General features: G+C 38.8%; 4 non-coding genes across 4 annotated transcripts; 1 reads left to right on the top strand and 3 right to left on the bottom strand.

Annotated features, from left to right (window-relative positions):
- Positions 1-11,840: 11,840 nt before the first annotated feature.
- Positions 11,841-11,944, bottom strand: LOC112760193 (small nucleolar RNA R71). The gene has a single exon (XR_003180645.1). It is a non-coding gene; the product is annotated as a small nucleolar RNA R71 (small nucleolar RNA).
- A 21,283-nt stretch (positions 11,945-33,227) lies between these two features.
- On the bottom strand, positions 33,228-33,335 carry LOC112759960 (small nucleolar RNA R71). The gene has a single exon (XR_003180420.1). It is a non-coding gene; the product is annotated as a small nucleolar RNA R71 (small nucleolar RNA).
- A 13,743-nt stretch (positions 33,336-47,078) lies between these two features.
- On the bottom strand, positions 47,079-47,182 carry LOC112761172 (small nucleolar RNA R71). The gene has a single exon (XR_003181580.1). It is a non-coding gene; the product is annotated as a small nucleolar RNA R71 (small nucleolar RNA).
- A 10,250-nt stretch (positions 47,183-57,432) lies between these two features.
- LOC112760500 (small nucleolar RNA R71) lies at positions 57,433-57,540 on the top strand. Its single transcript, XR_003180937.1, has one exon. It is a non-coding gene; the product is annotated as a small nucleolar RNA R71 (small nucleolar RNA).
- The last annotated feature ends 14,549 nt before the right edge of the window (positions 57,541-72,089 follow it).

The raw sequence follows: 72,089 nt of genomic DNA on the forward strand, positions 1-72,089 counted from the left end.
AATTAAAAAGAATTTTTGAAAAAGAGGGAGGGATTTTCAAAAATTAGAGAGGGATAGTTAGTTAGGTAGTTTTGAAAAAGATAAGAACCAAACAAAAAGTTAGTTAGTTAGTTGAAACAAATTTGAAAATCAATTTTGAAAAGATAAGAAGATAAGAAGTTAGAAAAGATATTTTAAAATCAAATATTTTTGAAAAAGATATGTTTTAAAAAGATATGATAGAAAAGATATGATTAAAATTAGTTTTGAAAAAGATTTGATTTTTAAAATCACAATTAATGACTTGATTCACAAGATATGATTCTAGAACTTAAAGTTTGAATCTTTCTTAACAAGTAAGTAACAAACTTAAAATTTTTGAATCAAAACATTAATTGTTGATGATATTTTCGAAAATTATGAGATAAAATTAAGAAAAAGATTTTTGAAAAATATTTTTATAATTTTCGAAAATAAGTAAGAAAAATGAAAAAGATTTGATTTTTGAAAAAGATTTTGAAAAAGATAAGATTTTTAAATTGAAAATTTGATTTGACTTATAAGAAACAATTGAATTTTAAAAATTTTTGAAAAAGTCAACTCAAATTTTCGAAAATTTATGAGAGAAAAAGGGGAAGATATTTTTTTTTTATTTTTGAATTTTTAATGATGAAAGAGAAAAACATGAAAATGATGCAATGCATGAAAATGTTGGATCAAAACAATGAATGCATGCAAGAATGCTATGAATGTCAAGATGAACACCAAGAACACTATGAAAATCATGATGAACATCAAGAACTTATTTTTTTGAAAAATTTTTTATGCAAAGAAATCATGCAAGACACCAAACTTAGAAATTTTTCATGTATAGACACTATGAATGCAAGAATGCATATGAAAAACAAGAAAAGATACAAAACAAGAAAATATGAAGATCAAACAAGAATACTGGCCAAGAACAACTTGAAGATCATGAAGAACACTATGAATGCATGAATTTTTCGAAAAATGCAAAGAATGTTTAGAAAAAAATGCAATTGACACCAAACTTGAAATTGACTCAAGACTCAAACAAGAAACACAAAATATTTTTTATTTTTATGATTTTATGATTTTTTTGGATTTTTCGAAAATTAATTTGAAAAAGGAAAATAAGGATTTCAAAATTTTTAATATGAATTCCAGGAATCTTTCAATGTTAGCCTGAAGCTCCAATCCAAGGGTTAGACATGGCTTAATAGCCAGCCAAGCTTCAGCAGTACAAGCAATTCCCTAACATGTGGAGGCCTCAGTCCAAAAGAATTTAGACATGGCTCTACAGCCAGCCAGGCTTCAACATGCTTCATGAAACTCTAGAATTCATTCTTAAAAGTTCTGAAGAAAAATATATTTTTGAAAAGGTTTAAATTTTTTTTTCGAAAATAAAGGAAAAATTTTTTTGAAAGATTTTTGAAAACTTTTTTGAAAACAAAATAAGAAGAAAATTACCAAATCTGAGCAACATGATGAACCGTCAGTTGTCCAAACTAGAACAATCCCCGACAATGGCGCCAAAAACTTGGTATGCGAAATTGTTACTCAGATTAGGTTGTAAAATTATTTGTTCGTTCTTTCCCTGGCAATGGAACCAAAAACGGATGCACAGAACCATGGTCCAAACATAACTTCACAACTTCGCATAACTAACCAGCAAGTGCACTGGGTCGTCCAAGTAATAAAACCTTACGTGAGTAAGGGTCGATCCCACGGAGATTGTCGGTATGAAGCAAGCTATGGTCACCTTGTAAATCTCAGTCAGGCGGATATCAAATGGTTATGGAGTTTTCAAAAATAAATAATAAATAAATAGAAAATAAAGATTGAAACATTTATGTAATTCATTGGTGAGAATTTCAGATAAGCGTATAGAGATGCTTTCGTTCTTCTGAACTTCTGCTTTCCTGCTGTCTTCATCCAATCAGTCATACTCCTTTCCATGGCAAGCTTTATGTAAGGGCATCACCGTTGTCAATGGCTACATCCCATCCTCTTGTGAAAAAGGTCCAAATGCTCTGCCACGGCACGGCTAATCATCTGAGGTTCTCGATCATACTGGAATAGGATTCACCCTCCTTTTGCGTCTGTCACTACGCCCAGCACTCGCGAATTTGAAGTTCGTCACAGTCATTCAATCCCTGAATCCTACTCGGAATACCACAGACAAGGTTTAGACTTTCCGGATTCTCATGAATGCCGCCATCAATCTAGCTTATACCACGAAGATTCTGATTAAGAGATCCAAGAGATATTCATTCAATCTAAGGTGGAACGGAAGTGGTTGTCAGGCACGCGTTCGTAGGGGAATGATGATGATTGTCATGTTCATCACATTCATATTGAAGTGCGAATAAGTATCTTAGAAGAAGAATAAGTTGAATTGAATAGAAAAACAGTAGTACTTTGCATTAATTCGTGAGGAACAGCAGAGCTCCACACCTTAATCTATGGAGTGCAGAAACTCTACCGTATGAAAATACATAAGTGATAATGGTCCAGGCATGGCCGAATGGCCAGCCCCCATGAAAGTCTAAGATAGCATAAAACTGATCAAAGATGTCTAATACAATAGTAAAAAGTCCTATTTATACTAAACTAGCTACTAGGGTTTACAGAAGTAAGTAATTGATGCATAAATCCACTTCCGGGGCCCACTTGGTGTGTGCTTCGGCTGAGCTTGAAGTTTACACGTGGAGAGGTCATTCTTGGAGTTGAACGCCAGTTTGTAACGTATTTCTGGCGTTCAACTCTGGCTTGTGACGTGTTTCTGGCGTTTAACTCCAGACTGCAGCATAGAACTGGCGTTCAACGCCCATTTGCATCGTCTAAACTTGGCCAAAGTATGGACTATTATATATTTCTGGAAAGCCCTGGATGTCTAATTTCCAACGCAATTGAAAGCGTGCCATTTTGAATTCTGTAACTCCAGAAAATCCATTTTGAGTGCAAGGAGGTCAGAATCCAACAGCATCAGCAGTCCTTCTTCTACCTCTGAATCTGATTTTTGCTCAAGTCCCTCAATTTCAGCCAGAAAATACCTGAAATCATAGAAAAACACACAAACGCATAGTAAAGTCCAGAAATGTGAATTTAACATAAAAACTAATAAAAACATCCCTAAAAGTAACTAGATCCTACTAAAAACATACTAAAAACAATGCCAAAAAGCGTATAAATTATCCGCTCATCATTAACTAAGTTAACGTGGCTTCTAACGTAGTCATGCTAGCCATCTCCAACGTTAGTAACAAAGGTGAGTGTCACTAACGTTGGCTCATCATCTCTTTATCCACATTAGCTTCCACGTTAACTAAGTTAACGTGGGAGTTAACGTTGCTCATGGTGGCTCTTGGTGGTTCACCCCAACGTTAGTGACAAAGGTAAGTGTCACTAACGTTGGCTATCTATTGCTCTCTCCACGTTAGCTTCCACGTTAACTAAGTTAACGTGGGAGTTAACGTGGCTTATGGAGGCTTGGCCAAAGTTAGTGACAAAGGTGAATGTCACTAACGTTGGCTTCTCTTTTGCTTCTTAACGTTAGAGTCCACGTTAACTAAGTTAACGTGGCTCTTAACGTGGCCACTTATGAGCTTGGTCCAACGTTAGTGACAAAGGTAAGTGTCACTAACGTTGGCTCCATTTTCTTTCTTTCACGTTAGAGTTCACGTTAACTTAGTTAACGTGACTCTTAACGTGGGTTATGATGGCTTCGAGGGCGTTATTGGCGATTACTTTTCTCATTAACGTTGCAAGTTAGCTCCCATTCCACATTAGTGGTCACGTTAGTTAGACTAACGTGACTGCTAACGTGGTTCTTCCTTGCTTCCTTTGTCCTGAAATCAAGCAATAAAGTGCATCAAAGTTCTAATCCAAATCATGAGACATGCATCCTCTAATTTGTCATATAATTCATGCAAAATTCTCATGAAATCATGTAAAGTGCACAATGTATGCTTGAATCAAGATGTAAGTGAATATCTACCCAAAACTAGTTTATTTTCTAAGAAAATGCATGAAACTACCTTAAAAACAGTAAAGAAGAGGTCAATGAAACTGGCCAAAATGCCCTGGCATCACAACACCAAACTTAAAGCTTGCTTGTCCCTAAGCAAGTACTGGAACAAGAGAATGATGAATGGAATGCCAAGAGAAAATGAGTCATTCTTGTGGAAGTCATGTCCCTGGTTTTATGGTGGTTTCATGCATAGCAACTTAGGTTCATTCCTTCACTGGCTTTCAGACCTTTATCATGTCCTAGAATACTCACTTTGCTTGCATCCCATGAGACTTTTATTCATTGATCCCTTTTGTTTCTTGTCAATTCAGGGCTTATTTGTGTTCTTAGGCTAAGTGCTCTGTAAGGGGGCAACTCTTTAAAATAAGCTTTCAGCCAACACTCCCGAACCAGTTGGTTCAAGGTGCTAGGTGTTGAAACACCTCTAAGGACTTACTTCCTCAAGTCTCTCCCTCATACATACACACCACAGGCACATGGTTTGTTTATTTTCTTTCCTTGAGGTCTTGGTGTCCAGCACCTCTTTGGGCTACTAAATGTTCTGTAGCAAAGATTGCTCTTGATAGTGGACTTTCAGCTGATAATCCCGGGTTAGTTAACCCAAGTTACCAGGTGATAAAGCACCCCTGAGAGCTTAGTAATCCAAGCAGATCCTTGGTACAAGAACACCACAGACACATCCCTCAAAACTCAAACCCTTGGTGCCCAGCCTCTTTTCTTGCTATTTTTCTTTTATTCTTCACTTTAATTGTTTCTTTCCCTTTTTCTTATTAGGATCTTGTTATTTAGCTAGCCTCATGGGGTGTGTTCAAAGCATATGATTTAGGACAGATAGTTGTTTTCCCACCTTGTTGGTGAACCAACTTAGCTAACTTATGACTTCACCACAAACTTAGGGACTTACTCCATAGTATGAACTCCACTCTGGTCTTTTATAAAACACTCATTCTCTTTTTCATTTGATTCACAAGGACAAGCATACAAGTAAGTAAGGAAATGATGCAGTAATGACATTCAGACTAGCAAACATAGCCCTAATCAACGAAAAACTTAAAAGACAGAATTTAAAAGGGTTCCAACTAACGAGTAACTATTAATCAAAAGTGCATTCAGACTTCCAACTTTCAACATTCTAAGTACATGGAATTAAGTAACAATACAACCTTCGGGTGATGGTTTCTAGTTGCCCTCTTTTTGTCACCATCCTAGTCTTTGCTACCTCACTTCCTTGGGTGAAGGTGCACCATTTCCTCATAAGATTCCTGCAAAGTTATTGGAAGTTGCTTGTTCCCAAAGCACTTGAGAAATAGTTAGCTTGCATGTATGCTTGTGACTTCTGAACTTAATTTGGTGTGTGAACACCAAACTTAGTTCTTTGCCCAGTACAAAACCTTGCATATATGCAGAGAACCTCATATCTTGTTATTAACAAAACAATTATTAACTAAAGTCTAACTACATCTAAGTGGTTTCCCTTGATTGGTTGGAGCTAGCAATGTGCTTTGGGAGTGGAGTGTGATTCTAACTAAGATCCTTTGGTGGAACACCAAACTTAGAATTACACTTTCACTCTTGGATTGTTTTGGTGTGGAACACCAAACTTAGCTCCTTGAAATACATGGAAAACAACTTGTGACCTTTATTGAAATAAAGATGAAAAGGAAACTACCTGAGGTTGGGTTGTCTCCCAACAGAGCGCTCTTTTATCGTCGCTAGCTCGACCATTCCTCAATTACTTGAGATGATACTTTACTCTGGGGTTTTCCCCCATGTTGCCCATATAATGTTTGAGTCTTTCTCCGTTCATAGTGAACGTCCTCTCTGAACCTTCATCTATGATTTCTATGTGCCCAATGATGAGCGGATAATTTATACGCTTTTTGGCATTGTTTTTAGTATGTTTTTAGTAGAATCTAGTTACTTTTAGGGATGTTTTCTTTAGTTTTTATTTTAAATTCACATTTCTGGACTTTACTATGAGTTTGTGTATCTTTCTGTGATTTCAGGTATTTTCTAGCTGAAATTGAGGGATGATGAGCAGATAATTTATACGCTTTTTGGCATTGTTTTTAGTATATTTTTAGTAGAATCTAGTTACTTTTAGGGATGTTTTTAATAGATTTTATGTTAAATTCACATTTCTGGACTTTACTATGAGTTTGTGTATTTTTCTGTGATTTCAGGTATTTTCTGGCTGAAATTGAGGGACTTGAGCAAAAATCAGATTCAGAGGTTGAAGAAGGACTGCTGATGCTGTTGGATTCTGACCTCCCTGCACTCAAAGTGGATTTTCTGGAGCTACAGAACTCGAAATGGCGCTCTTCTAATTGCGTTGGAAGGTAGACATCCAGGGCTTTCCAGCAATATATAATAGTCCATACTTTGGTCAGGAATAGACGATGTAAACTGGCGTTCAACGCCAGCTTTCTACCCAAACATGGCATCCAGCGCCAGAAAAGGATCCAAAACCAGAGTTGAACGCCCAAACTGGCACAAATACTGGCGTTCAACTCCACAAATGACCTCTGCACGTGCAACACTTAAAGCCCAGCCCAAGCACACACCAAGTGGGCCCCGGAAGTGGATTTATGCATCAATTACTTACTTCTGTAAACCCTAGTGACTAGTTTATTATAAATAGGACCTCTTACTATTGTATTTGACATCTTTGGATTATCTTTTGATCTATTGATCACGTTTTGGGGGCTGGCCATCTCGGCCATGTCTGGACCTTTCACTTATGTATTTTTAACGGTAGAGTTTCTACACTCCATAGATTAAGGTGTGGAGCTCTGCTGTTCCTCAAAGATTAATGCAAAGTACTACTATTTTCTATTCAATTCATCTTATTTCGCTTCTAAGATATCCATTCGCACCCAAGAACGTGATGAAGGTGATGATTATGTGTGACGCTCATCACCATTCTCCCCTATGAACACGTGTCTGACAAACACTTCCGTTCTACATGAAATAAGCTAGAATGAATATCTCTTAGATCTCCTAACCAGAATCTTCGTGGCGGAAGCTAGAATGATGGCGGCATTCAAGAGAATCCGGAAGGTCTAAACCTTGTCTGTGGTATTCCGAGTAGGATTCAATGAATGAATGACTGTGACGAGCTCCAAACTCGCGATTGCAGGGTGTTAGTGACAAACGCAAAAGGATAGTAAATCCTATTCCAGCATGATCGAGAACCGACAGATGAATAGCCGTGCCGTGACAGGGTGCGTGAGCATATTATTCACTGAGAGGATAAAATGAAGCCATTGACAAGGGTGATGCCTCCAGACGATTAGCTGTGCCGTGACAGGGCATTGGATCATTTTCCCGAGAGATGACCGAAAGTAGCCGTTGACAATGGTGATGTATCACATAAAGCCAGCCATGGAAAGGAGTAAGACTGATTGGATGAAGATAGCAGGAAAGCAGAGGTTCAGAGGAACAAAAAGCATCTCCATTCGCTTATCTGAAATTCTTACCAATGATTTACATAAGTACCTCTATCCCTATTCTATTATTTATTATTCGAAAACATCATTATCAATTTATATCTGCCTGACTGAGATTTGCAAGGTGACCATAGCTTGCTTCATACCAACAATCTCCGTGGGATTCGACCCTTACTCACGTAAGGTATTACTTGGACGACCCAGTGCACTTGCTGGTTAGTTGTATCGAAGTTGTGAACCATGGTATTGGTACCATGCTCTTGGCGCCATTGCCAGGGAAAGAAAGAGCCATGAATTCTACATAATCAAAGCGTAATCACGATTGTGCGTACCAAGTTGCTCACGTTGCCAGGAATTGTTTGAGCCTGGACATCACAATTTCGTGCACCAAGGGACTTGAGCAAAAATCATATTCAGAGGTTGAAGAAGGACTGCTGATGCTGTTGGATTCTGACCTCCCTGCACTCAAAATAGATTTTCTGGAGCTACAGAACTTAAAATGGCGCGCTTCTAATTGCGTTGGAAAGTAGACATCCAGGGCTTTCCAGCAATATATAATAGTTCATACTTTGGCCGAGTTTAGATGATGTAAAAGGGCGTTGAACGCCAGTTCTACGCTGCTGTCTGGAGTTAAACGCCAGAAACATGTCACAAACCAGAGTTGAACGCCAAAAACACGTTACAACCTGGCGTTCAACTCCAGAAAGAGCCTCTGCACGTGGAAACTTAAAGCTCAACCCAAGCACACACCAAGTGGGCCCCGGAAGTGGATTTATGCATCAATTACTTACTTCTGTAAACCCTAGTAACTAGTTTAGTATAAATAGGACTTTTTAATATTGTATTAGACATCTTTTGATCATTTTTAGATCTCTAGACCTCCATGGGAGGCTGGCCACTCGGCCATGCTTACCCTGTATTCACTTATGTATTTTCAACGGTAGAGTTTCTACACTCCATAGATTAAGGTGTGGAGCTCTGCTGTTCCTAAAAGATTAATGCAAAGTACTACTGTTTTTCTATTCAATTCAGCTTATTCCGCTTCTAAGATATTCATTCGCACTTCAACATGAATGTGATGAACGTGACAATCATCATCATTCCCTATGAACGCGTGCCTGATAACCACTTCCGTTCTACCTTCGATTGAATGAGTATCTCTTGGATCTCTTAATCAGAATCTTCGTGGTGTAAGCTAGATTGATGGCGGCATTCATGAGAATCCGGAAAGTCTAAACCTTGTCTGTGGTATTCCGAGTAGGATTCTGGGATTGAATGACTGTGACGAACTTCAAACTCGTGAGTGCTGGGCGTAGTGATAGACGCAAAAGGATAGTAAATCCTATTCCAGTATGATCGAGAACCTCCAGATGATTAGCCATGCAGTGACAGAGCATTTGGACCATTTCCACAAGAGGATAGGATGCAGCCATTGACCACGGTGATGCCTCCAGACGATTAGCCATACAGTGACAGCGCATCGGACCATCTTCTAGAGAGGATTAAAAGTAGCCATTGACAATGGTGATGTCCTTACATAAAGCCAGCCATGGAAAGGAGTAAGACTGATTGGATGAAGACAACAGGAAAGCAGATGTTCAGAGGAACGAAAGCATCTCTATACACTTATCTGAAATTCTCACCAATGATGTACATAAGTGTTTCTATCCTTATTTTCTATCTATTTATTATTTATGTTCGAAAACTCCATAACTATTTTATATCCGCCTGACTGAGATTTACAAGGTGACCATAGCTTGCTTCATACCAACAATCTCCATGGGATCGACCCTTACTCACGTAAGGTTTATTACTTGGACGACCCAGTGCACTTGTTGGTTAGTTGTATCGAAGTTGTGAATGAAAAACGATTTATTAAGACGTGCGTACAGAGTTTCTGGCGCCGTTGCCTGAGATCACAATTTCGTGCACCAAGTTTTTGGCGCCGTTGCCGGGGATTGTTCGAGTTTGGACAACTGACGGTTCATCTTGTTGCTCAGATTAGGTAATTTTCTTTTTGTTTTATTTTCAAAAATTTTTCAAAAACCTTTCAAAAATTTCTCATCTGTTTTCGAAAATAAATAAATAAATAAATAAATCTTTTCAAAAATATGTTTTTCTTCAGAATTTTTAAGAATGAATTCTAGAGTTTCATGAAGCATGTTGAAGCCTGGCTGGCTGTAAAGCCATGTCTAATTCTTTTGGATAGGGGCTTCCAACCATCAGCATAGAGGCAAGTTAATTGGAATGTCAGCCGTGGCATGTCTGAGTTACATACTAAAGCTTGGCTGGCTATTAAGCCATGCCTAACCCTCGGATTGGAGCTTTAGACTAAGAATACAAGATTCCTGGAATTCATATTAAAAAATTTTGAAATCCTTATTTTCTTTTTCCTATATGTTTTTTCGAAAAAAATTTACAAAAATCCAAAAAAATAAAAAAATCATAAAAATAAAAAATATTTCATGTTTCTTGTTTGAGTCTTGAGTCAAGTTGTAGGTTTGGTGTCAATTGCATATTCATCTTGCATTTTTCGAAAAATTCATGCATTCATAGTGTTCTTCATGATCTTCAAGTTGTTCTTGGTAATTCTTCTTGTTTGATCTTGATGTTTTCATGTTTTGTGTCTTTTCTTGTTTTTCATATGCATTCTTGCATTCATAGTGTCTATACATGAAAAATTTTTAAGTTTGGTGTCTTGCATGTTTTTTTTGCATTAAAAATTTTTCAAAAATAAGTTCTTGATGTTCATCTTGACATTCAAAGTGTTCTTGGTGTGCATCTTGACATTCATAGCATTCTTGCATGCATTCATTGTTTTGATCCAACATTTTCATGCATTGAGTCTTTTTCATGTTTTTCCCTCTCATCATTAAAAATTCAAAAATCAAAAAAATATCTTTCCCTTTTTCACTCATAAATTTCGAAAATTTGAGTTGACTTTTTCAAAACTTTTTAAAATCTAGTTGTTTTTATGAGTCAAATCAAATTTTCAATTTAAAAATCTTATCTTTTTCAAAATCTTTTTCAAAAATCAAATCTTTTTCATTTTTCTTATTTATTTTCGAAAATTTTAAAAATATTTTTCAAAAATATTTTTCTTATCTTTATCACATAATTTTCGAAAATAACATCATCAATTAATGTTTTGATTAAAAAATTTCAAGTTTGTTACTTACTTGTTAAGAAAGATTCAAACTTTAAGTTCTAGAATCATATCTTGTGATTTCTTGTGAATCAAGTCATTAATTGTGATTTTAAAAAATCAAATCTTTTTCAAAACTAATTTCAATCATATCTTTTCAAAAATATCTCTTTATCTTATCTTTTTCAAAATTTGATTTTAAAATATCCTTTCTAACTTCTTATCTTCTTATCTTTTCAAAATTGATTTTCAAATTTGTTTCAACTAACTAACTAACTTTTTGTTTGTTTCTTATCTTTTTCAAAACTACCTAACTAACTCTCTCTCTCTAATTTTCGAAAATATCTTTCCTCTTTTTCAAAATTTCTTTTTAATTAACTAATTATTTTAATTTTTGATTTTAATTTTCGAAAAATTACTAACCTTTTTCAAAAACTATTTTCGAAAATCACTTACTCTTTTTCAAAAATAATTTTCAAAAATTCTTCTTCTCTCTCATCTCCTTCTATTTATTTATTCATCTACTAACACCTCTCTTCATCCCACATCTCTGCTCTCCTTACTTTTGTGTTTCTTTCTTTGCATTACATTCTTTTCTTCTTCTACTCACACAGGGGAACCTCTATACTGTGGTAAAAAGGATCCCTATTATTATTGTTTTTCTGTCCCTCTTTTTCATATGAGCAGGAGCAAGGACAAGAATATTCTTGTTGAAGCAGATCCAGAACCTGAAAAGACTCTGAAGAGAAAACTAAGAGAAGCTAAATTACAACAATCCAGCAAGCACCTTTCAAAAATTTTCGAACAAGAAGAGGACATGGCAGCCGAAAATAATAATAATGCAAGGAGAATACTGGGTGACTTTACTGCACCTAATTCCAATTTACATGGAAGAAGCATCTCCATCCCTACCATTGGAGCAAACAATTTTGAGCTGAAATCTCAGCTAGTTTCTCTAATGCAGCAGAACGGCAAGTTCCATGGACTTCCATCTGAAGATCCTTTTCAGTTCTTAACTAAATTCTTGCAGATCTGTGATACTATTAAGACTAATGGAGTAAATTCTGAAGTCTACAGGCTCATACTTTTCCCTTTTGCTGTAAGAGACAGAGCTAGAGTGTGGTTGGACTCTCAACCCAAAGATAGCCTGAACTCTTGGGATAAGCTGGTCACGGCTTTCTTAGCCAAGTTCTTTCCTCCTCAAAAGCTTAGTAAGCTCAGAGTGGATGTTCAAAACTTCAGACAGAAAGAAGGTGAATCCCTCTATGAAGCTTGGGAGAGATACAAGCAACTGACCAAAAAGTGTCCTTCTGACATGCTTTCAGAATGGACCATCCTGGATATATTCTATGATGGTCTGTCTGAATTAGCTAAGATGTCATTGGATACTTCTGCAGGTGGATCCATTCACCTAAAGAAAACTCCTGCAGAAGCTCAAGAACTCATTGACATGGTTGCTAATAACCAGTTCATGTACACTTCTGAGAGGAATCCTATGAGTAATGTGACGCCTCAGAAGAAGGGAGTTCTTGAAATTGATACTCTGAATGCCATATTGGCTCAAAATAAAATATTGACTTAGCAAGTCAATATGATTTCTCAGAGTCTGAATGGAATGCAAGCTGCATCCAACAGTACTCAAGAGGCATCTTCTGAAGAAGAAGCTTATGATCCTGAAAACCCTGCAATAGTAGAGGTGAATTACATGGGTGAACCTTATAGAAACACCTATAACCCCTCATGGAGAAATCACCCAAATCTCTCATGGAAGGATCAACAAAAGCCTCAACAAGGCTTTAATAATAGTGGAAGAAATAGGTTTAACAATAGTAAACTTTCTCCATCATCCACTCAGCAACAGACAGAGAACTCTGAAGAAAATACCTCTAATTTAGCAAACTTAGTCTCTGATCTATCTAAGGCCACTGTAAGTTTCATGAATGAAACAAGGTCCTCCATTAGAAATTTGGAGGCACAAGTGGGCCAGCTGAGTAAAAGGATCACTGAAATCCCTCCTAGTACTCTCCCAAGCAATACAGAAGAAAATCCAAAAGGAGAGTGCAAGGCCATTGACATAGTCAACACGGCCGAACCTGGAGAGGAAGAGGAGGACGTAAATCCCAGTGAGGAAGACCTCCTGGGACGTCCAGTGATCAATAAGGAGTTTCCCTTTGAGGAACCAAAGGAATCTGAGACTCATCTAGAGACCATAGAGATTCCATTGAACCTCCTTATGCCCTTCATGAGCTCTGACGAGTATTCATCTTCTGAAGAGAATGAGGATGTTACTGAAGAGCAAGTTACCAAGTACCTTGGTGCAATCATGAAGTTGAATGCCAAATTATTTGGTATTGAGACTTGGGAAGATGAACCTCCCTTGTTCACCAATGAACTAAGTGATCTGGATCAACTGACATTGCCTCAGAAGAAACAGGATCCTGGAAAGTTCGTAATACCTTGTACCATAGGCAACATGATCTTTGAAAAGGCTCTGTGTGACCTTGGTTCAGGGATAAACCTCATGCCCCTCTCTGTAATAGAGAAACTGGGAATCTTTGGGGTGCAAGCTACTAAAATCTCATTAAAGATGGCAGACAATTCAAGAAAATAGGCTTATGGACAAGTAGAGGACGTGTTAGTAAAGGTTGAAGGCCTTTACATCCCTGCTGATTTCATAATCCTTGATACTGGGAAGGATGAGGATGAATCCATCATCCTTGGAAGACCTTTCCTAGCTACAGCAAGAGCTGTGATTGATGTTGACAGAGGTGAATTAGTCCTTCAATTAAATGAGGACTCCCTTGTGTTTACAACTCAAGGTTATCCTTCTGTAAACATGGAAAAGAGGCACAGTAAGCTTCTCTCAAAACAGAGTCAACCAGAGCCCCCACAGTCAAACTGTAAGTTTGGTGTTGGGAGGCCACAACCAAACTCTAAGTTTGGTGTTGAACTCCCATATCCAAACTCTAAGTTTGGTGTTGGGAAGTCTCAACAATGCTCTGAACATTTGTGAGGCTCCATGAGAGCCCACTGTCAAGCTATTGACATTAAAGAAGCGCTTGTTGGGAGGCAACCCAATTTTTATTTTTTTTGTTCTTTCATGTTTTATCAGGTTCATGATCATGTGGAGTCACAAAATAAATATAAAAGTTGAAAACGGAATCAAAAAAACAGCAGAAGAAAAATCACACCCTGGAGGAAGACCTTACTGGCGCTGAATGCCCAAAATGGGCAGCATCTGGGCATTTGAACGCCAGAATTGCACCCTGGAGAAGAGCTGGCGCTGAACGCCCAGAACAAGCATGGTTTTGGCGTTCAAGGCCAGAAATGGGCAACAAATGGGCGTTCAACGCCCAGAACAAGCACCAATCTGGCGCTGAACGCCCAGAGTTGTGTGCAAGGGCATTTTGCATGCCTAATTTGGTGCAAGGTTGTAAATCATTGAACACCTCAGGATCTGTGGACCCTACAGGATCACCTCAGGATCTGTGGACCCCACAGGATCCCCACCTACCTCCACTCACTTCTTCTCACCCCTCTTTCACGCAATCCCATAAACATTCTTCCCCAAAACTCTTCACCAATCACCTCAATCTCTCTTTCCTATAACCACTTCACCACTCACATCCATCCACTCTTCCCCATCAACCTACCTTATAAACCCCACCTACCTTCAAAATTCAAACTCAATTTCCCACACAAAACCCACCCTTATGGCCGAACCTTACCCCCCTCCCTTCCCTATATAAAGCCCTCCATTCTTCTTCATTTTCACACAACACAACCCTCTCTTCCCCTTCTTAGCCGAATACACCCCTCCCCCTCTCCTCCATATTTTCTTCTTCTTCATCTATTATTTCTTCTCTTGCTCGAGGGCGAGCAATATTCTAAGTTTGGTGTGGTAAAAGCATAAGCTTTTTTGTTTTTCCATTACCATTGATGGCGCCTAAGACCGGAGAATCCTCTAGAAAAGGGAAAGGGAAGACAAAAGCTTCCACCTCCGAGTCATGGGAGATGGAAAGATTCATCTCCAAAGCTCATCAAGACCACTTCTATGATGTTGTTGCCAAGAAGAAGGTGATCCCCGAGGTCCCTTTCAAGCTCAAGAGAAATGAGTATCCGGAAATCCGACATGAGATCCATAGAAGAGGTTGGGAAGTTCTAACAAATCCCATCCAACAAGTCAGCATTCTAATGGTTCAAGAGTTCTATGCCAATGCATGGATCACTAAGAACCATGATCAAAGTAAGAACCCGAATCCAAAGAACTACATTACAATGGTTCGGGGGAAATACTTAGATTTTAGTCTGGAGAATGTGAGGTTGGCGTTTAACTTGCCTATGATGCAAGGAGATGCACGCCCCTACACTAGAAGGATCAACTTTAATCAAAGGTTGGACCAAGTCCTCATGGACATATGTGTGGAAGGAGCTCAATGAAAGATTGACTCCAAAGGCAAGCCGGTTCAACTAAGAAGACTGGACCTCAAGCCTGTAGGTAGAGGATGGTTGGAGTTCATCCAACGCTCCATCATCCCCACTAGCAACCGATCTGAAGTTACTGTGGATCGGGCCATCATGATCCATAGCATCATGATTGGAGAGGAAGTAGAAGTTCATGAAGTCATCTCCCTTGAACTCTACAAAATAGCCGAAAAGCCCTCTCCTGGGGCAAGGCTAGCTTTTCCTCATCTTATTAGCCATCTATGTTACTCAGTTGGAGCTTTCATAGAAGGAGACATTCCCATTGAGGAAGAGAAGCCCATCACTAAGAAAAGGATGGAGCAAGCAAGAGAGCCCATTCATGGATCTCAAGAGACACATGAAGCTCATCACCATGAGATCCCGGAGATGCCTCAAATGCATTTTCCTCCACAAAACTATTGGGAGCAAATCAACACCTCCCTAGGAGAATTAAGTTCCAACATGGGAAAATTAAGGGTGGAACATCAAGAGCACTCCATCATCCTTCATGAAATAAGAGAAGATCAAAAAGCAATGAGGGAGGAGCAACAAAGACAAGGAAGAGACATAGAAGAGCTCAAGGACATCATTGGTTCCTCAAGAAGGAAACACCACCATTACTAAGGTGGACTCATTCCTTGTTCTTACATTCTCTGTTTTTCGTTTTCTCTATGTTAAGTGCTTATCCATGTTTGTATCTTCATTACATGATCATTAGTATTTAGTAACTTTGTCTTAAAGTTATGAATGTCCTATGAATCCATCACCTCTCTTAAATGAAAAATGTTTTAATTCAAAAGAACAAGAAGTACATGAGTTTCGAATTTATCCTTGAACTTAGTTTAATTATATTGATGTGGTGACAATGCTTCTTGTTTTCTGAATGAATGCTTGAACAGTGCATATGTCTTTTGAAGTTGTTGTTTAAGAATGTTAAATATGTTGGCTCTTGAAATAATGATGACTAGGAGACATGTTATTTGATAATCTGAAAAATCATAAAAATGATTCTTGAAGCAAGAAAAAGCAGTAAAGAACAAAGCTTGCAGAAAAAAAAAGGCGAAAAAAATAAAAAGAAAAAGCAAGCAGAAAAAGCCAAAAGCTCTTAAAACCAAGAGGCAAGAGCAAAAAGCCAATAACCCTTAAAACCAAAAGGCAAGGGTAAATAAAAAGGATCCCAAGGCTTTGAGCATCAGTGGATAGGAGGGCCTAAAGGAATAAAATCCTGGCCTAAGCGGCTAAACCAAGCTGTCCCTAACCATGTGCTTGTGGCGTGAAGGTGTCAAGTGAAAACTTGAGACTGAGCGGTTAAAGTCAAGGACCAAAGCAAAAAAAAGAGTGTGCTTAAGAACCCTGGACACCTCTAATTGGGGACTCTAGCAAAGCTGAGTCACAATCTGAAAAGGTTCACCCAGTTATGTGTCTGTGGCATTTATGTATCCGGTGGTAATACTGGAAAACAAAGTGCTTAGGGCCACGGCCAAGACTCATAAAATAGATGTGTTCAAGAATCAACATACTGAACTAGGAGAGTCAATAACACTATCTGAACTCTGAGTTCCTATAGATACCAATCATTTTGAATCTCAATGGATAAAGTGAGATGCTAAAACTATTCAAGAGGCAAAAAGCTACAAGTCCCGCTCATCTGATTGGAGCTATGTTTCATTGATGGTTTGGAATTTATAGTATATTCTCTTCTTTTTATCCTATTTGATTTTCAGTTGCTTGGGGACAAGCAACAATTTAAGTTTGGTGTTGTGATGAGCGGATAATTTATACGCTTTTTGGCATTATTTTTAGTATGTTTTTAGTAGAATCTAGTTACTTTTAGGGATGTTTTCTTTAGTTTTTATGTTAAATTCACATTTCTGGACTTTACTATGAGTTTGTGTGTTTTTCTGTGATTTCAGGTATTTTCTGGCTGAAATTGAGGGACTTGAGCAAAAATCAGATTCAGAGGTTGAAGAAGGACTGCTGATGCTGTTGGATTCTGACCTCCTTGCACTCAAAATGGATTTTCTGGAGCTACAGAACTCAAAATGGCACGCTTTCAATTGCGTTGGAAATTAGACATCCAGGGCTTTCCAACAATATATAATAGTCCATACTTTGGCCGGGTTTAGATGATGTAAAAGGGCGTTGAACGCCAGTTCTATGCTGCTGTCTGGAGTTAAACGCCAGAAACATGTCACAAACCAGAGTTGAATGCCAGAAACACGTTACAACCTGGCGTTCAACTCCAGAAAGAGCCTCTGCATGTGGAAACTTCAAGCTCAGCCCAAGCACACACCAAGTGGGCCCCGGAAGTGGATTTATGCATCAATTACTTACTTCAGTAAACCCTAGTAACTAGTTTAGTATAAATAGGACTTTTTACTATTGTATTAGACATCTTTTGATCATTTTTAGATCTCTAGACCTCCATGGGAGGCTGGCCACTCGGCCATGCTTACCCTGTATTCACTTATGTATTTTCAACGGTAGAGTTTCTACACTCCATAGATTAAGGTGTGGAGCTCTGCTGTTCCTCAAAGATTAATGCAAAGTACTACTGTTTTTCTCTTCAATTCAACTTATTCCACTTCTAAGATATTCATTCGCACTTCAACATGAATGTGATGAACGTGACAATCATCATCATTCCCTATGAACGCGTGCCTGACAACCACTTCCGTTCTACCTTCGATTGAATGAGTATCTCTTGGATCTCTTAATCAGAATCTTCGTGGTGTAAGCTAGATTGATGGCGGCATTCATGAGAATCCGGAAAGTCTAAACCTTGTCTGTGGTATTCCGAATAGGATTCTGGGATTGAATAACTGTGACGAACTTCAAACTCGCGAGTGCTGGGCGTAGTGACAGACGCAAAAGGAGGGTGAATCCTATTCCAGTATGATCGAGAACCTCAGATGATTAGCCGTGCTGTGACAGAGCATTTGGACCATTTTCACAAGAGGATAGGATGCAGCCATTGACCCCGGTGATGCCTCCAGACGATTAGCCATGCAGTGACAGCGCATCGGACCATTTTCCAGAGAGGATTAAAAGTAGCCATTGACAATGGTGATGTCCTTACATAAAGCCAGCCATGGAAAGGAGTAAGACTGATTGGATGAAGACAGCAGGAAAGTAGAGGTTCAGAGGAACGAAAGCATCTCTATACACTTATCTGAAATTCTCACCAATGATGTACATAAGTGTTTCTATCCTTATTTTCTATCTATTTATTATTTATGTTCGAAAACTCCATAACTATTTTATATTCGCCTGACTGAGATTTACAAGGTGACCATAGCTTGCTTCATACCAACAATCTCCGTGGGATCGACCCTTACTCACGTAAGGTTTATTACTTGGACGACCCAGTGCACTTGCTAGTTAGTTGTATCGAAGTTGTGAATGAAAAATGATTTATTAAGACGTGCGTACAGAGTTTCTGGCGCCGTTGCCTGAGATTACAATTTCGTGCACCACCCATATGGCGAGACCTTTGTGACAAGGAAGGGTCCTGACCACCTTGACTTGAGTTTGCCAGGGAACAGTCTCAATTTGGAGTTGTAAAGGAGAACTTGTTGCCCCTTTTCGAAACTCCTTGGTGCCAGATGCAGGTCATGTCTTCTCTTCACCTTTTCTTTATAAATCTTGGAATTTTCATAGGCTTGAGATCTAAATTCCTCCATCTCTTGCAGTTGCAGGATCCTCTTTGCACCAGCAGCAATGCTGTCAAAATTCAGTATCTTGAGAGCCCAGAGAGCTTTGTGTTCCAGCTTCAGTGGTAAATGACAAGCTTTCCCATGCACCAGTTGATATAGGGACATTCCAAGTGGAGTTTTGAATGCTGTTTTGTATGCCCAAAGAGCATCATCCAGCTTCTTTGACCAATCCTTTCTTGATGCACCCACAGTCTTTTCCAGAATCCTCTTTAGCTCTCTGTTGGATATCTCCGTTTGCCCACTTGTTTGGGGATGGTAAGGCGTGGCCACCTTGTGTTTTACCCCATATCGTAGGAGAAGAGCTTCTAGTGGTCTGTTACAAAAATGGCTCCCTCCATCACTGATGAGTGCTCGTGGGACTCCAAACCGGCTAAAGATATTCTTCCTGAGGAAGTTCATGACCACCTTGTTATCATTCGTTGGGGTTGCAATAGCCTCTACCCACTTGAAAACGTAATCCACTGCAACCAAGATGTACTTGTTTGAATATGAGGTTGGGAATGGTCCCATGAAATCGATTCCCTACACATCAAACAGTTCCAGTTCCAAGATAAAATTTTGTGGCATCTCATTTCTTTTGGGCAAGTTTCCAGATCTTTGGCATTCATTATAGCTCTTTACTAGTTCTTTAGCATCCTTGAAAAGGGTGGGCCAAAAGAATCCGCTTTGTAACACCTTTGCTGCAGTTCTGTCCCCTCCAAAGTGGCCTCCATAGCATGAGCCGTGGCAATTCCATAGGACCTCTCGTCCTTCTTCTTCCGAAACACATCTTCTAAGGATTCCATCTGAACACTTCTTGAAGAGATATGGCTCATCCCAGACAAAGTATTTTGCATCATTCATGAGCTTCTTTTTTTGATGTTTATTGATCTCTGGAGGTAAGGCCCCAATTGCCTTGAAGTTGGCAATGTCTGCGAACCATGGTGCTTTGTGAACTGTCATCAGCTGCTCATCAGGGAAGAGCTCGTTCACACTTGTATCATGTGTTCCACTTTCCTCATGAGGGATTCTGGATAGGTGATCTGCTACCTTGTTCTCTACTCCTTTCTTATCTCTGATTTCAATATTGAATTCCTGCAACAATAAGATCTATCTTATTAGTCTTGGTTTTGATTCTTGCTTGGCAAACAAGTATTTAAGTGCTGTGTGATCTGTAAAAATAATCACTTTAGCACCGATGAGGTACGATCTAAACTTGTCAAATGCAAAAACTATTGCTAGCAACTCCTTTTTAGTAGTGGTATAATTTCTTTGAGTATCATTGAGGACTTTGCTAGCATAGTATATCACATGGACTAAGTTATCTTTCCTCTGTCCTAACATTGCCCCAACTGCAAAATCAGATGCATCACACATCAATTCAAATAGTAAGTTCTAATCAGGTGGGGAAATGACAGGAGCAGAGGACAACCTTATTTTCAAATTTTCAAATGCTAGCATGCATGATTCATCGAAGATAAATGGTGTATCAGATACAAGGAGATTGCTTAAGGGCTTGGCTATCTTTGAAAAATCTTTAATAAATCTTCTGTAAAATCCAGCATGCCCTAAAAAGCTCCTAATTGCCTTGACATCACTGGGTGGAGGCAGTTTTTCAATAAGTTTCACTTTAGCCCTGTCCACTTCAATGCCTTGGTTAGAAACCTTATGGCCAAGGACTATTCCTCCTGTCACCATAAAGTGACATTTCTACCAGTTCAAGACCAGATTGGTCTCTTGGCACCTTTTCAATACTAAGGCAAGGTAACTCAGGCAGCTAGTAAAGGAATCTCCGAATACCGAGAAATCATCCATAAAAATTTCAATGAATTTCTCTATCATATCTGAGAAGATAGAAAGCATGCAGCGTTGGAAAGTTGCAGGTGCATTACATAGCCCAAATGGTATGTGCTTGTAGGCAAACACTCCATATGGACAAGTAAATGAAGTTTTCTCTTGGTCTCTGGGATCAACCACTATTTGGTTATATCCTGAATAACCATCAAGAAAACAGTAATATGCATGTCCTGCGAGTCTTTCCAACATCTGATCCATAAATGGGAGGGGAAAATGATCCTTTCGTGTAGCCTCATTGAGTTTCTGATAGTCTATGCACATCCGCCATCCTGTGACGGTCCTTGTAGGAATTAGTTCGTTCTTCTCATTGGGAACTACAGTGATTCCTCCGTTTTTGGGCACGACATGTATGGGGCTGACCCAGGGGCTGTCTGAGATCGGGTAGATTACCCCTCCCTGCCATAACTTCATAACTTCTTTCTGTACCACTTCCTTCATGATTGGGTTCAGCCTCCTTTGGGATTGAATGGATGGTTTGGCATCATCTTCCAATAGTATCTTATGCATGCATATGGCTGAACTTATTCCTTTCAGGTCAGCAAGAGTCCATCCAATGGCATCCTTGTGCTTTCACAATACTTTGAGTAGTTCATCCTCTTGATCTTGGCTGAGGCACGAGCTTATGATCACTGGGTAACTTTTATTTTCTCCTAAGTATGCATATTTGAGAGTGGGTGGCAGTGCTTTGAGTTCAAGTTTGGGTGCTTCTGACTTTTCGTTCTCTTCTTTTGATGCCCCTTGTATATGAATCTCTGCTATTGCAACCTCTTCACTAAACGTTGCTCCTCCTCTGTTAACCCTTCAGCTTCTTCTTCTTCAAAACTCTCCTGCACTGCTTCTTCAAGTGAGTCCAACCTCATACATTCTCCCAATTATTCTGGTGGGTAACTCATGGCTTTAAACACATTGAATGTCATCTTTTCATTGTGTAATCTCAGGGTGAGGTCCCCCTTTTGTACATCAATGACAGCTCCAGCAGTGGCCAAGAACGACCTTCCCAGGAGGATGGAAGCCTTGGTTTCCTCCTGCATGTCCAGCACTACAAAGTCTGCTGGGAAGATGAAATCTCCCACTTTCACCAGCAAATCTTCTACTACGCCATGAGGGAACTTGAACGATCTGTTTGCCAGTTGTAGGGCCATCTTTGTTGGTTTAGCCTCTTCAATCTTCATTTTTCTCATCATGGCTAACGACATCAAATTTATGCTGGCTCCTAAGTCACATAGAGCCTTTTCCACTGTGATTTCCCCTATGATACAAGAGATCTGAAAGCTCCCCGGATCCTTCAATTTCTGGGGTAGTTTATGCTGAATGATAGCACTACATTCTTCAGTTAGTATCACAGTCTCGCTGTTCTTTCAGCTTCTCTTCTTAGTCATTAGCTCCTTTAAAAACTTGGCGTAGAGGGGGCATTTGCTCTATTGCTTCAGCAAAAGGTATGTTGATTTGTAGTTTCTTGAAGATTTCCAAAAATCTCAAGAACTGGCTGTCATCCCCCTTCTTCTTTAATTGCTGAGGGTATGGGACTCTTGGGACGTCTGGCTTCAGCACTCCTTCCCCTTTTTGTGAACTCAAAGTGGGAACTCGAGCTCCATCCTACTCTTCTTCCTTTTCATTTAAGTCCTTTTCTTATGGTTTCTGAGGGGTTTCCTTCAGTTCCTTCCCACTCCGAAGGATGATAGCCTGATACTCCTCCCTTTGGGTTGAGTTAGTATTGCTGCGAAGGTTGTGGCTAGGAATTTGCTTGAATAGGTAGCCAATTTGTGTCTCAAGTTTCTTGATGGCAGCATCCTGATTCTGCATATTGGACATCACTTCTTCTCGGAACGCTTTACTGTCTTGAATCTCTTTGCATATACCTTCAAGTAGGTTTTCAATCTTCGAGAGTCTGTCATCAGATGATGGTGGGTTGAGATTGGATGGATGAGAAAGGTTAGTTTGGCCTTGGTAGAAGTGTTGAGAGGGGTGGTTATGTGGGTGCTGATATGGTCTAGGTGTGGCATGTTGGTGAGCTAAGTTGTTGGACGTCTTTGATCTATGCCTTGGTCTTGTTGATTTCCCCACCCAAAGTTTGGGTGGTTCCTCCATCCAGGGTTGTAGGTTTTGGAGTATGGATCATGGTTTTGCCTAGGTAAATTTCCAATGTAGTTAGCTTGCTCCTGACTACCCTCTGCTTCTTCATTCACTTCTTCTTGGGTCGTTGATGAGGTGGTGATTACTGCTACTTGGTTCCTCTCCATCTTCTTGGTGAGGTCAGCCAACTGCTTGGTTATGAGCTTGTTTTGGGCCAGCAGTGCATCCACATTGTTTAGCTCTATCACTCCTCTAGTGTTCCCTCTTTCGGAGGCATAGAAGTAGTCATTCTCTGCTACAGTTTCAATGACATCTATGGCCTCCTCAATGGTCTTCTTCTTGTTCAGAGATCCCCCGGATGAGTGGTCTACTACCTTCTTTGATTCATAGGAAAGGCCTTCATAGAAAATGTGTAGCTGCACCCATTCATTGAACATATCTGGTGGACACCTCCTTGTTAGGTCCTTAAACCTCTCCCATGCTTCATATAGAGTCTCACCATCCTGCTGCCTGAATGTTTGCACCTCAGCTCTCAGCCTGTTAATCCGTTGAGGAGGATAGAATCTTGCCAAGAATTTTTTCACCACATCTTTCCAGGTTGCTAAACTCTCCTTTGGGAAGGACTCCAGCCATTTAGATGCCTTGTCCTTGAGTGAGAAAGGGAACAGAAGTAGTCTATAGATGTCAGGATGAACACCATTAGACTTCACAGTATCGCATATCCTTAGAAATATGGTTAGGTGATGATTGGGGTCTTCTTGGACACCTCCTCCGAATGAACAATTATTCTGAACAAGAGTGATGAGTTGTGGCTTTAGTTCAAAGTTGTTGGCATGTATGGTTGGCTTTTGCATGCTACTTCTACAGTTTCCTGAGTTTGGGTTGATGTAAGAACCCAGAACTCTTCTCTGTTGCCCAGCATGATTTGCTAGACCTTCCCTGCCATGGTTGTGAGCTTCTTCTTCATGATGGTTTTCCATATTCTCTTCTATGTTTGGTTCAAAGTATTCCTCCTCTTCCTCAGCACCAACTACTCTTTTTCCTCTTGCTTCCCTCCTTAATCTAAGGAAGGTCCTCTCTGGTTCAGAATTAAAGGAAGTTGAAGCTCCGCTTCTCCTCCCTGTCATACAACCAACAAGGTACAAGCAAGGAAATAGATCCAGAAACTATTCTAAAAAAGATGTTGTTAGTGTGAGTGATGTAATATATCAAACAGTTAGTGGGTGAGTGAAACAGAGTGTAAACAACTGAAATAAAGGGGTTAAAAGGATGGGAATACAAAACAACTGAAACTGAAAGTAAAGTGCTCAAACAGAAATTTAAATCAACAGAATAACAAATGCTCAATCTAGTTATCCTCTAACTTAATCATTGTTGATACAAAATCAATCCCCAGCAACGGCGCCATAAACTTGATACGCACGGAAACTTATCTCTCAACAATTTTCCTTCGGCAAGTGTACCGAATTTGTCGTCAAGTAAAAACTCACAATAGAGTGAGGTCGAATCCCACAGAGATTGATTGATCAAGCAACTTTAATTAGAGGAATTTTCTAGTTGAGCGAACCAGAATTTGATTTGAGATATGTAGAAAATTAAATGGCAGGAAAGTAAATAGCAGAAAAAGTAAATGCTAGAAATAAAGAGCTGAATGTAAATGGCAGAAAGTAAATTACAGAATCTTAAATGGGAATGGGGTAATTGCTCATAAAAGTAAATGGAAAAAATTAAAGAGAATGGGTAAGATCAGAAATGGAAGTTCATTGGGCTCAGGAGATGTTGCATTCTCCGGATCAAGTTCATTTTCATCTCTTCCTCAATCAATGCATTCATTGATCTCCTTGGCAATCTTAAGTGATCGAATTCCAATTTCTTGGTAATTCAATCTCTCGAATCTTGATCAATAGCCAATTTCTTGGTCAATTGCTCATGAGAAGAGATGAAGTATGGTCACTGATTATACCACATGCATTTCCCAAATCAGGTGTTGGTAGGATTATAGTCAAATATCCATCCAAACCCAATTTGGTCCAGCATGAGAAAGCATTTCTAGCATGATCTCTTCATTCCTCTTTCAAGGTTCAGAATAGATCCAAGTATGAATAGCTTCTTTTCCAAGATAACTACCCAATTGGATGAAGATCGAAAGCTTTCAAGTAAAATCAAGAGAAAAGATAGAAGAAGGAGAATGAAAACTAATATTGATCCATCAAATTACAACAGAGCTCCCTAACCCAATGAAAGGGGTTTAGTTGTTCATAGCTCTGGAAGATGAAAACAAAGATGGAGAATACATGATGAAAGTAAAACTAGAAGTGCAGAAAAAGTAAAATACAGAGAGTAGTTCTATGCCAAAGGCTCCCTAAAGTTTCCAACTCCCAAACTAATTCAAAGCTACTCCTATATATACTACTCTTCCGATCTTCTAGTTGGCTCTTCAAGTCTTGGGTATGGGCCTCTGAATCTTGAGTTTGAAGCAGTTATCCTTTTTCATTGGGCTTAGCTTTGCTTGCAGAGAGAAAAGGTGAAGTAGGCAGGGACTTTGCCTCAGGATGTTAGTAGTGTCAACGTTAAGTGAAAGTGTGGGTTCGAGAACGTTAGTGACAATCACCTTTTTCACTAACGTTCCTAACCCAAATATGATCGCGTTGACTTCAACGTTAGTGGCACTAACGTAACCACTAACTTTGCCTCTTGGTCCTTCGCACACGTTATTGGGACTTACCTTTCCCATTAACGTGGAGAGTCCTCCCTTGTCCCTACGTTAGCGTCTACGTTAACTAGGTTAACGTGGCTTCTAACGTAGTAATGCCAATCCTTCGAGAACATTAGTGACACTTACCTTTGTCACTAACGTTCCAATGTGCCCCTATTTCCCACGTTAGAGTCCACGTTAACTAAGTTAACGTGGCTTCTAACGTAGTCATGCTAGCTATCTCCAACGTTAGTGACAAAGGTGAGTGTCACTAACGTTGGCTCATCATCTCTTTATCCACGTTAGCTTCCACATTAACTAAGTTAACGTGGGAGTAAACGTTGCTCATGGTGGCTCTTGGTGGTTCACCCCAATGTTAGCGACAAAGGTAAGTGTCACTAACGTTGGCTATCAATTGCTCTCTCCACGTTAGCTTCCACGTTAACTAAGTTAACGTGGGAGTTAACGTGGCTTATGGAGGCTTGGCCAATGTTAGTGACAAAGGTGAATGTCACTAACGTTGGCTTCTCTTTTTCTTCTTAACGTTAGAGTCCACGTTAACTAAGTTAACGTGGCCACTTATGAGCTTGGTCCAGCGTTAGTGACAAAGGTAAGTGTCACTAACGTTGGCTCCATTTTCTTTCTTCCACGTTAGAGTTCACGTTAATTTAGTTAACGTGACTCTTAACGTGGGTTATGATGGCTTCGAGGGCGTTATTGGCGATTACTTTTCTCATTAACGTTGCAAGCTAGCTCCCATTCCACGTTAGTTAGACTAACGTGGCTGCTAACGTGGTTCTTCCTTGCTTCCTTTGTCCTGAAATCAAGCAATAAAGTGCATCAAAGTTCTAATCCAAATCATGAGACATGCATCCTCTAATTTGTCATATAATTCATGCAAAATTCTCATGAAATCATGTAAAATGCACAATGTATGCTTGAATCAAGATGTAAGTGAATATTTACCCAAAACTAGCTTATTTTCTAAGAAAATGCATGAAACTACCTTAAAAATAGTAAAGAAGAGGTTAGTGAAACTGGCCAAAATGCCCTGGCATCAGCAGCATTCTTGGGATCCGGAAAGTCTAAACCTTGTCTGTGGTATTCCGAGTAGGATCTGGAAAGGGATGACTGTGACGAGCTTCAAACCTGCGAATGTTGGACGCAGTGACAGTGTGCAAAAGGATCAATGGATTCTATTCCGACGCTAGTGGGAACCGACAGATGATTAGCCATGCGGTAGCTGTGCCTGGTATTTTTCATCCGAGACGAGAAATCCGACAGTTGATTAGCCGTGCAGAGACCGTAGAGGACCATTTTAACTTAGAGGATCCTACAGCTTGCCATGGAAGGGAGCACGCATGATTGGAAGAAGGCAATAGGAAAGCAGAGGTTCAGAAGCAATAAAGCATCTCCAGACACTTATCTGAAATTCCCACCAATGAATTACATAAGTAACTTTATTTTATTTTATGTTTTATTTATCTTTTAATTATCAAAACCTCATAACCAATTGAATCCGCTTGACTGAGATTTACAAGATGACCATAGCTTGCTTCAAGCCGGCAATCTCTGTGGGATCAACCCTTACTCACGTAAGGTTTATTACTTGGACGACCCAGTATACTTGCTGGTTAGTTGTGCGGAGTTGTGAAAAGTGTGAATCACGATTTCCCACACCACAGTGCTAGCACAGCTTGTGCACGCATATATCTAAGGAATAATTTCAACCTGTGCGGATGCACAGGCTTGTGCGGACGCACACGTTGGGAAGGCCAGTCTGTTGGGGGCGCTGGCACAGGTTGTGCAGGTGAACAGATTTTTTAAGTTTTGACACCTGTGCGTACGTACGTGCCCTGTTTCTCAAATTTTGCTTTGTTTTCAACTATTCTACCTCCCCAACAAGGTTGTAAGCTTCTATAACACCTTTTTAAGACTTTTGGGTATATTTTTGGATACTTGAAAATGGGAAAGGATTTTAAGGGTCTTAGACGATATTATTTGGAAAATTTAGAAAACGGAGGTCTTGGTTTCTGGCGTACTGAAGGTGGTTTAATATTATGTGGTGAATGGTTGATGAATGAGATGAGGATTAAGGAACTGTTGAGTTCAGAACTGAAATATGAATGAATAGTGGTTGAAAAGAGTCGAGGGCTCTGAATGAAGTGATGGATCCATCTTGTATTAAAAATGTTTTTGAAAACCACTGCACTACTTTTCATTAAGATTATGAGACGCTATGTGCCCGGCAGGGGCCGAGGTTGGATCCCGCCTGTCGAGGTAGCGGCGGTGGCGTAAGGGCGGTGGTTCGTCCCGCTTGTGCTTAGATGTGAGGCCGATGGCAATAGATCCCGCTCTCATCCCTTCGGATCATCAGAGCGTACAGGCGCAAAACCCTAGATAGTGATCTGAGCACTATATCTCGGTTCCCACACCATGATTCCGAAGGGCAACATCTCCATGGAGAAGTGTCGGGTCGGCAGTTGAACCGACAATGTGATATCACAGTTAGTAGGACAGGCATTCATCATGTGCATTTTCTATCTGTTTGTATGCTTTGCCGACTTGAGATTGTTTGCCTATTTGTATAACATGCCTAATTGCTACTTGAATTAATTGCTTATTATGCTCCTACTTGTGTTTTACTTGCATTGTATATAATTATGCTTTCTACTGGGATTGAGAAGGTTCGGAAGGCAGAGGCGATGGGATCGCATGGAGGGTAGGCTGGTGAAGGCTGTGGGACAGCGGTGTTGGTTTAGATTAGAAACTCCCCTAAGATGTAGTACCCGGTTTATTTATGTTAATGTTTTATATAATTATGCTTAATTGTTTAGTATGCCTTAAGTTTGAATCTTGTGATGGATATGGAGCTTAGGATTGCCTTTGGCATCCCAAGGTCTTATATCCTACATCACTGGGTACTGTTACCATACTGAGAATCTCCGGTTCTCATACTATATTTCTGTTGTGTTTTTCAGATGCAGGTCGCAACCCACCTCGGTGAGTTATTTTAGATGGTGACAAAAGTGGAGGATCTTGGATTCTTTTGGAGTCTTTTTGGTTTATTTTGTTTATATGTCTCTCACTTTTGTATTTTGGTTTTTCCTAGAGGCTTGTATTTGAGAGAACAAAACTGTATAAGATATTTTTACTGTCACATTTCTGTATGGTCTGTATATGGCTAGCCGGCTTAAACTCTGCGTGTCGTGGCTAGATTTCTTATGATATTATACTATTATACTATTATCTTTGTTTATATCACACCTGTTTCTTGTCCTTTAACTTAGACGCTTCGTTAGTACGTTTTGCACTTTTAAATCCTAACTTTGAGCTATAACTTTCATCGGGCTTCTAGATTATATTATTCCTTATATATATATATATATATATATATATATTATGTATGAGAACTATCGTAAGCTCTGATTAACTTTTGCTTTACGACGCGAAGTAAAGCTTAGGCTAATTAGGGTGTTACATTTAGTGGTATCAGAGCGGTTCGTCCTCGTGAGCCTGAGGGATAGACAGATTGTGCTTCATTGCATACTCTGTGTGTCTTTTCTTTGATGCTATTAGGTTATCTACTTGATATATGTATAGCATGCTTGTTTTTGACTGCCTGTTTGTGATAATTGATGCACTAGACTTTTGATATTGAGACTGATGATGAGCGGATAATTTATACGCTTTTTGGCATTGTTTTTAGTATATTTTTAGTATGATTTACTCAGTTTTTAGCATATTTTTATTAGTTTTTAAATAAAAATCACATTTCTGGACTTTACTATGAGTTTGTGTATTTTTTTGTGATTTCAGGTATTTTCTGGCTGAAATTGAGGGACTTGAGCAAAAATCAGATTCAGAGGTTGAAGAAGGACTGCAGATGCTGTTGGATTCTGACCTCCCTGCACTCAAAATGGATTTTTTGGAGCTACAAAACCCCAAATGGCACGCTCTCAATTGCGTTGGAAAGTAGACATCCAGGGCTTTCCAGAAATATATAATAGTCTATACATTGCTCGAGTTTAGATGATGCAAACTGGCGTTCAACGCCAGCTCTCTGCCCTATTCTAGAGTTAAATGCCAGAAACAGGTTGCAAAGCAGAGTTAAATGCCAGAAACAGGTTACAAACTGGCATTTAACTCCAAGGAAGACCTCTACACGTGAAAGCTTCAATACTCAGCCCAAGCACACGCCAAGTGGGCCCGGAAGTGGATTTCTGCATCATTTACTTATTTTTGTAACCCTAGTAACTAGTTTAGTATATATAGAACTTTTTACTATTGTACTAGGGGTTTTTTTCTCTATTTTCGAATTCATATGCCATTTAGGGAGGTTGGCCATTTGGCCATGCCTAGACCTTGTTCTTATGTATTTTCAACGGTAGAGTTTCTACACACCATAGATTAAGGTGTGGAGCTCTGCTGTTCCTCATAAATTAATACAAAGTACTATTGTTTTTCTATTCAATTCAAGCCTATTTCTTCTCTAAGATATACACTCGTTCTTCAACCTGATGAATGTGATGATCCGTGACACTCATCATCATTCTCACATATGAACGCGTGCCTGACAAGCACCTCTGTTCTACTTGCAAAAGCTTGAGTGCGTATCTCTTAGCCTCCTGATTCATGACGCATGGTTGCCTTGCCTGACAACCGAGCCCTCCATTCCATGAGATCAGAGTCTTCGTGGTATAGGCTAGAATTATTGGCGGCCATTCTTAAGATCCGGAAAGTCTAAACCTTGTCTGTGGTATTCTGAGTAGGATCTGGGAAGGGATGGCTGTGATGAGCTTCAAACTCGCGAGTGCTGGGCGTAGTGACAGACGCAAAAGGATTACTGAATCCTATTCCAGTATGATCGAGAACCGACAGATGATTAGCCGTGCGGTGATAGCGCATTTTGGACCATTTTCACTGAGAGGACGGGATGTAGCCATTGACAACGGTGAAACGCAACATAATCTTGCCATGGAAAGGAGTATGAATGATTGGAAGAAGGCAATAGGAAAGCAGAAGATTCAGAAGGAACAAAAGCATCTCCATACGCTTATCTGAAATTCTCACCAATGAATTACATAAGTATCTCTATCCTATTTATATTTTAATTATATTTTAATTATCAATTCTCCATAACCATTTGAATCCGCCTGACTGAGATTTACAAGGTGACTATAGCTTGCTTCAAGCCGAAAATCTCTGTGGGATCGACCCATACTCACGTAAGGTTTATTACTTGGACGACCCAGTGCACTTGCTGGTTAGTTGTGCGAAGTTGTGACAAAGACCTAAGATTATGAACGTGCGTATAAAGTTTTCAGCGCCGTTACCAAGGAATGAACGATCACGATTTCCCACACCAAGTTTTTGGCATCGTTGCCGGGGATTGTTCGAGTTTGGACAACTGATGGTTGATCTTGTTGTTCAGATTAGGTAATTTTATTTTAATTTTAAGCTTTTTGTTTTTATTATTTTTATTTTCAAAAAAAATCTTCAAAAAAAAAATTTAATTATTCTATGGCTTCAGAATTTTTAAGAAGGAATTCTAGAGTTTTATGATGATTTGTTGAAATCTGGCTGGCTGTGAAGCCATGTCTGATTCTGTTGGACCAAGTTTTTTTGGACCGAGGTTTCAACTTATCATCACAAAGAGTCCTTGGACTCCCATCTGATCAGCTGTTATATGCCTGATTTGTATCTGCTGAAGCTTGGCTGGCCATTGGCCATGTCTAGTGTTTTGGACCGGAGCTTTCACTGAAAGCTTGGCTGGCTAATAAGCCATGTCTAATTCCTGGACCGGAGCTTTAAACTAACACTGCATGATTCCTGGAATTCTCATTAGAAATTTTGAAATCCTTATTTTCCTTTTTTCCAATTAATTTTCGAAAATCCAAAAAAATATTATAAAATCATAAAACCAAAAATAATTTTGTGTTTCTTGCTTGAGTCTAGTGTCAAGTCATAAGTTTGGTGTCCATTGCATGTTTATCTCCTTCTTGCATTTTTCAAAAATTCATGCATTGCATTCTTCATGATCTTCAAAGTTGTTCTTGATGAATTTCTTTGTTTGATCTTTAAATTTTTCTTGTTTGTGTCCTTTCTTGTTTTTCATATGCATTCTTGCATTCATAGTGTCTAAAAATAAAAAAAATTTCTAAGTTAGGTGTCTTGCATGTTTTCTTTTCTTGAAAATTTTCAAAAATAAGTTCTTGGTGTTCATCTTGACATTCAAAGTGTTCTTGGTGTTCATCTTAACATTCATAGTGTTCTTGCATGCATCATTTGTTTTGATCCAAAATTTTCATGCATTGAGTCTTTTTGATGTTTTTCTCTTTCTTCATTAAAGATTCAAAAATAAAAAATATCTTTCCCTTATTCACTCATAAATTTTCAAAAATTTGAGTTGACCTTTTCAAAACTTTTCAAAATTTAGTTGTTTCTTATGAGTCAAATCAAATTTTCAATTTAAAAATCCTATCTTTTCAAAACTTTTTCAAAAATCAAATCTTTTTCATTTTCCTTTCATATTTTCGAAAAATCCAAAATGATTTTAAAAATCTTTTTCTTATCTTTTTTCGAATTTAATGCTAACAATTAATGTGATTTATTCAAAAACTTTTAGTTGTTACTTGCCTAGTAAGAAAGGTTCAATCTTTAAATTTTAAAATCATATCTTTTTAGTTTCTTGTTAGTCAAGTAATCAACTTTAATTTTCAAAATCAAATCTTTTTAAATTTCTTTTTCAAATCTTTTTCAAAATATCTTTCAATCACATCTTTTTCAAAATCAATTTCAAAATCTTTTCTAACTTCTTTTCTAACTTCTTATCTTTTTAAATTGATTTTCAAATCTTCTTCAAATCAATCCTATCTTTTTGTTTCAATCATATCTTTTTCAAAACTACCTAACTAATTCTCTCTCTAATTTTCGAAAATCACCTTCCTCTTTTTCAAAATTCCTTTTTAATTAACTAATTGAATTAAATTTTAATTTAATTTCAATTTTCTTTTTTTAAAATTTTTGAATTATAACTTTAATTTTAAATTAAAAACAAAAATATTTTTCTTTTCTTTTCAATTATTTTCGAAAATTTTTCTCTCTCATCTAATTATTTTTTATTTACTAACACTTCTCTTCATCTCAAAATTCGAACCCTCTCTTCCTCTTGGTGTTCGAATTTCTCTTCTTCTATTCTTTTTTTCTTCTACTCACATAAAGGAATCTCTATACTATGACATAGAGGATTCTATATTTTCTTTTTTGTTTTCTTCTTTTTCATATGAACAGGAACAAGGATAAGAACATTCTTGTTGAAGCTGATCCTGAACCTGAAAGGACTCTGAAGAGGAAGCTAAGGGAAGCTAAAGCACAACTCTCTGAAGAAAATCTGGCAGAAATTTTCGAAAAAGAATGAGACATGGCCGAAAATAATAATAATACAAGGAAGATGCTTGGTGACTTTACTGCACCAAATTCCAATTTACATGGAAGAAGCGTCTTAATCCCTGCCATTGGAGCAAAAAATTTTGAGCTAAAGGCTTAATTAGTTTCTCTGATGCAACAGAATTGTAAGTTTCATGGACTTCCATCAGAAGATCCTTTTCAGTTCTTAACTGAATTCTTGCAGATCTGTGATACTGTTAAGACCAATGGGGTTGATCCTGAGGTCCACAAGCTTATGCTTTTCCCGTCTACTGTAAGAGACAGAGCTAGAATATAGTTGAATTCTCAACCTAAAGATAGCCTGAACTCTTGGGATAAGCTGGTCACGGCTTTCTTAGCCAAGTTCTTTCCTCCTCAAAAGCTTAGTAAGCTTAGAGTGGATGTTCAAACCTTCAAACAGAAAGAAGGTGAATCCCTCTATGAAGCTTGGGAGAGATACAAGGAACTGACCAAAAAGTGTCCTTCTGACATGCTTTCAGAATGGACCATCCTGTATATATTCTATGATGGTCTGTCTGAGCTATCAAAGATGTCACTGGACCATTCTGTAGGTGGATCCATTCACCTAAAGAAAACACCTGCAGAAGCTCAGGAACTCATTGACATGGTTGCAAATAACCAGTTCATGTACACTTCTGAGAGGAATCCTATAAATAATGGGACGCCTCAGAGGAAGGGAGTTCTTGAAATTGATGCTCTGAATGCCATATTGGCTCAGAACAAAATATTGACTCAGTAAGTCAATATGATTTCTCAGAGTCTGAATGGAATGCAAGCTGCATCCAACAGTACTCAAGAGGCATCTTCTGAAGAAGAAGCTTATGATCCTGAGAACCCTGCAATAGCAGAGGTGAATTACATGGGTGAACCCTATGGAAACACCTATAATCCCTCATAGAGAAATCATCCAAATTTCTCATGGAAGGATCAACAAAAGCCTCAACAAGGCTTTAATAATGGTGGAAGAAATAGGTTTAGCAATAGCAATCCTTTTCCATCATCCACTCAGCAACAGACAGAGAATTCTGAGCAGAATCCATCTAGCTTAGCAAATATAGTCTCTGATCTATCTAAGGCCACTTTAAGTTTCATGAATGAAACAAGGTCCTCCATTAGAAATCTGGAGGCACAAGTGGGCCAGCTGAGTAATAGAGTCACTGAAACTCCTCCTAGTACTCTCCCAAGCAATACGAAAGAAAATCCAAAGAGAGAGTACAAGGCCATTGATTTGACCATCATGGCCGAACCTACAAGGGAGGAGGAGGACGTGAATCCTAGTGAGGAAGACCTCCTAGGACGTTCAGTGATCAATAAGGAGTTCCTGAATGAGGAGCTGAAGGAATCTGAGGCTCATACAGAGACCATAGAGATTCCATTCAACTTACTTCTGCCCTTCATGAGCTCTGATGGGTATTCTTCCTCTGAAGAGGATGAAGACATTACTGAAGAGCAAGTTGCTAAGTACCTTGGTGCAATCATGAAGCTGAATACCAAATTATTTGGTAATGAGACTTGGGAAGATGAACCTCCCTTGCTCACCAATGAACTGAATACATTGGATAGGCAGAAATTACCTCAAAAGAAACAGGATCCTGGTAAATTCTTAATACCCTGTACCATAGGCACCATGACCTTTGAGAAGGCTCTGTGTGACCTGGGGTCAGGAATAAACTTAATGCCACTCTCTGTAATGGAGAAACTTGGGATCTTTGAGGTACAAGCTGCCAGAATCTCATTAGAGATGGCAGACAACTCAAGAAAACAGGCTTATGGACAAGTAGAGGACGTGCTAGTAAAGGTTGAAGGCCTTTACATCCCTGCTGATTTCATAATTCTAGACACTGGGAAGGATGAGGATGAATCCATCATCCTTGGAAGACCCTTCCTAGCCACAGCAAGAGCTGTGATTGATGTGGACAGAGGAGAATTGGTCCTTCAACTGAATGAGGACAACCTTGTGTTTAAAACTCAAGGATCTCCTTCTGTAACCATGGAGAGTAAGCATGAAAAGCTTCTCTCACTGCAGAGTCAACCAAAGCCCCCATAGTTAAACTCTAAGTTTGGTGTTGGGAGGCCACAACAAACTCTAAGTTTGGTGGTGAACCCCCACATTCAAACTCTAAGTTTGGTGTTGGGAGGTCCCAACAATGCTCTGAACATCTGTGAGGCTCCATGAGAGCTCACTGTCAAGCTATTGACTTTAAAGAAGTGCTTGTTGGGAGGCAATCCAATGTTATTTGATTATATCTATTTATTTTCCATTGTTATTTTATGTTTTCTTTAGGTTGATGATCATGTGAAGTCTCAAAAACTACTGAAAAATCAAAAACAAAATCAAAAACAACAGAAAAAATAGCTCACCCTGGAGGAAGAACTTACTGGCGTTTAAACGCCAGTAAGAAACATCAAACTGACGTTTAACGCCAGAAAGAAGCATCAAGCTGGCATTAAACGCCAGAAACAAGCACCAGACTGGCGTTTAACGCCAGAACAGAGCATGGAAGTGGCGTTAAACGCCAGAAACAAGTAGCAAGCTGGCGTTTAATGCCAGACATGCACTCTGAGGGCGTTTTGCACGCCTAATTGGAGCAGGGATGCTAAGTCCTTGACCCCACTAGATCTGTGGACCCCACAGGATCCCCACCTACAACACCTCTTTTCCTCTCCTTCTCACACCTTTCCATAACACTCTTTCCCAAAATAACCTCCACCAATCACCTCCATTACTCCTCCAAAACCATCGTACAACCCACCTACACCCACCCACTCAAATTCAAACCATCACTCCTTCCTTTTCACACATCATAACCACCTAAAACCCCCTTGGCCGAACCACTCACACCTCTCCATCTCATCTATTTTCTTCTTCTTCTACTCACTTCTTTCTTCTTTTACTCGAGGACGAACAAACCTTCTAAGTTTGGTGTGGTAAAAGCATTGTTTTTTGTTTTTCCATAACCATTTATGGCACCTAAGGCCAGAGAAACCTCTAGAAAGAGGAAAGGGAAGGCAAAAGCTTCCACCTCTGGGTCATGGGAGATGGAGATATTCATCTCAAAAGCTCATCACTAAGAAAAGGATGGAGCAAACAAGAGAGCCTACTTATGGACCTCAACAAAAGCATGAAGAAATTCCTCATCATGAAATCCCTGAGATACCTCAAGGGATGCACTTCCCTCCACAAAACTATTGGGAGCAAATCAACACCTCCCTAGGAGAATTAAGTTCCAACATGGGACAACTAAGGGTGGAGCACCAAGAGCATTCCATCCTCCTTCATGAAATTAGAGAAGACCAAAGAGCTATGAGGGAGGAGCAACAAAGGCAAGGAAGAGACATAAAGGAGCTCAAGAGCACCATTGGTTCTTCAAGAAGAGGAAGACGCCACCCTCACTAAGGTGGACTCATTCCTTAATCTCCTTGTTCTTATTTTCCTGTTTTTCAGTTTTTGAGCCTTATGTTTTATTTATGTTTGTGTCTTTACTATATGATCATTAGTGTTTAAGTGTCTATGTCTTAAAGCTATGAATGTCCTATGAATCCATCACCTCTCTTAAATAAAAAATATTCTAAAAACAAAAGAACAAGAAGTACATGATTTCGAATTCATCCTTGAAACTAGTTTAATTATTTTGATGTGGTGACAATACTTTTTGTTTTCTGAATGAATGCTTGAACAGTGCATATGTCTTTTGAATTTGTTGTTTATGAATGTTAAAATTGTTGGCTCTTGAAAGAATGATGAAAAAGGAGAAATGTTATTGATAATCTGAAAAATCATAAAATTGATTCTTGAAGCAAGAAAAAGCAGTGAATACAAAAGCTTGCAAAAAAAATGGCAAAAAAAAAAGAGAAAGAAAAAAAAGCAGAAAAAGCGAAAAGCTCTTTAAACCAAAAGGCAAAAGCAAAAAGCCAATAGCCCTTAAAACCAAAAGGCAAGGGTAAAAAGGATCCAAGGCTTTGAGCATTAATGGATAGGAGGGCTGATGAGAGAACTTTTGCGTGGTCTAGAAATTTGCGGATAAATCCTCGTTGCAAGTATAGTTTCTAAACCTTCAAAAGTCCTTTCATACAAACGTTTTGGTTGTCACAAGTAACAAACCCCTTTTTAAATTGATAACCGAGTATTTAAACCTCGGGTTGTCTTCTCAAGGAATTGCAGGGAGGTGTTCTTATTATTGGTTATGAGTTTGTAAATTGGGGGTTTTGAAAGTAAGGAAGCAGTATGTTGAACAATAAGAATAAAATAAAATAGTAATAAAATAAACTCTTGGCAAGGTATTAGAAATTAGAGGTCCTATCCTAGCTATCCTTATCAATGATGATGAAAATTGAATCTTTATTCCACTTTGTTAACCTTTACTAAGGCAAAGGAAGGTCAAGGGATTAATTGGTTTGATCTTCGGATCCTATTTATTTCCTAAGAAAAGATTGGGATTATTGAAGTTTAATTTAATTAACAAAGATAACAATTATCAATCATGTTTGAGTTTGATAACTCCTGAGTTACTGATTTCTTAACCAAGACCAAAAGGAGAAAAGTAAATCTACTGGAATAAAAATGTCTTCAGATGGGAATAACAATAATGTAAATAAAAGAAAGCAATAATAAACTGAAATACCTCAAATAACATTAATTCAAAGAGTAATCTTGTAACATAGAAGAATTCATAAATAAAATTGGGAAAATAATAAAAAGAACATTGAACCTGGGATTGAGAGTCACTCCTAAAACTAAGAGAAATCCTAAATCCTAATCCTAAGAGAGAGGAGAGAATCTCTCTCTCTAAAAACTACATCTACTCCTAAAATTATAAATTGTGAGCTTATTCATGAATGGATGCATTCCTCCACTTTATAGCCTCTAATCTGTATTTTCTGGGCCACAAACTGGGTCAGAAACAGGCCAGAATTCGCTGGTTGTGAATTCAAACACGCTAATTTTTGTCACTGCGACGCGTCCGCATAGAGCACGCGGTTGCATCGCCTATCGTCAGAGAAACTATGGCATCTTATATATTAAATCGAAGCCCCGGACGTTAGCTTTCCAACGCAACTGGAACCGCGTCGTTTGGACCTCTGTAGCTAAAGTTATAGCCGTTTGAGTGCAGAGAGGTCAGGCTGGACAACTTTGCAGTTTCTTCAACTTCTTGTATTCCTTCCACTTTTGCATGCTTCTTTTCCATCCTCTGAGCTATTCCTACCCTGTAATCTCTGAAAAGACTTAACACACATATTAAGGCATCTAATGGTGATAAGAGAGGATTAATATTAGCAATATAAAGGCCAAAGAAGCATGTTTTCAATCATAGTACAAAATCAGGAAGGAAAACATAAAGCATGTGATTAGTATGAATAAATGGGTAAAGAGTTGATAAAAACCACTCAATTGAGCACAAGATAAACCATGAAATAGTGGTTTATCAAGGGCCCAAAGGAGTAAAACCCTGGCCTAAGCGGCTAAACCAAGCTGTCCCCAACCATGTGCTTGTGGCGTGAAGGTGTCAAGTGAAAACTTGAGACTGAGCGGTTAAAGTCGAGGTCCAAAGCAAAAGAAGAGTGTGCTTAAGAACCTTGGACACCTCTAATTGGGGACTTTAGCAAAGCTGAGTCACAATCTGAAAAGGTTCACCCAGTTATGTGTCTGTGGCATTTATGTATCCAGTGGTAATACTGGAAACAAAGTGCTTAGGGCCACGACTAAGACTCATAAAGTAGCTGTGTTCAAGAATCAACATACTGAACTAGGAGAATCAATAACTCTATCTGAATTCTAAGTTCCTATAGATGCCAATCATTCTGAACTTCAATGGATAAAGTGAGATGCCAAAACTATTCAAGAGGCAAAAAGCTATTAGTCCCGCTCATCTGATTGGAGCTAAGTTTCATTGATATTTTGGAATTTATAGTATATTCTCTTCCTTTTATCCTATTTGAATTTCAGTTGCTTGGGGACAAGCAACAATTTAAGTTTAGTGTTGTGATGAGCGGATAATTTATACGCTTTTTGGCATTGTTTTTAGTATATTTTTAGTATGATTTAGTTAGCTTTTAGTATATTTTTATTAGTTTTTAAATAAAAATCACATTTCTGAACTTTAGTATGAGTTTGTGTGTTTTTCTGTGATTTCAGGTATTTTCTGGCTAAAATTGAGGGACTTGAGAAAAAATCAGATTCAGAGGTTGAAGAAGGACTGCAGATGCTGTTGGATTCTGACCTCCCTGTACTCAAAATGGATTTTCTGGAGCTACAAAACCCCAAATGGCACCTTCTCAGATGCGTTGGAAAGTAGACATCCAGGGCTTTCCACAAATATATAATAGTTCATACTTTGCCCGATTTTAGATGACACAAACTGGCGTTCAACGCTAGCTCTCTGCCCTATTCTGGAGTTAAACGCCAGAAACAGGTTGCAAAGCAGAGTTAAACGCCAGAAACAAGTTACAAACTGGCATTTAACTCCAAGGAAGACCTCTACACGTGAAGCTTCAATGCTCAGCCCAAGCACACGCCAAGTGGGCCCGGAACTGGATTTCTGCATCATTTACTTATTTTTGTAACCCTAGTAACTAGTTTAGTATATATAGAACTTTTTACTATTGAACTAGGGGTCTTTTTCCCTATTTTCGAATTCATATGCCATTTAGGGAGGCTGGCCATTCGGCCATGCCTAGACCTTGTTCTTATGTATTTTCAACGGTAGAGTTTCTACACACCATAGATTAAGGTGTGGAGCTCTGCTGTTCCTCATGAATTAATACAAAGTACTATTGGTTTTCTATTCAATTCAAGCCTATTTCTTCTCTAAGATACACACTCGTTCTTCAACCTGATGAATGTGATGATCCGTGACTCTCGTCATCATTCTCACCTATGAACGTGTGCCTGACAACCACCTCTGTTCTACTTGCAAAAGCTTGAGTGCGTATCTTTTAGCCTCCTGATTCATGACACATGGTTGCCTCGCCTGACAACCGAGCCCTCCATTCCATGAGATCAGAGTCTTCGTGGTATAGGCTAGAATTATTGGCGGCCATTCTTGAGATCCGGAAAGTCTAAACCTTGTCTGTGGTATTCCAAGTAGGATCTGGGAAGGGATGGCTGTGACGAGCTTCAAACTCGTGAGTGCTGGGCATAGTGACAGACACAAAAGGATTACTGAATCCTATTCCAGTATGATCGAGAACCGACAGATGATTAGCCGTGCGGTGACAGCGTATTTTGGACCATTTTCACTGAGAGGACGGGATGTAGCCATTGACAACGGTGAAACCCAACATAAGCTTGCCATGGAAAGGAGTATGAATGATTGGAAGAAGGCAATAGGAAAGCAGAAGATTTAGAAGGAACAAAAGCATCTCCATACGCTTATCTGAAATTCTCACCAATGAATTACATAAGTATCTCTATCCTATTTATATTTTAATTATATTTTAATTATCAATTCTCCATAACCATTTGAGTCTACCTGCCTGAGATTTACAAGGTGACCATAGCTTGCTCCAAGCCGACAATCTCCGTGGGATTGACCTTTACTCACGTATGGTTTATTACTTGGACGACCCAATGCACTTGCTGGTTAGTTGTGTGAAGTTGTGACAAAGAACTAAGATTATGAATGTGCGTATAAAGTTTTCAGCGCCGTTACCAAGGAATGAATGATCACAATTTCCCACACCAACTGATCACCTTGATATCGATTGTTTGGTGTAGACAGGAACCCTAATGGCCACTTGCGGGCGAGGTCCAACACGTACACTGATGAGTCCGTATTTGATGATATGTTTTGACTCAATTTGGATGGATTCTAGCACATGAACTCACACTTAAGCGCCAGAATAGCATACTCTTGTGTTTTATCCCTAGTTTGATCTTAAATGTAAAAACATGCAATTTTGTGCTTTAATAGAGCAATTTAATCCCGCTTCTATGTCATTCGATGCCGTGATATGGTTTATGAGTGATTTCAGGCCTTGGAGGCAAGAATGGATAGCCAAAAGTGGAAGAAAGCATGTACAAAGGAGAAAACATGAAGAAAACAAAGAAAAGCACACACAGCGAAGTGTGCGTGCGCACAGCCCTACGTGCGCGCGCACAGGTAGAAATTTCCATGTGTGCATACGCACGCACCTGTGCATACGCACAGGTCAATTTTTAGCCGCATGTGTATGCGTCCGCACAGGTCCCTGCACGTGATTTCATTAATGAGGCATATGCTGCGCAAATTTGGAGGCCCCTTGGCCCATTTTGGAATGATGAATTGCTGTTTGGAAGTGCTATATAAAGGAGAATTGACCACTTATCAAAGGGGGGAGGCATTAGAGAAATTTTTACATAGTTTTTCATAGTAATTAGTAGTAGGAGTAGGAGTAGTGTAGCTTTGCTCTCTTAGGGTTTTTAATTTCCATTTCCTTGTAGCATTTTATAGCAAGCTTTGATCTTTGATTTTACTTCTTCAATTGTAAGTACTCTCATTTTCCTCTTTAATTCAAGCACTTTTACTTTCACTTCCTTTTGGTTCAAGTTACTTTGTTTATATTTCAATTTTGTGTTTCTTGAAGTTTTGATTAATGAATTTTACATTTGATGCCTCCTGTATGTTTGATTGCTTGTTTATGTTTGGTTTTGTTAATAGTTGGTTATAGTTTTACGTTTTACTTTGCAATTCTCCATGTTTTACTTTTATGCACACAAGGTGTTTGTGAAAATGCCAACTCTAGATTTTGAGTAGATTTTCCCACCTTGACTTGTGGTTTGAGTTCCTACGATACTAGAGTCATAATGTCTGACATTTAGTGGTAATTCTTGGGTAGTTAGTTGGCTCTTGTTTCCATTAACGCTAGCCTTTTATCAACTAGTTTGGTAAGTTGGTTAGGACTTATGGATTAAGGTCAATTATGCTTGCTTGACTTACTCCTCGATGGTTGGGGTTGACTAGGTGAGATTGACGCATGATAATTATCATAGTTGTGGTTATGGCGATGATAGGATTCCTTAGATCCTCATTCCCAAGTCAAGGATCTTTTATTGCATTTTCACTAGTTTTGATCTCATTTTCCTTGTTGCTTGCATTACTTTCCAATTTTGATTATTGCATAGTTCTTTTATTGCTTGGTTCTTTTAATCTTTCATATCTTTGCTTGAAAACCCCCCCTTTAGTTCTCTTCACAATCGAAAGAAGTAACATTTCATTTGCATTCTTAGGGAGAACGACCCGAGGTTTCATTACTCTCGGTTATATGTTTTGTTTTGAATTGAATTATTTGATTGATGTTCAATTGTTGGGTTTGGACTATACTTGCAACGGAAAAATTCTATTTTTAGTGTGAAAATCCAAACCTGTGCATTTGGTCATTCGTCAAATTTGGCGCCGTTGCTGGGGACTGCAAACGGTGTTATATCTTTTGGTTGTTGTGAATATGTTAATAGTGTAAATAGCACTTTTTGGTTGTTTGGTTGTTTTTGTTAGTAGATTTTTGTTTATATTTTCTTAATGACTTTTTCACACTATTGCCACAATGCACCCCAATGGAACCCAAACACTTACCTATATGGTCACCAACCTTATACACCATCACCTCACTACACACAAAGCTAAAACCCTTACCCACATGAGTTTGATTGTCAACCTTAATCACCTCAATCTTCATCTTCATACATGGATCAAGCCACACAAGAAGTACTTTTCATGCTTATTCAAGAACAACAAAAGTTCCGAAAGAAGCAAGAGCAAGTCATGTCTACCTTAGCAAAGACTTTGGGCCATTTAGCTTCATTGCGTTCATGCCACAAGCAAGAAACTCTAGTGGATGAATGTATGGAACCAAGTGAAAGTGTGGAGTGAAAGAAGAATTGCAAGATCAAGGAGAAGATGTCAAGTCACCACATGAAGTGCAAAAGGAGATAAATGAAGAGTGGATAGGAATTGATCAAGAGGATTCCATCATTCAAGATTTTTTGTCCAACTTGGGTAATTCCTTCTATGACCCTCATGAACCTCTATCATTAGATTTGAAAGGAGATGTTGATGTGAACTTCACACAACCTCCAATATTTGACTTGAGTGATGATGAAGAAGATTCAAAAGAGGTTGAGGAAGATTCTGTTTACCAAGAAGTGAAGACAGTTGTGCAAGAACGAATTGAGCGAGCGAAGACTTCTCTAGCAAGATTTCTAGACCCACATCAATATGCCGTTTTAGAAATGGATGGCTGATGAGCGGATAATTTATACGCTTTTTGGCATTATTTTTACATAGTTTTCAGTATGATTTAGTTAATTTTTACTATATTTTTATTAGTTTTCAAGAAAAATTCACATTTCTGGACTTTACTATGAGTTTGTGTGTTTTTCTGTGATTTCAGGTATTTTCTGGCTGAAATTGAGGGACCTGAGCAAAAATATGATTCAGAGGCTGAAAAAGGACTGCAGATGCTGTTGGATTCTGACCTCCTTGCACTCGAAATGGATTTTCTGGAGCTACAGAAACCCAAATGGTGCGCTCTCAATTGCGTTAGAACATAGACATCCAGGTCTTTCCAGCAATATATAATAGTCCATACTTTTCCCGAGTTTTGATGACGCAAACTGGCGTTCAAACGCCAACTTCCTGCCCTATTCTGAAGTTAAACGCCAGAAACATGTTACAAACCAGAGTTAAACGCCAGAAACAGGCTACAACCTGGCATTTAACTCCAAGAGAAGCCTCTATACGTGCAAAGCTTCAATGCTCAGCCCAAGCACACACCAAGTGGGCCCGGAAGTTGATTTCTGCATCATTTACTTATTTCTGTAACCCTAGCAACTAGTTTAGTATAAAAACTACTTTTAGTAATTTATTTCACATCTTCGGATCATCTCTGGAACAGATTATGTAACTTTTATGTTCTAAGACCTCCATGGGAGGCCGGCCACTCGGCCATGTCTACCTTATTTTCACTTATGTATTTTCAACGGTGGAGTTTCTACATTGCATAGATTAAGGTGTGGAGCTCTGCTGTTCCTCATGAATTAATACAAAGTACTATTGTTTTTCTATTCAATTCAAGCTTATTCTTATTCTAAGATATTCATTCGCACCCAAAAACATGATGAATGTGATGATTATGTGACACTCATCACCATTCTCACTTATGAACGCGTGCCTGACAAACACTTCCGTTCTACATGAAAACAAGCTTGAATGCATATCTCTTAGCCTCCATTCCGAAAGATCGGAGTCTTCGTGGTATAGGCTAGAATTATTGGCGGCCATTCCTGAGATCCGGAAAGTCTAAACCTTGTCTGTGGTATTTCGGGTAGGATCTGGGAAGGGATGACTGTGACGAGCTTCAAACTCGTGAGTGTTGGGCATAGTGACAGATGCAAAAGGATCAATGGATCCTATTCCAACATGATCGAGAACTGATAGATGATTAGCCGTGCGGTGACAGCGCATTTGGACCATTTTCACTGAGAGGACGGATGGTAGCCATTGACAACGGTGATCTCCCAACATACAGCTTGCCATGGAAAGGAGTATGAATGATTGAATGAAGGCAGTAGGAAAGCAGAGGGTCAGAAGGAGCAAAGCATCTCCATACGTTTATCTGAAATTCTCACCAATGAATTACATAAGTATTTTTATCTTATCTTATATTTTATTTATATTTTAATTATCAAAACCTCATAACCATTTGAATCTGCCTGACTGAGATTTACAACGATGACCATAGCTTGCTTCAAGCCGACAATCTCCGTGGGATCGACCCTTACTCACGTAAGGTTTATTACTTGGACGACCCAGTGCACTTGCTGGTTAGTTGTGCAGAGTTGTGAAGAAGAATTGAGATTATGAACGTGCGTACCAAGTTTTTTGGCACCATTGAGATCACAATTTCGTGCACCAAGTTTTTGGCGCCGTTATCGGGGAATGTTCGGGTTTAGACAACTGACGGTTCATCTTGTTGCTCAGATTAGGTAATTTTATTTTAATTTTAAGCTTTTTGTTTTTTTATTCTTTTTATTTTCGAAAAAAATTTGAAAAAAATATATAATTTATATTTTCGTTCTTCAGAATTTTTAAGAATGAATTCTAGAGTTTCAGATGATGCTTTTATCATCACAGGAGCTAGTTGATTCCCATCAATTTGGCTGTTGTATGTAATGTCCTGCTGAAGTTTGGCTAGCCATGTCTAATCTTTTTAGACTGAAACTTTAGACTAACATTGCATGATTCCTGGAATTCTTATTAAAAATTTTGAAATCCTTATTTTCCTTTTTCAAAATAATTTTCGAAAAAAAATCCAAATTTTTTTTAATAAAATCATAAAAACCAAAATTTTGTGTTTCTTGTTAGAGTCTTATGTCAAATTTTAAGTTTGGTGTCAATTGCATCTTTTTAATTTCGTAAAAAAAATTTTCGAAAAATATATGCATTGAGTTTTGTTCTTCATGATCTTCAAGTTGTTCTTGATGAGCTTCTTTATTTGATCTTTGTATTTTCATGTTTTGTGTCTTTTCTTGTTTTTCATATGCATTTTCAATTTGTTAGTGTCCAAAGTTTGAAAATTTCTAAGTTTGGTGTCTTGCATGTTTTTCTTTTCTTAAAAATTTTCAAAAACATGTTCTTGGTGTTCATCTTGACATTCAAAGTGTTCTTGCATGCATTTTTGTGTTGATCTTGAATTTTTATGTTTTGTTTCAATTTTGTGTTTTTCTCTCTCCTCATTAAAAAATTCAAAAATCAAAAAAATATCTTTCCCTTATTCTTCTCATAAATTTCGAAAATTTGGATTGATTTAGTCAAAAGTTTTAAAAATCTAGTTGTTTCTTATGAGTCAACTCAAATTTTTAATTTAAAAAATCTATCTTTTCAAATTTTTTTCAAAAATCAAATCTTTTTCATTTATTTTTACATATTTTCGAAAAAATTTTTAAATTGATTTTCAAAATATTTTTCTTATTCTTACTTCATATTTTCGAAAATCTCACTAACATTTAATGTTTTAATTCAAAAAAATTTTAAGTTGTTACTTGCCTATTAAGAAAGGTTCAATCTTTGAATTTTAAAATCATATCTTTTTAGTTTCTTGTTAGGCAAGTAATCAACTTTAATTTCAAAAAAATCATATCCTTTTAAATTTCCTTTTCAAATCTTTTTCAAATTAAATTTCAAATCATATCTTTTTCAAAATCAATTTCAAAATCTTTTCTAACTTCTTATCTTTTCAAAACTGATTTTCAAATCTTTTTCAATTAACTACTTGACTTTTTGTTTGATTTTAAAAGTTTTCTATTTCAATCATATCTTTTTCAAAACCATCTAACTACTTCTCTCTCTGCAATTACTAATCCCTTTCTCAAAATTTGTTTTAATTAACTAATTGTTTTAAATTTTAATTTAATTTTATTTCTCTTCCTAATTTTCGAATTCTAACTAATAATTAAAACAAAAACAAAAATATTTTTCCTTTTATTTTAATTTAAATTCGAATGCTTCTCTCTCTCATCTCTTTCTATTTATTTATTTTTCTACTAACACTCCTCTTCCACTCAAAATTCGAACCCCCTCTTCTTCTGTGTGTTCGAATTTTTCTCTTCTCCTTCTTCTATTCTTCTCTTCTTCTACTCACATAAAGGAATCTCTATACTGTGATATAGAGGATTCCTCTTCTTTTCTGTTCTCTTCTTTTTCATATGAGCAAGAATAGGGATAAAGACATTCTTATTGAAGCTGATCATGAACCTGAAAGGACTCTTAAGAGGAAACTAAGAGAAGCTAAAGCACAACCCTCTGGAGAGGACCTAACAGAAATTTTCAAAAAAGAAGGAGACATGGCCGAACCCAATAACAATGATGGAGATGCAAGGAAGATGCTTGGTGACTTTATTGCACCCTCTTCTAACTTTTATGGAAAAAGCATCTCAATTCTTGCCATTGAAGCAAACAACTTTGAGCTTAAGCCTCAATTAGTTTCTCTAATGCAACAGAATTGCAAGTTTCATGGACTTCCATTGGAAGATTCTCATAAGTTCTTAGCTGAATTCTTGAAAATCTGTGACACTGTCAAGACCAATGGAGTTGATCCCGAGGTCTACAGGCTTATGCTTTTCCCTTTTGCTGTAAGAGACATAGCTAGAACATGGTTGGATTCACAACCTAAGAAAAGCCTGAACTCTTGGGAAAAGCTGGTCAGTGCTTTCCTGGCCAAATTCTTTCCACCTCAAAAGATGAGCAAGCTTAGAGTGGAAATCCAAACCTTTAGACAGAAGGAAGGTGAGTCCCTCTATGAAGCTTGGGAAAGATATAAGCAATTGATCAAAAGGTGTCCTACTGACATACTTCCAGAATGGAGCATCATATGTATATTCTATGATGGTCTATCTGAGTTGTCAAAAATGTCATTGGACCATTCTGCATGAGGATCTCTTCATCTGAAAACCCCTGCAGAAGCTCAGGAACTCATTGAAATGGTTGCAAATAACCAGTTCATGTACACTTCTGAGAGGAGTCCTGTGAACAATGGGACGCCCCAGAAGAAGGGAGTTCTTAAAATTGATACTCTGAATGCCATATTGGCTCAGAACAAAATATTGACTCAGCAAGTCAATATGATTTCTCAGAGTCTGAATGGATTGCAAGCTGCATCCAATAATACTAAAGAAGCATCTTCTGAAGAAGAAGCTTATAATCCTGAGAACCCTGCAATGGCAGAGGTGAATTACATGGGAGAACCCTATGGAAACACCTATAATTCTTCATGGAGAAATCATCCAAATTTCTCATGGAAGGACTAACAGAAGCCTCAACAAGGCTTCAATAATAATGGTGGAAGACATAGGTTTATTAATAGCAAGCCTTTTCCATCATCTTCTCAGCAACAGACAGAGAATTCTGAACAGAGCCATTCTGGCCTGACAACCACAGTCTCTAATCTATCTAAGACCACACTAAGTTTCATGAATGAAACAAGGTCCTCCATTAGAAATTTGGAGGCACAGGTGGCTCAGCTGAGTAAGAAGATTACTGAAACTCCTCCCAGTACTCTCCCAAGCAATACAGAAGAAAATCCCAAGAGAGAGTGCAAGGCCATAACCATGACCAACATGGCCGAATCTGGAGAGAGTGAGGAGGACGTGAGTCCCAGTGAGAAAAGCCTCATGGGACATCCTCTGGACAGAAAGGAGTTTCCCTTTGAGGAACCAAAGGAATCTGAGGCTCATATAGAGACCATAGAGATTCCATTGAACTTCCTTCTACCATTCATGAGCTCTGATGAATACTCCTCATCTGAAGAGGATGAAGACATCACTGAAGAGCAAGTTGCTAAATATCTAGGAGCAATCATGAAGCTGAATGCCAAGTTATTTGGTACTGAGACTTGGGAGGATGAACCCCCTTGTTCACCAATGAACTGAATGCATTAATGAGGCAGACATTATCTCAGAAGAAACCGGATCCAGGAAAATTCTTCATACCTTGTACCATAGGCACCATGACCTTTGAGAAGGCTCTATATGACCTGGGGTCAAGGATAAACCTCATGCCACTCTCTGTAATGGAGAAACTGGGAATCTTTGAGGTACAAGCTGTAAGAATCTCACTAGAGATGGCAGATAAATCAATGAAACAGGCTTATGGACTAGTAGAGGACGTGCTAGTAAAGGTTGAAGGCCTTTACATCCCTGCTGATTTCATAATCCTAGATACTGGGAAGAATGAGGATGAATCCATCATCCTTGGCAGACCCTTCCTATCCACAGCAAAAGCTGTGATTGATGTTGACAGAGGAGAGTTGGTCCTTCAGTTGAATGAGGACTACCTTGTATTCAAGACTCAAGGTTCTCCTTCTGTAACCATGGAGAGGAAGCATGAATAGCTTCTCTCAATACAGAGTCAAACAAAACCCCCACATTCAAACTCTAAGTTTGGTGTTGGGAGGCTACAACCAAACTCTAAGTTTGGTGTTGGGAGGTGATAAACCACTATTTTATGGTTTATAATGTGTTTAATTGTGTTGTTTTATCATGATATTTTCCCACTTATTCATATAATTAGCATGCATTAATAATTCCTTCCTAAAATTATTACATGATTGAAAACTACTTCCTAGAGACTTTTAATTATGTATTTTTAATTCTCCTTTATTCCATTCGATGCTGTGATCTGTGTGTTAAGTGTTTCAGGCTTTATAGATGAATGAGTTGGAGATTGGAAGGAAGCTTGCAAAAATGGAAGGAACACAAGAAGTTGAGGAGATGACCAGCGAGAAGTGACGCGGCCGCATGGCTCACGCGACCGCGCGAAAGAGAGGAAATCGCAGTGATGCGGCCACATGGCTCACGCAACCGCGCGGATTGGAATAGCACAAGTGACCCGGAGGCGTGGACGACGCGCCCGCGTGGCAAGCAAAACGCCGAATGACGCGTCTGCATGAATGACGCGTCTGCATGAATGACGCGATCGCGTGACGTGCGCGATCTGCATAATCTGCAGAATTTGCTGGGGGCAATTTTGGGCCCTACTTTGACCCAGTTCTCGTCCCGAAAAAGCAGACTAGAGCTAAAGAACATGCAGAAACCAAAAAGAATATTCATTCTACACAATTTTTAGTTTTAGATCTAATTTTACTCCTCCTCTAGGTTTTCTCTCTCTACACATTCATAGTTCTTAGGATTTTAATTTCTATTGTTCTTGCATTGGGATATTGAGAAGAGTTATTACCTCATCAAGACTTCGTCATTCTAGTTCATTTTCTTTACTTGGCTTTACTCTTCCATGTCCTTTAATTTACTCAATTTTACTATTGGATTATTTTAGAATTTATTAATACAAGAATTACTTTTATTTTTAATTGATTCCTTTGAGTTTTATTTATCATGTCTTCCTTTAATTCCCTTTCTTATGTTATGAGTTCTACATTCCCAATGAGCGAGTAGTTCCTTAACTTGATGGGGAGTTGATTGAAAGGAACCCTTGAGTTGGGGTGCTTAAAAGAAAAATTGTAATTGGGTTTATTGTTGGAATGCTCTCTAATCACTGACACTAATCCTTTTCAATTGAGCGGATTGGGACTTGTGAATAGAAATAGCATTCCAACTTGTTTGACCTTCCCTTTCCTAGTAAAGGATAACTAAACAGAACAACCTTCAATTATCAATTAATCTTGAGAGTACTGCAACAAGAATAGGGCTTCCAACTAATCTACTCCCAGTCAAGGCTTCTATTTAAATTATTTAATTTCTCTAATTTAATTTCCTGTTTATTCAACTCAATCCATTTTGAAAACATCTGATTAATAAAATAGCACACCTTTCTGCAACTCGTTGGGAGACGACCTGGGATTCATACTCCCAGTATTTTAATTTTAATTTTTGTGACAACCCTTCTAAATTGATAAGTGGATTTCTGGTTGGTTAAGAACTATATTTGCAACGCATATCTTATAATAATTCTTAATTTGCCAATTTCTGCCACGTCAATTTTTGGCGCCGTTGCCGGGGAGTTGCAATAGAGTGATAAAATTATTAATTAGAATTTATTTATTTGCATTTTATTTTATCTTGCTACTATGAGCTGCTTGTTTCTTTTGTTAGATGACGCGTTCACTTCCTGATCCAAGCTTGCCCGCATTCGATCCTGAGATTGAAAGAACTATTTCACGAATAAGGCAAGCTCGGCGTCGGTTAGTCCTCTCTGAGGGCGGATCTGAAACGTCATTTGAGGAAGAAACCAGCCCCCGTTCTACTGATTCGGTTGATTTACGTGTAGGTGACATGGCAGAACCTAGGAGAGTTACTATCCAGGAGGCTGGAGCCCCTGATTTTACAATGCAACCGTTTCAAGCGCATCACCCAGTGGTGGCTACAGACTTTGAAATAAAGACTGCACTGCTCAATTTGATGTCCAAGTTTCATGGCTTACCTGCTCAAGAGCCTATCAAGCACCTGAGAGACTTTCAAGCAGCCTGTTCTACTGTCAGGCGTGATGGTGCAGATGAAACTTCAATTTTGATGAAAGCTTTCCCGTTTTCTCTTGAGGGAAAGGCAAGAGAGTGGTACTATACTCAACCCGTAGCAACTGTATCCAACTGGGATACACTTAGAAGATAATTCTTGAAAAAATTCTTTCCAGCTGAAGTTACTGATAAACTAAGGAAAGATATTTCCATGATTGTTCAGGATGAATCTGAGACTCTCTATGAATACTGGGAGCACTTCAATAATCTTCTGGAAGCTTGCTGGTGCACGAAATTGTGATCATCAACAATGGCGCCAAAGGACTTGGAGCTCTCAAACGTGAATCACACTTTGTCACAATTCCGCACAACTAACCAGCAAGTGCACTGGGTCGTCCAAGTAATAAACCTTACGTGAGTAAGGGTCGATCCCACGGAGATTGTCGGCTTGAAGCAAGCTATGGTCATCTTGTAAATCTCAGTCAGGCGGATTCAAATGGTTATGGAGTTTAAGGTGATGAAAATAAACATAAAATAAAGATAGAGATATTTCTGTAATTCATTGGTGGATTTCAGATAAGCGTATGAAGATGCTTTATTCCCCTTGAACCTTTGCTTTCCTATTGCCTTCTTCCAATCATTCATACTCTTTTCCATGGCAAGCTTTATGTTGGGCATCACCGTTGTCAATGGCTACATCCCGTCCTCTCAGTGAAAATGGTCCTGATGCTCTGTCATAACATCGGCTAATCAGCTGTCGATTCTCGATCATGTCGGAATAGGATCCATTGATCCTTTTGCATCTGTCACACGCCCCACAATCGCGAGTTTGAAGCTCGTCACAGTCATCCCTTCCCAGATCCTACTCGGAATACCACAGACAAGGTTTAGACTTTCCAGATCTCAGGAATGGCCGCCAATAATTCTAGCCTATACCACGAAGGTTCCAATCTTAGATTAGAAACCCAAGAGATACGCATTCAAGCCATTGCTAGTAGAACAGAGGTGGTTGTCAGGCACATGTTCATAGGTGAGAATGATGATGAGTGTCACGGATCATCACATTCATCAAGTTGAAGAACGAATAAATATCTTGGAGAAGAAATAGACTTGAGTTGAATAGAAAAACAATAGTACTTTGTATTAATTCATGAAGAACAGCAGAGCTCCACACCTTAATCTATGGTGTGTAGAAACTCCACCGTTAAAAATACATAAGAACAAAAGGTCTAGGCATGGCCGAATGGCCAGCCTCCCAAAGAAGGTTCAATCATCAAAACATGATTCCCAGATGATCAAAAGATGAAAATACAATAGTATAAGGTCCTATTTATAGAGAACTAGTAGCCTAGGGTTTACAGAAATCAGTAATTAATGTAGAAATATTCTTTCGGGCCCACTTGTGTGTGCTTGGGCTGAGCATTGAAGCTTCCATGTGTAGAGACTTTTCTTGGAGTTAAACGCCAGTTTTTGTGCCAGTTTGGGTGTTTAACTCCAGCTTTTGTGCCAGTTTTGGAGTTAAACGCCAGAATTCTTGAGCTGACTTGGAACGCCGGTTTGGGCCATCAAATATCGGGAAAAGTATGGACTATTATACATTACTGGAAAGCCCAGGATGTCTAATTTCCAACACAATTGAGAGCGCACCAATTGGGCTTCTGTAGCTCTAGAAAATCCACTTTGATTGCAGGGAGGTCAGAATCCAACAGCATCTGCCGTCCTTTTTCAGCCTCTGAATCAGATTTTTGCTCAGGTTCCTCAATTTCAGCCAGAAAATACATGAAATCACAGAAAAACACACAAACTCATAGTAAAGTCCAAAAGAGTGATTTTTATTTAAAAACTAATTAAAATATACTAAAAATATACTAAAAACAATGCCAAAAAGCGTATAAATTATCTGCTCATCACAACACCAAACTTAAATTGTTGCTTGTCCCCAAGCAACTGAAAATCAAATAGGATAAAAAGAAGAGAATATACAATGAATTCCAAAAACATCTATGAAGATCAGTATTAATTAGATGAGTGGGGCTTTTAGCTTTTTGCTTCTGAACAGTTTTGGCATCTCACTTTATCCCTTGAAGTTTAGAATGATTGGCATCTATAGGAACTCAGAATCCAGATAGTGTTATTGATTCTCCTAGTTAAGTATGTTGATTCTTGAACACAGCTACTTTATGAGTCTTGGCCGTGGCCCTAAGCACTTTGTTTTCCAGTATTACCACCGGATACATAAATGCCATAGACACATAACTGGGTGAACCTTTTCAGATTGTGACTCAGCTTTGCTAGAGTCCCCAATTAGAGGTGTCCAGGGTTCTTAAGCACACTCTTCTTTTTGCTTTGGACCTCGACTTTAACCGCTCAGTCTCAAGTTTTCACTTGACACCTTCACGCCACAAGCACATGGTTAGGGATAGCTTGGTTTAGCCGCTTAGGCCAGAATTTTATTCCTTTGGGCCCTCCTATCCACTGATGCTCAAAGCCTTGGATCCTTTTTATCACCCTTGCCTTTTGGTTTAAAGGGGTATTGGCTTTTTCTGCTTGCTTTTCTTTTTTTTTTTCTTTTTTTTTTTGCAAGCTTTTCACTGCTTTTTCTTGCTTCAAGAATCAATTTTATGATTTTTCAGATCATCAGATAACATTTCTCCTTTTCCCATCATTCTTTCAAAAGCCAACAATTTTAGAATTCATAAACAATCAAATTCAAAAATATGCACTATTCAAGCATTCATTCAGAAAAACAATAGTATTGCCACCACATCAAAATAATTAAACTGTTTTAAAATTCAAAATTCATGTACTTCTTTTTCTTTTTCAATTAAAAACATTTTTCATTTAAGAAAGGTGATGGATTTATTTTCATAGCTTTAAGGCATAAATACTTAGACACTAATGATCATGTAATAAAGACACAAACATAAATAAACATAGAGCACAATTTTTGAAAAACAGAAAATAAAGAACAAGGAAATTAAAGAACGGGTCCACCTTAGTGGTGGCGGCTTGTTCTTCCTCTTGAAGATCTTATGGAGTGCTTGAGCTCCTCAATGTCTCTTTCTTGCATTTGTTGCTCCTCTCTCATGGTTCTTTGATCTTCTCTAATTTCATGGAGGAGGATGGAATGCTCTTGGTGCTCCACCCTTAGTTGTCCCATGTTGGAACTTAATTCTCCTAGGGAGGTATTGATTTACTCCCAATAGTTTTGTGGAGGAAGATGCATCCCTTGAGGCATCTCAGGGATTTCATGATGAGGAATTTCCTCATGCTCTTAATGAGGTTCTCTTGTTTTCTCCATCCTTTTCTTAGTGATGGGTTTGTCCTCATCAATGAGAATGTCTCCCTCTATGTCAATTCCAACCGAATTGCAAAGGTGACAAATGAGATGAGGGAAGGCTAATCTTGCCAAAGGAGAGGACTTGTCCGCCACTTTGTAGAGTTCTTGGGATATAACCTCATGAACTTCTACTTCCTCTCCAATCATGATGCTATGTATCATTATAGCCCGGTCTATAGTAGCTTCAGATCAGTTGCTAGTAGGAATGATTGAGCATTGGATGAACTCCAACCATCTCCTAGCCACGGGCTTGAGGTCATGCCTTCTTAGTTGAACCGGCTTCCCTCTTGAGTCTCTCTTCCATTGAGCGCCCTCTTCACATATGTCCGTGAGGACTTGGTCCAACCTTTGATCAAAGTTGACCCTTCTAGTGTATGGGTGTGCATCTCCTTGCATCATGGGCAAGTTGAATGCCAACCTTACATTTTCCAGACTAAAATCTAAGTATTTCCCTCGGACCATTGTAAGCCAATTCTTAGGGTCCGGGTTCACACTTTGATCATGGTTCTTGGTGATCCATGCATTGGCATAGAACTCTTGAACCATTAAGATTCTGACTTGTTGAATGGGGTTGGTGAGAACTTCCCAACCTCTTCTTCGGATCTCATGTCGGATCTCCGGATATTCGCCCTTTTTGAGCTTAAAAGGGACCTCGGGGATCACCTTCTTCTTGGCCACAACTTCATAGAAGTGGTCTTGATGCACCCTTGAGAGGAATCTCTCCATCTCCCATGACTCGGAGGTGGAAGCTTTTGCCTTCCCTTTCCTCTTTCTAGAGGTTTCTCCGGCCTTTGGTGCCATAAATGGTTATGGAAAAACAAAAAGTTTTAGCTTTTACCACACCAAACTAAGAAGGTTGCTCGTCCTCGAGCAAAAGAAGAAAGAAGAGAGTAGAAGAAGAAAAAATAGAGGAGATGGAGTGGGCTTTGTGTTTCGGCCAAGGGGGAGAAGTGGTGTTTAGGTTGTGTGAAAATGAAGGAATGAAGATGGGTTTATATAGGAGTGGAGAGGGGGGGTATGGTTCGGCCATTATGGGTGGGTTTGGGTGAGAAAGTGGTTTGAATTTGAATGGTGAGGTAAGTGGGGTTTTATGAAGGATGGATGTGAGTGGTGAAGAGAATAGTGGGATTTGATAGGTGAGGGGTTTTTGGGGAAGAGGTATTGAGGTGATTGGTGAATAGGTGAAGAAGAGAGAGAGTGGTGGGGTAGGTGGGGGTCCTGTGGGGTCCACAGATCCTGAGGTGTCAAGGATATCTCATCCCTGCACTAAGTGGCGTGCAAAACGCCCCTTTCTGCCAATCCTGGCGTTAAACGCCAGGCTGCTGCCCATTTTTGGCGTTAAACGCCAGTCTGGTGCCCATTTCTGGCGTTAAACGCCCAGAATGGTGCCAGACTGGGCGTTTAACGCCCATTCTGCTACCCTTACTGGCGTTTAAACGCCAGTAAGTTTCTCCTTCAGGGTGTTCTATTTTTCATTCTGTTTTTCCTTCTGTTTTTGTTTTTTCAATTGTTTTTGTGACTTTCACATGATCATCAACCTGCAGAAAATATAAAATAACAAAAGAAAATAGAAATTTAACATAGATAAGTAAAGATTGGGTTGCCTCCCAACAAGCGCTTCTTTAATGTCAATAGCTTGACAGTGGGCTCTCATGGAGCCTCACAAATGTTCAGAGCAATGTTGGAACCTCCCAACACCAAATTTAGAGTTTGACTGTGGGGGCTTTGTTTGACTCTGTATTGAGAGAAACTCTTTGTGCTTCCTCTCCATGGTGACAGAGGGATATCCTTGAGCTTTAAACACAAGGGAGTCTCCATTCACTTGAATGATCAATTCTCCTCTGTCAACATCAATCACAGCTTTTACTGTGGCTAGGAAGGGTCTGTCAAGGATGATGGATTCATCCATACACTTCCCAGTCTCTAGGACTATGAAATCAGCAGGGATGTAATGGTCTTCAACCTTTACCAAGACATCCTCTACAAGTCCATAAGCTTGTTTCTTTGAATTGTCTGCCATCTCTAGTGAGATTCTTGCAGCTTGTACCTCAATGATCCCTAGCTTCTCCATTACAGAGAAAGGCATAAGGTTTATGCTTGACCCTAGGTCACACAGAGCCTTCTCAAAGGTCATGGTGCTTATGGTACAAGGGATTGAAAACTTTCCAGGGTCCTGTCTCTTTTGAGGTAATCTCTGCCTAGTCAAGTCATCCAGTTCTTTGATGAGCAATAGAGGTTCATTCTCCCAAGTCTCATTACCAAATAACTTCGTATTTAGCTTCATGATTGCTCCAAGGTACTTAGCAACTTGCTCTTCAGTGACATCTTCATCGTCTTCATAGGAAGAATACTCATTAGAGCTTATGAAAGGTAGAAGTAAATTCAATGGAATTTCTATGGTCTCAGAATGAGCCTCAGATTTCCATGGTTCCTCATTAGGGAACTCCATGGAGGTCAGTGGGAGTCCATTGAGGTCTTCCTCAGTGGGAATCACTGCCTCTTCCTCCTCTCCATGTTCGGCCATGTGAGATGTGGTTATGGCCTTGCACTCTCTTTTTGGATTCTCTTCTGTATTGCTTGGGAGAGTGCTAGGAGGGAGTTCAGTAATTTTCTTACTCAGCTGACCCAATTGTGCCTCCAAATTTCTAATGGAGGACCTTGTTTCAGTCATGAAACTTTGAGTGATTTTGATTAGATCAGAGACAATGGTTGTTAAGTCAGAGGGGTTTTGCTTAGAATTCTCTGTCTGTTACTGAGAAGATGATGGAAAAGGCTTGTTATTGCTAAACCTGTTTCTTCCACCATTATTGTTGTTGAAACCTTGTTGAGGTCTCTGTTGATCCTTCCATGAGAGATTTGGATGATTTCTCCATGAAGGATTATAGGTGTTTCCATAGGATTCTCCCATGTAATTCACCTCTTCCATTGCTGGGTTCTCAGGATCATAAGCTTCTTCTTCAGAGGAAGCTTCCTTAGTACTGCCTGTTGCTGCTTGCATTTCAGACAGACTCTGAGAAATCATATTGACTTGTTGGGTCAATATTTTATTCTGAGCCAATATGGCATTCAGAGTATCAATCTCAAGAACTCCTTTCTTCTGAGCTATCCCATTATTCACAGGATTCCTTTCAGAAGTGTACATGAATTGGTTATTTGCAACCATTTCAATGAGTTCCTAAGCTTCTACAGGCGTCTTCTTCAAATGAAGAGATCCTCCAGCAGAGCTATCCAATGACATCTTGGATAGTTCAGATAGACCATCATAGAAAATACCTATGATGCTCCATTCAGAAAGCATGTCAGAAGGACATCTTCTGATCAATTGCTTGTATCTTTCCCAAGCTTCATAGAGGGATTCACCTTCCTTCTGTCTAAAGGTTTGGACTTCCACTCTAAGCTTACTCAATTTTTGAGGTGGAAAGAACTTTGCCAAGAAGGCATTGACTAGCTTTTCCCAAGAGTTCAGGCTTTCCTTAGGTTGTGAATCCAACCATGTTCTAGCTCTGTCTCTTACAGCAAAAGGAAAGAGCATAAGTCTGTAGACTTCAGGGTCAACCCCATTGGTTTTGACAGTGTCACAGATTTGCAAGAACTCAGCTAAGAACTGATGAGGATCTTCCAATAGAAGTCCATGAAACTTGCAATTCTGTTGCATTAGAGAAACTAATTAAGGCTTAAGCTCAAAGTTGTTTGCTCCAATGGCAGGGATAGAGATGCTTCTCCCATAGAAATCAGGATTAGGTGCAGTAAAGTCACCAAGCACCTTCCTTGCATTATTGGCATTGTTGTTGTTTTTGGCTGCCATGGTTTCTTCTTCTTTGAAGAGCTCTGTTAGGCCCTCTAGAGAGAGTTGTGTTTTGGATTCTCTTAGCTTTCTCTTCAAGGTCCTTTCAGGTTCAGGATCAGCTTCAACAAGAATGCTTTTATCTTTGCTCCTGCTCATATGAAAGAGAAGAGAACAAGAAAGTATGGAATCCTCTATGTCACAGTATAGAGATTCCTTGAAGTGTCAGAAGAAAAGAAGAATAGAAGGAGGAGGTGGAGAAGAGGGAATTCGAACTTATCAAGAGGGACAGAGTTTGAATTACACCTTGATGAGGAGTCTTAGTCCCTTAAATAGAAGGATGTGAGAAGAGGGGAAGAATTTTCGAAAATAAATTAAAAATATTTTGAAATAATTAAAAATAAATTTGAAAATTTGATTGAGATTTTCAAAAACTAAGATTGGGAAAGAAATCAAGTGATTTTTTGAAAAAGATTTTGAAATCAGAAATTAAAAAGATATGATTGAAAATTAATTTTGAAAAAGCTGTGATTGAAAAGATATGATTGAGAAGATATGATTGAAAATCAGACTAAAAAGAGAAAGTTTTAAAATTAAAGTTGATTACTTGACTAACAAGAAATTAGAAGATATTATTCTAAAATTTAAAATTTGATCATTTCTTAATAGGCAAGTAACAACTTGAAAATTTTTGAAGTAAATCTTGAATTGAAGCAAGGATTTTTGAAAATAGTAAAAATAAATATAAAATAGAAAGAAATTGATTTTGAAAGAGATATGATTGAAAAGATATGATTTGAAAAAGATTTGATGTTGAAAAATTATGAAAACTTGAAAAAAATGTGAATTAAAAACAAAATCTTCCCTCTAGTGTCATCCTGGCGTTAAACGCCCAGAATGGTGCCCATTCTGGCGTTTAACGCCCAAATCTCTACCTTTTTGGGCGTTAAACGCCCAGCCAGGTACCCTGGCTGGCGTTTAAATGCCAGTTTTCCTTCTTCACTAGGCGTTTTGAATGCCCAGCTTTTTCTGTTTGATTCCTCTGCTGAATGTTCTGAATCTTCAATTCTCTGTATTATTGACTTGAAAAGACACAATTTTAAAAATATTTTTGAATTTTTAATGATGAGAAACAATCAAAATACAACTAATCTTAGGAAACTCAAATCAAACAATGCATGCAAGACACCAAACTTAAAAGTTTGTATACTAAGGACTATAACAATGTAAAAATGCATATGAGAAACAACAAAACACACAAAATAAGAGAATTTAAAGATCGGAGCAATGAAATCATCAAGAACAACTTGAAGATTAATGAAGAACATAATGCATAAGATTTCGAAAATTGGAAGGATAAAGACATGCAATTGACACCAAACTTAAAATTAGACAATAGACTCAAACAAGAAACATAAAATATTTTTGGTTTTATGATTTTAAAATTTTTTTTTGATTTTCGAAACTTATATAGAAAAGAAAATAAAGAGAATAAAAACTTTTAATAAGAATTCCAGGAATCATGCAATGTGAGTCTAAAGCTTTAGTCTAAAAAGATTAGACATGTTTGGCCAAGCTTCAGCAGGACATTACATTCAATAGCTAAATTGATGAGAATCAATCAGCTTTTGTGATGGTGGAAACATCACCTTGAAACTCTAGAATTCATTCTTAAAAATTCTGAAGAAAAGATACCTAATCTAAGCAACAAGATGAACCGTCAGTTGTCCAAACTCGAACAATCCCCGGCAACGGCGCCAAAAACTTAGTGCACGAAATTGTGATCATCAACAATGGCGCCAAAGGACTTGGAGCTCTCAAACGTGAATCACACTTTGTCACAATTCCGCACAACTAACCAGCAAGTGCACTGGGTCGTCCAAGTAATAAACCTTACATGAGTAAGAGTCGATCCCACGGAGATTGTCGGCTTGAAGCAAGCTATGGTCATCTTGTAAATCTCAGTCAGGCAGATTCAAATGGTTATGGAGTTTAAGGTGATGAAAATAAACATAAAATAAAGATAGAGATACTTATGTAATTCATTGGTGGATTTCAGATAAGCGTATGAAGATGCTTTGTTCCCCTTGAACCTCTGCTTTCCTATTGCCTTCTTCCAATCATTCATACTCCTTTCCATGGCAAGCTTTATGTTGGGCATCACCGTTGTCAATGGCTACATCCCGTCCTCTCAGTGAAAATGGTCTTGATGCTCTGTCACAACATCGGCTAATCAGCTGTCGATTCTCGATCATGTCGGAATAGGATCCATTGATCCTTTTGCGTCTGTCACACGCCCCACAATCGCGAGTTTGAAGCTCGTCACAGTCATCCCTTCCCAGATCCTACTCGGAATACCACAAACAAGGTTTAGACTTTTCGGATCTCAGGAATGGCCACCAATAATTCTAGCCTATACCACGAAGGTTCCAATCTTAGATTAGAAACCCAAGAGATACGCATTCAAGCCATTGCTAGTAGAACAGAGTTGGTTGTCAGGCACATGTTTATAGGTGAGAATGATGATGAGTGTCACGAATCATCACATTCATCAAGTTGAAGAACGAATGAATATCTTGGAGAAGAAATAGACTTGAGTTGAATAGAAAAACAATAGTACTTTGTATTAATTCAAGAAGAACAGCAGAGCTCCACACCTTAATCTATGGTGTGTAGAAACTCCACCGTTGAAAATACATAAGAATAAAAGGTCTAGGCATGGCTGAATGGCCAGCCTCCCAAAGAGGGTTCAATCATCAAAACATGATTCCCAGATGATCAAAAGATGAAAATACAATAGTATAAGGTCCTATTTATAGAGAACTAGTAGCCTAGGGTTTACAGAAATCAGTAATTAATGCAGAAATATTCTTTCAGGCCCACTTGGTGTGTGCTTGGGCTGAGCATTGAAGCTTCCATGTGTAGAGACTTTTCTTGGAGTTAAACGCCAGCTTTTGTGCCAGTTTGGGCATTTAACTCCAGCTTTTGTGCCAGTTTTGGAGTTAAATGCCAAAATTCTTGAACTGACTTGGAACGCCGGTTAGGCCATCAAATCTCGGGCAAAGTATGGACTATTATACATTGCTGGAAAGCCCAGGATGTCTACTTTCCAACGCAATTGAGAGCGCGCCAAGTGAGAATCTGTAGCTCCAGAAAATCCACTTTGAGTGCAGGGAGGTCAGAATCCAACAGCATCTGCAATCCTTTTTCAGCCTCTGAATCAGATTTTTGCTCAGGTCCCTCAATTTCAGCCAGAAAATACCTGAAATCACAGAAAATCACACAAACTTATAGTAAAGTCCAGAAGAGTGATTTTTATTTAAAAACTAATAAAAATATAATAAAAACTAATTAAAATATACTAAAAACATACTAAAAACAATGCCAAAAAGCGTATAAATTATCCGCTCATCACTTGCCCCCACCATATGATTGACAAGATAGTGTTACTCGGTTACGTCACACAAGGCATGAGGCCCCAAGATAAGACCACATTGGAAAGTGCTAGCAATGGGTCTATGAAAAAGTACAAGACCACTGATGAGGCATGGCAACTGATCAGCGACTTAGCTGAATCCACTCGGAATCACAGGCAGAAACAAGGCCGTTCAAAAGCCGTTGCAGAAGTATCCTCTAGCAGAAAGACTGCTGCTCTAACTCAGAGTATCTGTGAAATGACCAACTTGCTGAAGCAAATGCAATTGAATCAACAACAAGTTCAGCAAGCTCAACCTTCTCCACCACAGCATAGCCAACAGTTAGTCCCACAGAGAGTTTACGGAATCTGTGCTGATTATAGCCATTATACTAATGAATGTCCGCAGCTCCAGTAGGAAGACAACACCGTGGCAGCCACTCATAACTTCTATGACCGCCCCAACCAAGGGTACAATCAAGGTGGTAATTACAGCCATGGACGGCAAGACAATTCTAACCAAAATTGGAGGAACAACAACAACAGAGGAGGCAAAGACAATCAGAGAAATCAGAGGTGGAATAACAATAACAACAGGCAGCAGAACCAGAACCAGCCTTACAGAGCACCTCACCTGAGACAATCCCAAGGACCACAGAATAACCAACAGCAGACCTCTCAACTTACTTATCCTTCCTCATCTTCTAATGACGACTTACTACAATCTATTGATCGGAGACAACAGACCATGGAAAATAACCTTTATGCTACACTAAATGGTCTAAACTTAACCCTGCAAGCTCTTGTCTCACAGATTGGATCAATGAATAACTCCAATAACCAGCCCTTGAGCTCCAGTGGAATCCCCTCTCAACCATTACCCAATCCAAAGGGTGGCATAAATGCCATCACCCTAAGGTCCAGAACCACACTGCAGGAGAGGAATCAGGAGGAGCCAAGCCCACCAAAACATGCCTCAGCTGAAGAGGTAGTGGAAATAGAAGATGTTGAAGAGGAAGAAGACATGCAGAACATAGATGAAAAAGAAGAAGTTCAACCACAGGAGGAAGCACCAAAGGGCGCAGACACTGCAGAAGACACCACTCCCATTCTATTTCCACAACTTGCAAGAAAGCCCAGGAAGCAGCTCGAACCTGATCCCAAAATGGTAGAGATATTCAAAAAGGTTGAGGTAACTGTTCCTCTTTTTGATGTTATTCAACAGGTACCTAAATATGCAAAGTTTCTAAAATATTTATGTATACATAAAGACAAAATTAATGAATTAGAAACTATTACTTTAAGTAGTTCCATATCTGCTTTAATGGGAGGTTTACCTGAAAAGTGTAGTGATCCAGGTCCATGTATGGTTAATTGTATTATTGGTGGTGTAGTATTTTCTGACTGCATGTGTGATTTAGGAGCATGTGTGAGTATAATGCCTTTGTCTATATATGATATTTTGAGGCTCCCTCCCTTAAAAAGGTCGGCAGCTCGTTTTGTGTTAGCAGATAAAAGCATTATTACAGTGGCTGGAGTTGCTAAAGATGTATTAGTGGGTATTAAGGGGCTCACATTTCCCATTGATTTTTATATCCTGGAGATGCCCCAAAATGACTCAGAGAAGCCATCATCAATCCTACTCGGAAGACCATTTCTGAAGACCTCGAAGTTCAAATTAGATGCTTTTTCAGGAACATACTCTTTTGAAATAGATGGCCGAGTAGTAATCTTCAATCTGAATGGAGTTATGAAGCATCCTCCGGAGGATCATTCTATCCTCCAGTGTGACATTATAGATGAAACTGTAGCTGAAGTTCACCAGGAGGAATTTGAAGAGAAGTACATAGGACAAGGTCCAAGTGTGGGGACATTCTCAGAGGACAATGATAGTACTTTACCATTGTCACCAGCTCCAGACAACCCAGAGCCTGACCATGATCAGAAGTTGGAATTAAAACCCCTTCCTCCACACCTCAAATATGCTTACCTTGAAAACGAGCAAAAGTTTCCAGTTATCATTGCAAGGGAACTCACTTCTCAACAGGAAGAGCAGTTACTTAATGTGCTGAGGAGGCACAAGAAGGCAATTGGTTGGAGTTTGGCAGACATAGTTGGCATCAACCCTCAAGTCTGTGAGCATAGGATATTTTTAGAAGGGGGAGCAAGACCTGTCCGTCAACCCCAGAGAAGACTAAATCCCACTATCTTAGAGGTTGTCAAAAAGAAAGTGACCAGACTATTGGAGGCAGATATCATCTATCCCATCTAAGACAGTGAATGGGTAAGCCCAGTACAAGTGGTGCCCAAGAAGTCTGGAGTCACTACAGTGAAGAATGAGCACGGAGAGCTCATGGCAACCAGAGTTCAAAATGCCTGGAGGGTCTGCATTGACTACAGACGCCTCAACCAGGCCACTCGTAAGGATCACTATCCTCTTCCATTCATTGATCAAATGCTGGATCGCCTGTCAGGTAAATCACATTATTGTTTTCTAGATGGTTACACAGGTTATTTTCAGATTCATATAGCTCCTGAGGATCAGGAAAAGACCACTTTTACATGTCCTTTTGGGACTTATGCTTACAGGAGAATGCCCTTTGGCTTGTGCAATGCACCAGCTACCTTCCAAAGGTGCATGATGAGTCTTTTCTCTGATCTTATTGAGGACTGTATGGAAGTTTTTATGGATGATTTTAGTGTATATGGCGATTCCTTTAGCCTTTGCTTAGATGGATTATCTAGAGTATTAAATAGATGTGTCAATACAAACCTTGTATTTAATTTTGAAAAATGTCACTTTATGGTAAAACAAAGGATTGTACTAGGACATGTTGTGTCTAATACTGGTATTTCTGTAGATCCAGCAAAGGTGAATGTTATTTTTAGTTTAGTTTACCCCTCTTCTGTGAGGGAAGTCTGTTCGTTCATTGGCCATGCAAGTTTTTATAGGAGATTCATTAAGGACTTCAGTAAGGTAGCACTTCCCTTATCTAGGCTACTGCAGAAGGATATTGATGTTCAGTGAAAATTGCAAACAAGCGTTTGATAAGCTGAAGACCGCCCTGACTCAAGCTCCAATTGTGAGAGGACCAGACTGGAGCCAGCCATTTGAAATAATGTGCGACGCCTCCAATCATGCAGTAGGAGCAGCACTGGCTCAGCATGAAGGAAAGGACCCCTTTGTTATTGCTTATGTGTCTAAAACTTTAGATGCCGCCTGATGAGCGGATAATTTATACGCTTTTTGGCATTGTTTTTAGTAGAATCCAGTTACTTTTAGGGATGTTTTCATTAGTTTTTATGTTAAATTCACATTTCTGGACTTTACTATGAGTTTGTGTGTTTTTCTATGATTTCAGGTATTTTCTGGCTGAAATTGAGGGACTTGAGCAAAAATCAGATTCAGAGGTTGAAGAAGGACTGCTGATGCTGTTGGATTCTGACCTCCCTGGACTCAAAATAGATTTTTTGGAGCTACAAAACTCAAAATGGCGCACTTCTAATTGCGTTGTAAAGTAGACATCCAGGGCTTTCCAGAAATATATAATAGTCCATACTTTTCCCGAGTTTAGATGACGCAAACTGGCATTCAACGCCAGCTCTCTGCCCAATTCTGGCGTTCAGCGCCAGAAACAAGTTGCAAAGTGGAGTTCAACGCCCAAACTGGCACAAAAGCTGGCGTTCAACTCCAAGAAGGATCTCTACACGTGCAACACTCAAGCTCAGCCCAAGCACACACCAAGTGGGCCCCAGAAGTGGATTTATGCATCAATTACTTACTTCTGTAAACCCTAGTAGCTAGTTTATTATAAATAGGACTTTTTACTATTGTATTAGACATCTTCGGATCATCCTGGATTGTACTCTGATCTTGTGATCACGTTTTAGGGGGCTGGCCATTCGGCCATGCCTGGACCTTTCACTTATGTATTTTTCAACGGTAGAGTTTCTACACTCCATAGATTAAGGTGTGGAGCTCTGCTGTTCCTCAAAGATTAATGCAAAGTACTACTGTTTTTCTATTCAACTCAACTTATTCCGCTTCTAAGATATTCATTCGCACTTCAACCTGAATGTGATGAACGTGACAATCATCATCATTCCCTATGAATGCGTGCCTGACAACCACTTTCGTTCTACCTTCGATTGAATGATTATCTCTTGGATATCTAATACAGGGGACCGAGTCCGAGTTATTAGTGTCTTCATGGTGTAAGCTAGATTGATGGCGGCATTCATGAGAATCCAGAAAGTCTAAACCTTGTCTGTGGTATTCCGAATAGGATTCAGGGATTGAATGACTGTGACGAGCTTCAAACTCGCGAGTGCTGGGCATAGTGACAGACGCAAAAGGATAGTAAATCCTATTCCAGTATGATCGAGAACCTCCAGATGATTAGCCATGCAGTGACAGTGCATCGGACCATTTTCACAGAGAGGAATATGACGCATCCATCGACAAGGGTGATGCCTCCAGACGATTAGCCGTGCTGTGACAGAGCATTTGGACCATTTTCCTGAGAGGATTAAAAGTAGCCATTGACAATGATGATGTCCTTACATAAAGCCAGCCATGGAAAGGAGTAAAACTGATTGGATGAAGATAGCGGGAAAGCAGAGATTCAGAGGAACGAAAGCATCTCTACACGCTTATCTGAAATTCTCACCAATGAATTACATAAGTATTTCTATCCTTATTTTATTATTTAATTTCGAAAACTCCATAATTATTTTATATCCGCCTGACTGAGATTTACAAGGTGACCATAGCTTGCTTCATACCAACAATCTCCGTGAGATCGACCCTTACTCACGTAAGGTTTATTACTTGGACAACCCAGTGCACTTGCTGGTTAGTTGTATCGAAGTTGTGACAAATTATGAATTGAGATTAGAGCACCAAGTTTTTGGAGCCATTACCAGAGATCACAATTTCGTGCACCAAGTTTTTGGCGCCGTTGTCGGGGATTGTTCGAGTTTGGACAACTGACGGTTCATCTTGTTGCTCAGATTAGGTAATTTTCTTTTTGTTTTATTTTCAAAAATTTTTCAAAAACTTTTAAAAAATTTCTCATCTGTTTCCGAAAAAAAAAATTAAAATAAAAATGTTTTCAAAAATATATTTTTCTTCAGAATTTTTAAGAATGAATTCTAGAGTTTCATGAAGCATGTTGAAGCATGCTGGCTATAAAACCATGTCTGAATTCTTTTGGGCAGAGGTTTTGGCTTAAAATTGAATGAATTACACTCATATTTTTATTAAAGCTTGGCTGGCTATTAAGCCATGCCTAACCCTCAGATTGGAGCTTTAGACTAAAGAGCATAAGATTTCTGGAATTCATATTAAAAATTTTGGAATCCTTATTTTTCTTTTTCAAAATGATTTTCGAAAAAAAAATTAAAAGAAAATACAAAAAATTCATAAAATCATAAAAAATTCAAAAATATTTCATATTTCTTGTTTGAGTCTTGAGTCAAGTTGAAAGTTTGGTGTCAATTGCATATTCATCTTGCATTTTTCGAAAAAAAATTCATGCATTCATAGTGTTCTTCATGATCTTCAAGTTGTTCTTGGTAAGTCTTCTTGTTTGATCTTGATGTTTTCTTGTTTTGCATCTTTTCTTATTTTTCATATGCATTCTTGAATTCTTAGTGCCTAAGCATTAAAGATTTCTAAGTTTGGTGTCTTGCATGTCTTCTTTGCATTAAAAATTTTCAAAAATATGTTCTTGATGTTCATCATGATCTTCATAGTGTTCTTGGTGTTCATCTTGACCTTCATAGCATTCTTGCATGCATCACATGTTTTGATCTAAAATTCTCATGCATTGCATCATTTTCATGTTTCTCTCTCTCATCATTAAAAATTCAAAAATCAAAAAAAAAATATCTTTCCCTTTTTCTCTCTTAAAATTTCGAAAATTAGATTTGACTTTTTCAAAAATTTTTAAAAAAATCTAGTTTTTTTTATGAGTCAAATCAAATTTTCAATTTAAAAATCTCATCTTTTTCAAAAATCTTTTTCAAAAATCAAATCTTTTTCATTTTTCTTAGTTATTTTCGAAAATTATAAAAATGTTTTTCAAAAATCTTTTTCTTATCTTTATGACATAATTTTCGAAAATAACATCACCAATTAATGTTTTGATTCAAAAATTTCAAGTTTGCTACTTACTTGTTAAGAAAGATTCAAACTTTAAGTTCTAGAATCATATCTTGTGATTTCTTGTGAATCAAGTCATTAATTGTGATTTTAAAAAAAAAATCAAATCTTTTTCAAAACTAATTTCAATCATATCTTTTCAAAAAAAATATCCTCTTATCTTACCTTTTTCAAAAATTTGATTTCAAAATATCTTTTCTAACTTCTTATCTTCTTATCTTTTCAAAATTGATTTTCAAAATTTGTTTCAACTAACTAACTAACTTTTTGTTTGTTTCTTACCTTTTTCAAAACTACCTAACTAACTCTCTCTCTCTAATTTTCGAAAATATCTCCCTCTCTTTTTTAAAACTTCTTTTTAATTTTGGATTTTAATTTTCGAAAATTACTAATCTTTTTCAAAAACTATTTTCGAAAATCACTAACCCTTTTTCAAAAATAATTTTCGAAAATCCCCCTCCCTCATCTTATTCCATTTATTTATTCATCTACTAACTTCTCTTCATCTCACATCATTGCTCCTATCATTACCTTTGTGTTTGGATTCTTCATTTTTCTTCACCCCTATTCATTTTCTTCTTCTACTAACAATAAGGAACCTCTTTACTGTGACATAGAGGATTCCTCTTCTTTTCTTATTCTCTTCTCTTTCTTATGAGCAGGAACAAAGAAAAAGGCATTCTTGTTGAAGCTAATCCAGAACCTGAAAGGACTCTGAAGAGGAAACTAAGAAAAGCTAAATTACAACAATCCAAAGACAACCTTATTGAAAATTTCGAACAAGTAAAGGAGATGGCAGCCGAACCCAACAACAATAATGCAAGGAGAATGCTTGGTGACTTTACTGCACCAAATTGCAATTTACATGGAAGAAGCATCTCCATCCCTACCATTGGAGCAAACAATTTTGAGCTGAAACCTCAGCTAGTTTCTCTGATGCAACAGAACTGCAAGTTTCATGGACTTCCATCTGAAGATCCTTTTCAGTTCTTAACTGAATTCTTGCAGATCTGTGATACTGTTAAGACTAATAGAGTAGATCCTGAAGTCTACAGGCTCATGCTTTTCCCTTTTGCTGTAAGAGACAGAGCTAGAGTGTGGTTGGACTCTCAACCTAAAGATAGCCTGAACTCTTGGGATAAGCTGGTCACGGCTTTCTTAGCCAAGTTCTTTCCTCCTCAAAAGCTGAGCAAGCTTAGAGTGGATGTTCAAACGTTCAGATAGAAAGAAGGTGAATCCCTCTATGAAGCTTGGGAATGATACAAGCAGCTGACCAAAAAGTGTCCTTCTGACATGCTTTCAGAATGGACCATCCTGGATATATTCTATGATGGTTTATCTGAGCTATCAAAGATGTCATTGGATACTTCTGCAGGTGGATCCATTCACCTAAAGAAAACGCCTGCAAAAGCTCAAGAACTCATTGACATGGTTGCTAATAACCAGTTCATGTACACTTCTGAGAGGAATCCTGTGAGTAATGGGACGCCTATGAAGAAGGGAGTTCTTGAAATTGATACTCTGAATGCCATATTGGCTCAGAACAAAATATTGACTCAGCAAGTCAATATGATTTCTCAGAGTCTGAATGGAATGCAAGCTGCATCCAACAGTACTCAAGAGGCATCTTCTAAAGAAGAAGCTTATGATCCTGAGAACCCTGCAATAGCAGAGGTGATTACTTAGGTGAACCTTATGGAAACACCTATAACTCATCATGGAGAAATCATCCAAATTTCTCATGGAAGGATCAAAAGCCTCAACAAGGCTTTAATAATGGTGGAAGAAATAGGTTTAACAATAGTAAACCTTTTCCATCATCCACTCAGCAACAGACAGAGAATTCTGAGCAGAATCCATCTAGCTTAGCAAACTTAGTCTCTGATCTATCTAAGGTCACTGTGAGTTTCATGAATGAAACAAGGTCCTCCATTAGAAATTTGGAGGCACAAGTGGGCCAGCTGAGTAAGAAGATCACTGAAATCCCTCCCAGTACTCTCCCAAGCAATACAGAAGAAAATCCAAAGAGAGAGTGCAAGGCCATTGATATTACCAAAATGGCCGAACCCAAAGAGGGAGAGGAGGACGTGAATCCCAGTGAGGAAGACCTCCTGGGAAGTCAAGTGATCAATAAGGAGTTTCCCTCTGAGGAACCAAAGGAATCTGAGGCTCATCTAGAGACCATAGAGATTCCATTGAACCTCCTTATGCCCTTCATGAGCTCTGATGAGTATTCCTCTTCTGAAGAGAATGAGGATGTCACTGAAGAGCAAGCTGCCAAGTTCCTTGGTGCAATCATGAAGCTGAATGCCAAATTATTTGGTATTGAGACTTGGGAAGATGAACCTCCCTTGTTCACCAATGAACTAAGTGATCTGGATCAACTGACATTGCCTCAGAAGAAACAGGATCCTGGAAAGTTCATAATACCTTGTACCATAGGCACCATGCTCTTTGAAAAGGCTCTGTGTGACCTTGGTTCAGGGATAAACCTCATGCCCCTCTCTGTAATAGAGAAACTGGGAATTTATGGGGTGCAAGCTGCTAAAATCTCATTAGAGATGGCAGACAATTCAAGAAAACAGGCTTATGGACAAGTAGAGGACGTGTTAGTAAAGGTTGAAGGCCTTTACATCCCTGTTGATTTCATAGTCCTAGACACTGGAAAGGAAGAGGATGTATCCATCATCCTAGGAAGGCCTTTCCTAGCCACAGCAAGAGCTGTGATTGATGTGGACAGAGGAGAATTGATCCTTCAATTAAATAAGGACAACCTTGTGTTTACAACCCAAGGATCTCTCTTTGCATCCATGGAGAGGAAGCAGAAAAAGCTTCTCTCAAAGCAGAGTCAACAAAAGCCTCCACAGTCAAACTCTAAGTTTGGTGTTGGGAGGCCACAACCAAACTCTAAGTTTGGTGTCAAACCCCCATATCCAAACTCTAAGTTTGGTGTTGGGAGGTCTCAACAAAGCTCTGCACATCTGTGAGGCTCCATGAGAGCCCACTGTCAAGCTATTGACATTAAATAAGCACTTGTTGGGAGGCAACCCAATGTTTATTTATCTAATTTTGTTTTTGTTTTTCATGTTTTCTTAGGTTCATGATCATGTGGAGTCACAAAATAAACGAAAAATTTAGAAACAGAATCAAAAACAGTGGAAGAAAAATCACACCCTGGAGGAAGCACCTGTCTGGCGTTCAACGCCAGAACAGAGCATGGTTTTGGCGCTGAACGCTCAAAATGGGCAGTATTTAGGCGCTGAACGCCCAAAATGGGCAGCATCTGGGCGCTGAACGCCAGAATTGCACCCTGGAGAAGAGCTGGCGCTGAACGCCCAGAACAAGCATGGTTCTGGCGTTCAACGCCAGAAATGGGCAACAAATGGGCGTTGAACGCCCAAAATGGGCACCATCCTGGCGCTGAACGCCCAGAGTTGTGTGCAAGGGCATTTTACATGCCTAATTTGGTGCAAGGTTGTAAATCCTTGAACACCTCAGGATCTGTGGACCCCACAGGATCCCTACCTACCTTCACTCACTCTCTTCTCTCTTCTCCATCATCCTCTATTCCCAATAAACACCCTTCCCCAAAACCCTTCACCTATCACCTCCATCCCTCTTCCCTATTAACCCTTCACCACTCACATCCACCCACTCTTCCCCCATAAACCTACCCAATAAACTCCACCTACCTTCAAAATTCAAAATCAATTTCCCACCCAAACCTACCCATATGGCCGAACCTTAACCCCCCCTCCCTTCCCTATATAAAGCCTTCCATTCTTCTTCATTTTCACACAACACAACCCTCTCTTTCCCCTCTTGGCCGAAACATACCTCCCCCCCTCTTCTCCATATTTTCTTCTTCTTCTTCATCTATTATTTCTTCTCTTGCTCGAGGGTGAGCAATATTCTAAGTTTGGTGTGGTAAAAGCATAAGCTTTTTTGTTTTTCCATTACCATTGATGGCACCCAAGACCGGAGAATCCTCTAGAAAAGGGAAAGGGAAGACAAAAGCTTCCACCTCCGAGTCATGGGAGATGGAAAGATTCATCTCCAAAGCTCATCAAGACCACTTCTATGATGTTGTGGCCAAGAAGAAGGTGATCCCTGAGGTCCCTTTCAAGCTCAAGAGAAATGAGTATCTGAAAATCCGACATGAGATCCATAGAAGAGGTTGGGAAGTCCTAACAAACCCCATCCAACAAGTCGGCATCCTAATGGTTCAAGAGTTCTATGCCAATGCATGGATCACTAAGAACCATGATCAAAGTAAGAACCCGAATCCAAAGAATTATATTACAATGGTTCGGGGGAATTACTTAGATTTTAGTCTAGAAAATGTAAGGCTGGCGTTTAACTTGCCCATGATGCAAGGAGATGAACGCCCCTACACTAGAAGGGTCAACTTTAATCAAAGGTTGGACTAAGTCCTCATGGACATATGTGTGGAAGGAGCTCAATGGAAGATTGACTCCAAAGGCAAGCCGGTTCAATTAAGAAGACTGGACCTCAAGCCTGTGGCTAGAGGATGGTTGGAGTTCATCCAACGCTCCATCATCCCCACTAGCAACCGATCCAAAG

The sequence above is a fragment of the Arachis hypogaea genome, chromosome 16, assembly GCF_003086295.3.
Source record: "Arachis hypogaea cultivar Tifrunner chromosome 16, arahy.Tifrunner.gnm2.J5K5, whole genome shotgun sequence".
In the NCBI taxonomy this organism is placed as follows: Eukaryota; Viridiplantae; Streptophyta; class Magnoliopsida; order Fabales; family Fabaceae; genus Arachis; species Arachis hypogaea.